General features: G+C 45.2%; 3 protein-coding genes across 3 annotated transcripts; 2 read left to right on the forward strand and 1 right to left on the reverse strand.

Annotated features, from left to right (window-relative positions):
• The first annotated feature begins 17783 nt into the window (after positions 1-17783).
• Positions 17784-18659, forward strand: LOC136644985 (gap junction alpha-3 protein-like). Its single transcript, XM_066621243.1, has one exon. The coding sequence runs from the start codon at positions 17784-17786 to the stop codon at positions 18657-18659; it is 876 nt and encodes a 291-aa protein (XP_066477340.1).
• Positions 18660-27940: 9281 nt separating this feature from the next.
• On the forward strand, positions 27941-28819 carry LOC136644986 (gap junction alpha-3 protein-like). The gene has a single exon (XM_066621244.1). It carries the CDS (start codon positions 27941-27943, stop codon positions 28817-28819), a length of 879 nt encoding a protein of 292 aa, XP_066477341.1.
• Positions 28820-45948: 17129 nt separating this feature from the next.
• On the reverse strand, positions 45949-46632 carry GJB2 (gap junction protein beta 2). The gene has a single exon (XM_066620802.1). It carries the CDS (start codon positions 46630-46632, stop codon positions 45949-45951), a length of 684 nt encoding a protein of 227 aa, XP_066476899.1.
• Between the last annotated feature and the right edge of the window lie 25457 nt (positions 46633-72089).

The raw sequence follows: 72089 nt of genomic DNA on the forward strand, positions 1-72089 counted from the left end.
CCAGCCTATGGAGGCTGGCAGGGGTTTTTGGTGAGTGCAGAACTGGGCCGTTTCAGGACAGGGGAGAGAGGGCCTGGCCAAGGAAGGGGATGGGACTGGCCTCCAGCACTTAGGCCAGATCCTAACTTCTCTCCCAAGCAGCCTGGCATTACACTGGACTGCTCAGATCTGTGCCAGCGATGGGCAGCCCAATCCTGAGCTGCCCAGGGCACGCAGGCTCGGCGGCACTGAGAACAGCTGCCACTGGATCCTGTGCGCCCTGGGCTACTGCAGGTGGCACCTTTCGTCCCCTTCTCCCGCGTAAGGTAAGCAGCCCCACAGTGGGGTTACTCATTCTACCATGAACGCCTTGGATCCAGTGGAAAGGAGCTCCACGGACCTGCCTCCCTCCCTCCCCCTGGCACGCCTCCCACCCGCCACCATCCCTGACCCCTGGCTCCCTGTCATGCCTCCCTCCCACCCTTTCCCCACCCCCCTGCTGGCCTCCTCCCTCCCTGGAACACCTCCTCCCCACCCCACTCCCCGCCCCGCTTACTGTGCCGTGGCTTGGCGGTCCCTGAGACCACCGAGCTGTGGAGGCTGGGCACTTGCCCCGCACTAACCTGGCACTAGCCCAGTGCTAGCCCAGCACTGGCCGGCACTGGGCTAGCATGGGTGGTAGCCTGGCGGTGAGGCTGGCAAATGGCATGTTTGCGACAGTGCGCGGCAGCATGAAGCCACGGCACTGAGCCCAGGATTGGGCTCTTGGTTGGGACAGATCTTAGCATCCCCACTGAGGTGGCTCAGGCATTATTCTGGGAAAGGGGCCATAAGCCCCCTTACTTTGAGTTGCGCCACAGCCACCTCCTAACTGGCACTGGATATGACACAGGCCAGTTGGCCTGCCAATGCCAGCACATGTTAGGACTGGGCTTCCTGTAACACAAAAATTGTTTATGTTGCATATTTAATGCTTCTTTTTAAAAATTTTTTATTAATTTTTTAATTAACACACACAGACATCACACAATACAAACAATACAAATAATACATATAATATACATTTAAAAATGCTGAATACCATATACCATTACTAGTTAATCAAACTATACCTCCTAATCTACTTACTTATCTACTTCTACCTTTTATTGATTTATCCATTTATTTATATCATGTACGATAAGTTCTTCGTACATCCCCAACAGCAAGCTGCCTATGATTGCCAGATGCAGGGGAGGGCACCAGGACGCAGGTTGTGTCTTTTGTCTTGTGTGCTCCCTGGGGCTTTTGGTGGGCCACAGTGAGATACAGGAAGCTGGATTAGATGGGCCTTTGGCCTGATCCAGCAGGGCTCTTCTTATGCTCTTATGATCTTATTTATCCCCTGGCGGCTGGGGATAAGAATAGGCCCTCAGTTTGGCTGTACTGCCAAGAGGCAACTAAACAGCCACCGGGTAGATGGGACTCGTTAGCCTGGGAAGAGAGAGAAGGAAAACTCTGATCCCAAACCTCCACTGCCTTGTGGCTACATCCAGTTATGGAAAAGGCTTCAGGAGTCAACCTCGAGGCAAAACCGGAGCCAGAGTCCCTGAGGCAGTTCATGGCTGAACACAGTCACATTCTGGCAACTCCTGCGATGCCACTGGAACCAACCATATTGGCCTCTGCCTTTCCATTGGACCATTTCAGCAACATGGGGAGGGGGGATTTGCTGCATGGAAAACAGTCTTTCCTCCATATCTACTTTACCCAGGCTTCGCGCACTAGAGAGGACACTCTGTTCCAGAACCACCATTCAGAGCGCGATACCATAGTCTTCCGAGACTGAAGGATGCCAACAATGATCTTATTTGATCTCTACCTTCCCCTGTATTAGAATCGTGGAAGATCTGGCGAGGAGGTAGGATGTGGTGTCAGCAGTGGCCCCTTTTATGGGTAAGTCCTGGGCATTCAGCAGAAAGTGTGCTGCACACCTGCAGCCACTTGAAGGCAAGAGGGTCCTCAGGCATAAAAGCATCTGATGAAGGGAGAGTTTGGTGTGGGTAGTAGAAGCAGAAAAGCAAGACTGGAGAGACTAATGGCCAATGGACTACTAGAACTGCTGATGGACTGATGTGTGAATGGACTTTGGAGGCTGCTGGAGCAGAAACTGCTGGAGACACTGAGATTGGTGTTTGGCTGCCATGCCCACACCCAAGACCTGCAGAGGACCAATGTGCTGCTGTGGTGGTGGAAGGAGTTGTTGGCAGGAGAAGAGAGGAAGGAGGACCTCTGCAGGTTGTACAGATGAGCTACTCTGGTGGTGGGGTCCAGCAGTACTGCAGGGCAGAACCAGGGTCATTTTTTGGGAAAGAAGGGGAGCTGATTAGCATAAAGTGGGCATAATTCTCTAGGCGGTGCTTGGTCTTGGAATCTGGCAAAACATCCCCTGCCTGGCAGGAACCTGAGCCAATCAACTGGCTCAGAAAGGAAAGAGTAAGAAAGCTCCCCTCTGACATCAGGTCTAATGGCACTTACACAACAAAGGCCTGTAATTCACATCCCAACCCTGAATGACACAGACTGGTGCTATTGCCTTTAAACCTGCTCCCAACATTGGCAAACAGACAAAAAAGATACAGAAACAGAAATGTATTGAAAGGAATAGAAACACACATACAATATACTGATTTTATGATAACAACACACATGTAACCTGAGGCAAAGCATTAAGTGGGCTGCTTTGACCACCCTTGACCAACTGGAACATGCACTTATTCCCACCTCCACTACAACACACAAAAAAGCAAGGACTGCAAGCATCAAAGTGTAGAATCTGGTGCTCCCCACCCCCCTGCCCTGTAGCCAAACCCCCACCTGCAGCAGCATAGTTTCTGTTGATTTGCTATTTGGTATCTTTATCAATGTACATCTCCCAGCACAAGTGATAACAAGAATTACTCCCCCCCCATCCCTCTGATATCCCTTGGTTCTGCAAGGCTGGCTGGGAAGGAAGTACTTCCCAGTCAGTGCAATGATGGTAGTGATGACGGGCACTTCATGGCTGTGTTTGTCAGTCACGCCCAGTTTGATCAACGCCCATCACCAGCTGCAAATCTTCTGTGACTCCTCCATCCTCTGTGAAAGCCTTTCTCCCCACCCCTGGAAATAATCGAGCTAATATGGGTGATTTTGGTCGCCATTTGGACATCTTCCATCCCAAGCTGCAAATCTCAAGCACGTTGAGCAGCAGAGAGACACAGGCTGTGGTCAGCATGAAGAGCATGAAGACCGTCTTCTCTTTGGAATGCAAAATAAAGCAATCTACATAATGTGGACATGGCATTTCTGGACACACATGCAATGGCAACAGCCGAAAACCATAAAGGTAGCACTGGCCCACAATGAAGGCTAGTTCAATGATAATTTTGAAAACAACGCTCCCCACATAGATTCTGAGCATGTGTCCTACCACACAAGTCTTGCCGTGTTCACTGAGGACTGATAATTTCTCATCTTTCTGTGCCAGTCGTGTTTTATCCCTGCTATCGCCATAAGAACATAAGAACATAAGAACAGCCCCACTGGATCAGGCCATAGGCCCATCTAGTCCAGCTTCCTGTATCTCACAGCGGCCCACCAAATGCCCCAGGGAGCACACCAGATAACAAGAGACCTCGTCCTGGTGCTCTCCCCTACATCTGGCATTCTGACTTAACCCATTCCTAAAATCAGGAGGTTGCGCATACACATCATGGCTTGTACCCCATAATGGATTTTTCCTCCAGAAACTCGTCCAATCCCCTTTTAAAGGCGTCTAGGCTAGACGCCAGCACCACATCCTGTGGCAAGGAGTTCCACAGGCTGACCACGCGCTGAGTAAAGAAATATTTTCTTTTGTCTGTCCTAACCCGCCCAACACTCAATTTTAGTGGATGTCCCCTGGTTCTGGTATTATGTGAGAGTGTAAAGAGCATCTCCCTATCCACTCTGTCCATCCCCTGCATAATTTTGTATGTCTCAATCATGTCCCCCCTCAAGCGTCTCTTTTCTAGGCTGAAGAGGCCCAAACGCCGTAGCCTTTCCTCATAAGGAAGGTGCCCCAGCCCCGTAATCAGCTTAGTCGCTCTCTTTTGCACCTTTTCCATTTCCACTATGTCTTTTTTGAGATGCGGCGACCAGAACTGGACACAATACTCCAGGTGTGGCCTTACCATCGATTTGTACAACGGCATTATAATATTAGCCGTTTTGTTCTCAATACCCTTCCTAATGATCCCAAGCATAGAATTGGCCTTCTTCACTGCCGCCGCACATTGGGTCGACACTTTCATCGACCTGTCCACCACCACCCCAAGATCTCTCTCCTGATCTGTCACAGACAGCTCAGAACCCATCAGCCTATATCTAAAGTTTTGATTTTTTGCCCCAATGTGCATGACTTTACACTTACTGACATTGAAGCGCATCTGCCATTTTGCTGCCCATTCTGCCAGTCTGGAGAGATCCTTCTGGAGCTCCTCACAATCACTTCTGGTCTTTACCACTCGGAAAAGTTTGGTGTCGTCTGCAAACTTAGCCACTTCACTGCTCAACCCTGCCTCCAGGTCATTTATGAAGAGGTTGAAAAGCACCGGTCCCAGGACAGATCCTTGGGGCACACCGCTTTTCACCTCTCTCCATTGTGAAAATTGCCCATTGACACCCACTCTCTGCTTCCTGGCCTCCAACCAGTTCTCAATCCACGAGAGGACCTGTCCTCTAATTCCCTGACTGTGGAGTTTTTTCAGTAGCCTTTGGTGAGGGACCGTGTCAAATGCCTTCTGAAAGTCCAGATATATAATGTCCACGGGTTCTCCCGCATCCACATGCCTGTTGACCTTTTCAAAGAATTCTATAAGGTTCGTGAGGCAAGACTTACCCTTACAGAAGCCATGCTGACTCTCCCTCAGCAAGGCCTGTTCATCTATGTGTTTTGAGATCCTATCTTTGATGAGGCATTCCACCATCTTACCCGGTATGGATGTTAGGCTGACCGGCCTATAGTTTCCCGGGTCCCCCCTCTTTCCCTTTTTAAAAATAGGCGTGACATTTGCTATCCTCCAATCTTCTGGTACTGTGGCTGTTTTGAGGGACAAGTTGCATACCTTAGTCAAGAGATCTGCAACTTCATTCTTCAATTCCTTAATAACCCTTGGGTGTATGCCATCAGGGCCCAGTGACTTATTGATCTTTAATTTATCAATGAGGTCTGAAACATCTTCTCTTTTAACCTCTATCTGACTTAACTCCTCGGTTAGGAGGGGCCATTCGGGCAGCGGTATCTGCCCGAGGTCTTCTGCCGTGAAGACAGATGCAAAGAACTCGTTTAATTTCTCTGCCATCTCTAAGTTTCCTTTTATCTCCCCTTTCCCTCCCTCACCATCCAGAGGGCCAACCGCTTCTCTGGCGGGTTTCCTGCTTCTAACATATTTGAAGAAGCTTTTATTATTCCCCTTAATGTTGCCATCATCAGCTTCTGATTCCATGTTGCCTTTGTTTCTTTTTCATTGTTCACCATCTGATCCTCCCTGAGTATAATGTGGAGCACATAAGCCAGATAGATGAAGGTTGGGGTGGAGACAGAGATGATCTGCAGCACCCAGAAGTGGATATGGGAGAGGGGGTAGGCCGCATCTTGGCAGGCAGCTTTACAGCCAGGTTGCTGAGTGTTGCATATGAATTCTGAATGCTCATCCTCCCAGACTGTTGGGGCAGCAGCTCCAAGCATCAAGATCCTGAAGATAAACAGGGCCATCATCCAAACATTGCCAATAACTGTGGGGTGCTTTTGTGTATTTTGCAACAGGCTTCTCAGAAAGCTCCTGTCCCCCATAGTTTCCAGTCTGTAACCTGCCATAAGGACATTGAAACAGCATTATTACTAAAAAGGAAGGTGATGTGTAATTTTCATCATAAAATAACATTGTAATCCATTATGTTTTTCTGGCTCTATTTTTCCTCATTATCTATATAACCTCATATTCAAATTAGGAACAGAGTGTGCATCTAATCCTGGATAGCACACCATTCAAACCAACCCTACCTGCCCATATCAGCTGATGCCTGCATAACATCATGGATTTAGGTGCTGTGAAACCATATATCTCAAATGGACAATATGAACTCAGGACTTCAGAAGAAGGTGTTTCATGAATCCTTTCCTTTCTATCCCAGTCCCTATGCTAAGATGGGGAAAGACTGGTTTACCCAGCATGTAATTAGTCTGTGGAACTCCTTGCCACAAGATGTGGATAGATTTCTGGAAGAAAACTCCATCATAGGTTACAAACCAGGATTGGTATGTACAGTCTGAGATTAACTGGTCGCTCATTTTGAGGGCTGGATAGGAATTTTTTTCTCTCATCCAAATGGGCCGTGGATGGCAGTTTTTTCACCTACCCCAGACTGGTGAGGGAGGGAAGGTATATTCAGTAGGTTTCATGCATTAAAAATTGGTCACTGTGTTTAATAAAGGAGCACAAGTTCAATCCAGTTGCAATCTGGCATCTTTGCTGGGGTGTGTGAGTGCAAATAGAATGCTAGATGCCGGGAGGTGTCAGCGAGATGCAAGTATCTTGTGGTCTTGTGTGTGCTCCCTGAGGCATCTGGTGGGCCGCTGTGAGATACAGGAAGCTGGACTAGATGGGCCTTGGACCTGATCCAGCAGTGCTCTTCTTATGTTCTTATGTAAACAACAACAACAGGTATTTATATACCGCCTTTCTTGGTCTTTATTCAAGACTTTATTCAAGGCGGTTTACATAGGCAGGCTTTATCTAAATCCCTATTTAAATAGGGATTTTTACAATTTCAAAGAAGGTTCTTTCTTTCAAGAACTACTACATTCAAGGTGTTTCATTCCAATCTGGCTTCACATTCTGGCCTCCATCCTCCCACGCTCAGAGCAGATGAAATTGCTCGGCTTCAGCTTGTCAGCTGCTCCAAGGTCGCATGGTGCCGGTGGCCTCGAACAGGCGACCTTGTGGATGTTATCTTCAGGCAGACGGAGGCTCTACCCTCTAGACCAGACCTCCTGCCCAATGTAAAGTTGGGGGAAAGATAGAGGGATGGCAGGCTGGAGAGAAGCTGAAAGGACAAGTATAGCTACCTGACTGCCCAATCCTAACTTGGGCTGGGCTGGCTTTAACTATAGCAGAACATGATTCTGTAGCTGTCAATTGGCTCCTGGAGGCACACTCAGTGCACTGCCAATGGCCATTTTAGAAGTGCCACCACAAATGGCAAGGCACTGGAGGCTCACCACTGGACCTAGGGAGTGCCATCAGCTACTCCCACCACTGATGGTAAACCAGCAGTGTGGGAGTAATGGAGCAGGGATCAGGGCCTTTGTGGAGTTCTGGTGCAATTTTTAAAGTATATTATTGTTTATTTTCTGGAAGTTTGCCATGGACCAGCAGCCAATGGTTGCTGGTCCTGGTCTGAGGACCACCACTGAGGGTTGCACTGCTCTAGGGGTTATACTGCTCTTGGGTTATATGAACCCAAGCCTATGCACATCTACTCAGAAGTAAGTTCCATTATAGTCAGTGGGGTTTATTTTTCAGATAAGCGCGGATAGGATTGCAGACCAAATCACCATTTTGTAATCTTGCATTATAGAGTTTATAGATTATAATCTATAGATTATAGAGTTGTGGACAATCTCTTGTACCAATAGGAGATGGTTTCATTTCTCCAGGTTAATACACCTAAAGGATTCTCCATTTTGGATTACTGTTATCAGGGAACATGTAGCTTCCAATTATTCAAGCTTTAATTCAAACAAATGAATAATAGCTGGTTATTTGTCATCCAAAGAACACTGATGACACAGACAAATGTAAGAGAAATGTTTTGCAAGAATTGAAAATGGTATTGCATCACAGGAAATAAACAAAGTCACAAAACTATGCAGTTCGACCGCCAGCAGTAGGGTAGGGCTATTGATTTATTTACTTGTAGTATTTATATCCCACCTTTCTATCCCAACAAAGGGCACTCAATGTGGCTCTGGAGGATAAGTCATGGGTGTGTCCTCGATGTAAGGAGCTCCAGGGTCTCAGGAAAAGGGTCTTCTCCCGTGAAGCTTTGGTTGTCAAGCTGGAGAGGCAGAGGCAGGCAGAGAGGGACCTGGGGAGACTTCTGGAGACATGCAGGCTTTGTCCCACCCTTAGGCAGGCAGCTCTCCAGCTGCCGGGGTAGGAAGTCTCAGAGCTGGAGGACATCATTCTGGAGAGGAGGGAAACAATCCCCTAGGGGGGGCCCTTTTTCAGGGGACGGTCCCATATCCAGTCACACTCCTTGGTGGGAGGGGGGTCAGGGGCTTCTTGTAGTGGGTGATTCAATTGTCAGGAACATGGGGGGGGGGGTCTGTGACAGATGTGAGGACTGCATGGTGACTTGCCTGCCTGGTGTGAAGGTTGCAGACATCACGTCTCATCTAGATAGGCTGGTAGAGAGTGCTGGGAAGGAGGTAGTAATTGTGGTGCATGTCGGCACCAACGATGTGAGGAAATGTAGCCGGGAGGTCCTGGAGGTCAAATTTAGGTTGCTAGGTAGGAAGCTTAAAGCCAGAACCCACAAGGTAGCATTCTCAGAAGTGCTGCCTGTTCTATATGCAGGACCAGCTAGGCAGGCTGAGATCAGGGGTCTCAATGCATGGATGGGATGATAGTGTCAGAAGGAGAGGTTTAGATTTGTTAGGGACTGGGAAATGTTTTGGGACAAGCAAGGCCTGTGCAAGAAGGACGGGCTTCACTTGAACCAAAATGGAACCAGACTCCTGGCGCATAATACAGGCATGCACTGTATAACGACTGACCACATATATGATGGTTGTCAAAGCACAACAGAGGTTCTTAATCGAGTCTCCCATAGCCTGCAGCAGAGTGTCTGTTTACACAACAGAGAGGCTCTTAGTGCAAAGGAGAGGCAGTCTATCAACAGTAGCCTGTGCAGCCAGGCTATGAGGTGGCTAAGTTTGCAGGCAACACCAAGCTTTTCCAAGTGGTGAAGACCAGAAGAGATTGTGAGGATCTCACTGGAGAAAGTAAGGTCTATGCAGGCTAGTAGATGGGTGGGGGGAGAGTGAAACAAGGGGAGGGAAGGGTGGGGTGGGGAGGGGATGGATCGGGGTTGGGAGCGGATGGTGTCAGTGGCTGCTGCTGTATCCTATCCCCCTTTCTGAAGCTGATTTCCTGACATGGGATCACTCAGACTTACACCAATGATTTTGCTGGCGCAAGACCAAGTAACCCCATAGCAGGTGCTGGGGCTTACCCCAGGGGAAAGGGAAGAATGTCCAGCTCTCTCTCAAGGAAACCTCCAGCAGCCTCTGCTCCCATGCTGGATGCATCAGAGACTGCACTGGTGCCACTACATTGCAGCATGGGACTTTCATTAGTATTGGGCTGTTGGAGAATTATAGTCACCCATAACGTGGGTAGTCTAATTTCACTCTCTCACTATGGTGCAGTCTTATCTGGAGAGGTTGGACTGAGTGGCAGTTACCCATGTTGTAGTTACCTCCAGGTTGAACTACTGCAATGTACTCTGCAGGCGGCTGCTCTTGAAAATAATTTGTAAACTTCATTTGGCACTAAATGCAGCAGCTAGATTTTAAACAGGGATTGCCTGTTGGAAACACTACACCCCATTGTGCCTTGATTGGCCTTGGTTACCAGTTTGATTCTTGGCTCAGTTCAAAGTGCTGGTATCAGTATCAGACCTAAAGAAGTGATGGCAGAATTTCCCAAACAATATTATTCTTGTTTCAACCCAGAATTCTGCTATTACTCTCACTTCAGATGAAGTAGAAGCTCAAGAGTGCCAGCAACACACATGCCACCTAAAACCTGGACATCTGCAAACATTATCACATGTCTACATAGAAAGCCTTTTCATAGAAGAGTTAGCATGTCGTCCCCATATGAGGATTCCATACACGTATCTTTTGTATGGCTAGAATGGACTTGGACTTGTGCTGAGGAGACCTGGATTCAAATCCTCACAATGTCTCAAAGCTAAATTGGTGGCCTTGGGCATGTTAACATTTCTCAGTAGAACTTACCTTACAAGGTAGTTGTAAAGATAAACTTTACAGGAGGCAGGAGCAAAGAAAGGCGGTATATAAATACCTGTATAAATAAATAAATAAATAAATAAATAAATATAAAACAGGACAACTCTGAGTTGGAGGAAAGATAGATGAAAATGTGACCACTTTTTAGTTTGATAATCTTGTCAGGACCCACCGGAAGTGATACTATTAACCTGGAAGTGATGTTGTGGCAAGTAGTGACATCATCAATTTGGACTTCAAACCTAAGCCGTGATCAGCCCAAGGTCCCATTACACAGCACACTTGTGCTGTTATTTTGCAAAGGCCAGAATTCAAGCATTCCATCTTGGAAGTCAAAGCAGAACACAGGATTGGATCATTCTGCAATCACACAGCCCTCCCCCCCCTTTCCAGTGCCCCATCTTCCCACCTGTTCAGGGCAAAGCACCCTTCCTCCCTCCCACCAGGAGCTCATCCTGCCCAGCAGCTCTGTACCCTGAATTTCCAACTCTGTATTTTCAAAGGCTGCTGAGCTAGGTGCTACGCAACCCACCTGAAATTGGCTCACAGCCCAACTAAAGGGTCCCAACTCACAGCATGAGCAATACTGTGATAGATAAAATAGTGTGCCAGGATGCTTGGAACAAAACAGAGATGACTAACAAAAAATGGAGATGAACTCCAAATGAAGCAGACAGAATAAGATTTATAAGGCATAAGACTGAGAAGTAGAATGTTTTAAAATGGTGTTATTTACTTTACCCAGAATTAAGCCCATTGTGTTTAGTAAGACTCAGGCCCAATCATATGCAGTGTGCACCAACTCACCGCTGACATGCACTTTCAGAAACATGCCATAAGGCACGTTTGCAGTCCTCAGTGACAGTGGAGCACCAGTGCTAGCCCAGCACTGGTTGGTGCTAGGCTAGTGCTGGTGGAGCACCAGAGCTCCACCGCTCGGCAGTTGCAAGGACCGCTGGGCAGCGAACAGGTAGGTGGTGGTGTGAGGGGAGGAGGGGTCGCCATAGTATCTAGTAGCCCCATTGAGGGGCTACTTGCCTTACCTGGGGGAAGGGGATGAAAGTCTCCTTATCCCGAGGAGGCAAAAGCGGCTGCCTGGGATGCGCAGGATGCAGCGGCAGCCATTTTCGGCGCTACTGCAGCCCCACACACCAGGCAGCTCAGGATTGGGCTGTTAGTCTGAAGTCTTACTTTACTTACTGGAAACAAACACCTCTACCAATAAGCCATCAGATTTGGTAAGGTCACCAAGCTTAGTGATCAGTTTAGTGACATTATCAAAAAAGTTGATACCTCTGATGCAAAGTAATTGGTACAGAAATGCATTGTGCTAAGACACAAGTTATTTTGCAATAAATCTTGTCCCCAGCCTTTGGAGTTTGGCTTTCTATTTTCCCATTTCCAATGAAAAAGTGAGTTGTAGTACAGTGCTAGAGCATATGCTTTCCATGCAGGGATCTCTGGTTCAACCTTTCACAGCTTAAATAGGGCTTGAAAAGGCCCTTGATGTTTGCCTATCAGTCAGTGCAGACTAGTAATTTCTAAACTGTGGGTCATTTTGGTTTCACCCCCTTCGATGGTGTCAGCTGGTACAGTCCGCACCACCATAATACACCACTGGGGTGATCAAATACACACATATTTATCCAGGATTACATGGGGCAGATCAAATGTCAGACAGTGAGCAGATGAACTGGAATAAAAACCGTTGAAAGTGGGAGGGGAAATGGGCAAAGAACACACACAAATATACACAGGCTTATACATAGTGTGGGGATGTAGTATGAATAACTATCCATGAGAAAGCTGGTGGAAGTTGGGAGTAAGTTTCCAAAGGTTTTAAACATTGACCTCCTCCCAGGCCTGCTGGGAAGTGTGGGTGTTTTTGTGTGGCAATAGACACCTGACTTCCAGGGTTCTCTTAACCTGAAGATAAGTGGGGAATTCACTTATGCCTACTCACCAATGGACTATGAAGTTGGCAGCAGTCCTCCCTGAGCTCCACAAAATCCAGCTGATTTTCCAGCACTCCTCCTAACTTGGGTGAGGAGCACAGAAAAGTCTCTTCTTGACAACCGACCCCAGAGTGGATTGCAGCTTCTTCCCTTGCCTTTCTTGAAGGAGGTTGCAGGATCTGGAAGACTGATCAGCAGGGCACTTGATCCTTCTTTCTGTTCCTCTTTTAGGCACCCCCTTCACTTGCTCAGAGAGGAAGTGTGAGTCTGTGACTGCTCTCTGAGATGCCTGCTCCACAGCTCACAAGTTAGTGCTTGTGCTTTCTCATCTGTGCCCTTTCTGCTGCCATTGTTTCAGTTGGGCTGGCCAGAAGGGATGAGTCTGTTGGCACTGGACGTGCAGGTTTACAGCAGGGCCAAGGCTCTAAGGAGCCAAGCACTGGATTCTCTGCTATGCATCCAAGTGGGGGAGTCTCAAATAGGTGGAGATTCATGAATGCCTACAGGACAATACTTCATTTCTTCTTCTACAAACACATGGCTCCTTTGAGAATCTGGAATTAGCAGATTCCTGTCTCAGTTTCTCCTTCTATGAGTATAGAATCCTATACATGAATATATGAAACTGAAGGCCCAATCATAACTAACTCCCCAAGATTTGCATCAACGGAAGTTTGGCCCATCAAAGACAATTGGCCTCTATGTTCTCCATGACTGGCGGTGTCAAGGTCTTCTCACACCATCCAGCAAGGTAGAGCCATGGCAGATTGATTAATGCTTCCCAGGTTTGCTCCCACATAGCTTCACATCTACAGAGTCCAAACATGTTATATCTAGTATCTTCAGGAAAAATCTTAGTCGTGTTCCCAGGCTTGGATCCCAGGGCTAGGAGTCAAGGGCCAAGAGCCCTTTGCTTTTGTCCTTCTGTTTGTGTCAGGAGCTTACATGTTATGGTTATCATAATTTCTCTGTTTCATGAATTTATCCCTTCCTATTGTCAATCCCTAATAAACCTTGTTTTAATTTCTCTGCACCTGAACATCTCCTCTGAACCTCTTTAAGTGTCAACTATGTAATGGGTGCATCACCGCCAGTGGTAAAAACAACCAAAACACATGTGTTTGGGTCCCTGTGTAACTGCAGTGCATATGTCCTAGAGCACATGTGGTAACAGAGAACTCCAAATGGCTCCTATATTTCATACTCCAAGTATTTCATACTCCAAGTATATTTGTACTCCAAGCTTTGCTTGTGTTTCCATTTTAGAATCCTTTTAGCCAGATGCAAAGGAGGGTACCAGGATGCCGGTCTGTTCTTGTCTTGTGTGCACCCTGAGGCATCTGGTAGGCCACTGTGAGATACAGGAAGTTAGACTAGATGGGTCTTTGGCCTGATCAAGCAGGGCTCTCCTTATGTTCTTATCCTCTGGTTATCAGTTACATCCTAGTAAATATTACAGTACTTTTTTGTTATTTCTGCCTCCTCCTTCATCTCTTAAACCACAATCTTCCTTTGGGGTGAACCACAAGTCAAAGGTCCCTAAAATATGCATATTCTGGTACACATGTGGGTGTACTTCCTCATCTCGCTGAGCAAGTGTGGTAACACACTGCAGATAAACACTGATCACTAGAAGTTCAGGGGACAGGGCAAGTAAGTGTGCCATCAGTAGAATTCTAGAAAGCCCTCACAGGTTCATCTCTGGAGGGAGATGAATGACTGAATAGGGCTAGAGCAGTGTTTCTCAACCAGTGCTATGGGTACCACCAGTGGTACTTGAGGTGGTGTGGTAGTACTCGCAGGACCCCTGGATACCTGCCACCCAGCAGCGAGACCAGGAATGTGACACAACAAACAGCACTCATAGGCGAGGCTTGGCAGGCAGCGCTCCAAAGCATGCTTTTCCACACTCAAAAAAGCTGTCCTTTCCATCCTGAGCCTCCTACTGATGTTTGTCATGTCACATCTGGACCCTTCAACCCAGAAGTAACTGGCAATGATGTCATCGCCAATTACTTCTGGTGGTACTTTGAATAGGTGAACCATGTGAAGTGGTACAGTGGAGGACAAACTTTGAAAAATACTGGGCTAGAGTGAACGCATTGTTCTAGATCTGCTGGAAGTCCGTTTTGTTTCAACAGTGTGCGCACACACATCTCTCACCTCAAACATACTTTAGAGCAGATACATGAAAAAATCCAAGACAATTATTTCCGGTGGTACTTCGAATAGGTGGAAACAACATAAGAAGATTAGGTTGGAAGGACGTGTAGGAAGTGGTAAGAGGGAGCAATCTTTCAGATGGAGAGCGTTTCTCTTTCCTTGAGACATTTCAAGAGGCATAAATCGAAGAGAAAGAAGTAAGGGAAAAAATGATTCCTTGGGAAAAATATTACGTAAATTTAAAAGTATACATTTGATAGATTAAGAAGTCAGTAACTAACACTGCTGATGAATCAATTCAACTTAATTTAATGAGGAATCAGCCGGACTAGTAAATTTACATAATGTCCTGCCACAATGAAAAGGGAACAGTGCGCACAGGCATAATTTCAAGTATTCTGCAATGTGGCATTTGCTTCCTGAGGGGAGTCAGCTTGAGAGTTAAAGAGAGGGAAACCAGATTCCTAGAGGGCTGTGTCCAAATATGGGAACACTCAAATCTTGCCAAGTGGACTTGGGTTTAAAATGTGAGTAGGGTTGCCAACTCTGACTGTTGGGGCTTCCGGACATTGTTTTTACAAAAGGATATAATACTGGGAATTTCTCACTGCGTGTTAATACCTCCAGATTTGCTTTCAGTGATCATCTGGAAATTGGTGCTGATTCCTGGAGGGATTAATAACCCTAAACGTGAGTACAAAACATGTTTGTGGTGCGGGAGAGAGAGAGAGAGAGAGAGAGAATAGGGTCCAGAATGGAGTGAGGAGGTAGGGATGAGAATGGAAAGAAAGAAACAAAATGAGCACCAGACTGGAAATTTGCCTCAGGTGTTTACAAGAACACCTTATAGGTCAAACCTGTGGTAAAAATATTTCTGGAATGTACAGCTGTGCATCGCTTAACAACCATTCACTTAACAACCAACTGCATTTATGAGGGTGGTGAAAGCACAATAAAAATGCTCTTAATGAGGCAATCACATCTCCCATAGCCTGCAGCAGAGTGTCGTTTACACACCAGAGAAGCTCTTAGTGCAAAGAAGAGGCAGTCTATCTCCAGTAGCCTATGCAGCCAGGGAGTGTCTGTTTACACAGCAAAGGCAATAGATTGAACTGAATGTTCACTTAATGACATAATCCCATAACAACAGTGATCGGAGAACATATCCCCTTCGTTAAGTGGCGCAAACCTGTATAACTGTAGATTACAGGTGAAGGAGTACACTCAAACTATAGCATTTGCCAGTGGAAATAATTCAGTTGTGATTGCATGTGTGTTGCAGGCTTGTATTTGGTGATGTGATGATACTTCCAGCAAGCACCTCGAACTGCCCTCTACCCCAGGTTGTTGTAAGCTGCCATATCTAGGTAGTTCACAGAACAGAGAACATGAAATGGAAAATGAATTATTTGGGCCAACATCAAAGTGTGCCTGAAGCAATGCATCTCCTTGCTCTCTGGTGAGGGTGCATGTGTACCAGTATGCACCCACTTCCTGCCAGGTGAAAAACAGATGCACCACCTCCTCCTGCAGAGTCCCTAGGCTCTGCTGGGGAAATAGGCAGGACAAGCACAGAACAAGAATTGTAGCCACCCTCAGCTTGGCCAGCTCTCTGCCAAGTTGAGTGACTGGTTGTACGCCTCCCCCCAGGCCACCACCCAAATCAGTTGCTTCATCCTCTTTGAAAGGCAGGTCAGGTCTGATGGAAAGCTATGAATTTGCTGTTTTTGATCCTGTCCCCAGCTTTTTTTCCATAGCCTTTTCCCCACTGCATTAGAAAAAATACACCCCTGTTTGAAAGTGAAAATTTATTAATGTAAAAAGGATGACATGTGCATAAATGCTTAGGTTGCTTTATAAGGAACCTGCATACCAGTGGCATATGAATGGGAGGGCCAGGGGACCTTGGGCCCTGGGTACCAAGCTGCAGAGGGATGACAAAGGCCGCCCTCTCCATATGGCGGTGACCAACCGACCAGCTGAGCTATTGGCTGATTGGAGGGGGGGGAGGGGGAAGCAGGGACTGGAGAGGGTGAAAGAGGCTGCCTCGCCCCTCTGCTGGGCTGCTAGTCATCCCAACACCTTTCTAGGCACATAACCTGGACAAGACCGGAAGGGATCTTGAGACTTTCTGCAGCTGCATGGCTTCCAAATCCTCCCCCGCCCCGTGGCCTGCAGTTGCACCCCCCGCCATTCCCAGTGTCCCTTGCCTGAGTCAGAGCCTGACTGGCACCACTCATATTCCTCCGCTTCTGGAGCAGCCACCATCAGAGTTCCTGCCCTTCCCCAAGATCAGCTAGGAAGACGAAAGGTTCTTGTCTTGCTCTAGCAAGCAGAGCCTCCCTCTCCCTTCCCTTGCATTTGTTTTCTAACCAGCTTGTTTTCCTCCCTCTGTTCCCTTCCTTCCTTCACTTGCTCCTCCTGCCAGAGACAGTCTTTTCCAAAAGTGCTTGGTTTGTTTTTGAGACCAGCATTCCTTCCATTGCATAACATGTTTCTTTCTTTTTTTCTTTTGTTTGTTTTCTGTATTCCCCTGTCTTTTTTTACGTGTTTGTAATTCTGAGCTGCCTTTTTCAAAAGAGTTGTCCAGGGTGGGCTTGACATTAACTCCTTCCTGTTTTCCGCATTGCTCAGTAGCTAGCACTTCTTCCAAAAAACAGAGAAAGAGAAAGCAAGAAAAAGGGGTGGGGTACCCAGGTAAGTTACTCAAGTTGCCTGTTAGAAGCAACTCACTGCAGACAATTGCACCCTTAAATTTTGTTTCCTTGTTTCTGTGCTGCTTTTGTACATCCACCTGTCTCTTAACGTAATTTAAACTTTCCCAATTTTTCACACCCCTTTTCACTCTCCAACATCCTATTTATCATCCCTCTTGCAACCCTGTTTTCTTGTTACAGTGCTGTAAGTTTCATTACATTCAGTAGCATTTACAGACAGTAAAAACAAAGTAAGATCTCTGGGAAGTAAGATCGCATCCTTAGCCACTGCCGCCTTGGTTCCCTTCTCATGACGCCTCCACCCATCTCCCCTTCCTTCTTAAACTTCTCTTAGGATTGTTGGATGGTTTTACAAGGTAACAGCAGCTCCTTGCCCAAAGGAGTTTGTAATTTTAAAATGAAGCATAGCAGGAAGAGGATGGGGCTACCCACTGTGCCAGAGAGCTGGTCCCAAATCTTCCCCAACTGTGGTTATTTGATGATTGGTAACAAAAGACACTCTGCACATGTTTCAGGTGTGCCTGTCTCGCTGGAGGTGGAGTCCTGAAATACTAAGAACAGTCCAAGCATGCATAGGCAGGAATAGTACCGTGTAAGTAAATTAGATGCATATTGTTTAGTAGGAGAAACCTAACACGAAATAAAAAACAACACAAATGTTAAACATCACTTCCGGCTTTGGCAGCCCAATGATGACTCTGCTTAAGATGTCACTTCCAGCCATGACATCACTTCCTTTGAAAATAATTTTTGTCTTGAGGGTTGCAAAAAATTTATGGGCCCTGGTACACCACTGCTGCATTCCAGGTTTTCTTTGCTTTTTGTAATGATGCTCCTTTAATTCTTGTAGGTCAGTGACTGGAAACCATGGGGGACAGGAGCTTTCTGAGAAGCCTGTTGCAGAATTCACAAAAGCACCCCACAGTTATTGGCAATGTTTGGATGATGGCCCTGTTTATCTTCAGGATCTTGGTGCTTGGAGCTGCTGCACCAGTGGTCTGGGCAGATGAGCAATCAGAATTCATATGCAACTCGGAGCAACCTGGATGTAAAACTGTCTGCTATGATGCAGCCTTTCCCCTCTCCCATATCCGCTTCTGGGTGCTGCAGATGATCTCTGTCTCCACCCCAACCTTCATCTATCTGGCTTACGTGCTCCACATTATACTCAGGGAGGATCAGAAGGTAAACAATGAAGAAGAAACGAAGGCAACATGGAATGGCAGGGATGTCGGTCTCCGTAGACGATCAGAAGCTGCTGGTGGTGATAGCAGGGATAAAACACGACTGGCACAGAAGGATGAGAAATTATCAGTCCTTAGTGAGCATGGCAAGACTTGTGTGGCAGGACACATGCTGAGAATCTATGTAGGGAGCGTTGTTTTCAAAATTTTGATTGAACTCGCCTTCATTGTGGGCCAGTGCTACCTTTATGGTTTTCAGCTGTTGCCACAATACATTTGTTTAGCAGTGCCATGTCCACATGGAGTAGATTGCATTATTTCACGTTCCAAAGAGAAGACGGTCTTCATGCTCTTCATGCTGACCACGGCCTGTGTCTCTCTGCTGCTCAACGTGCTTGAGATTTGCAGCTTGGGATGGAAGATGTGCAAACGGCAACCAAAATCACCAGCAGCTCGGTTATCTCCCAAGGTGGAGAGAAAGGCTTTCACAGAGGATGGAGGATTCAAAGGAGATTTGCAGCTGGAGATGGGTGTTGCTGAAACTGGACGTGACTGGTAAACGCAGCCATGAACTGCCCATCAAAACTACCATCATTGTACTGACTAGAAAGTACTTCCTTCCCATTCAGCCTTGCTGAACTGAGAGACATAAAGAGACAAGGTGGGGGAAGGCAATTCTTGTTATCACTTGTGCTGGGAGAAGTACATTGATGAGGATATCAAATAGCAAAGCTAACAAGATTCTACACTTTGTCACTTACTGGCCTTGCTGTTTGTGATGGTGGAGGTGGGTAGCTGTGGTGGCAATGATAAGTAAATGTCCTAGTTGGGGTGGTCAAAGCAACATGCTTGCCAGGGGATCAATATTAGCTTGATCCTTTGCAGGGGTTGGGGGAACAGCTTTTATAGGGGACAATTTGGACAGCCCTGGAGAACTTTGTAATTTCATTTGTTTACATAGGAATTAAAAATTGTATTATAGGAAAAACAGAGAGCCTCAGCGAAACATCAATTAAATTTGAACATCCATTTAAACATCAACTAAGGGCGCAATCCTACCCTGTGCTGGAACTGGAAAGCCAAGTGGCTTGCACTGTATGCATTGCAGGATAGGGGTCAGAATCAGCTCAGCCAGAGGCAAGGGGAAACTTTTCCCCTTACCCCTGGGTAAGGCGCACTGGCCCCTATTGGTCTCCTCTGACCCACACCACCTCCCAAGTCCAAGGAGAGCAGGGCATCTTGAAGCTGCTCCGAACTCTATGGGAACAGGTGTTGGGATCTGGCATAAATGCTGCATCCCAGCCCTGCCTTGCACTCCCCACCTGCCACCCCAGGGGCTGCCCACTGCCAGCCATCCCCCTGCCCCCTTACATTTTTTGCAATTACTGTATACCTAATTCTTCTGCCTATTGATGTGCTTCCATACCGCAGTTTGCAATGGCCTGTATTGGTTTTTCTGATAAGTGAACATCAGCTGGTCTTTGACTTGGCTCTTAATCCGGAGTAAATTATTGATCCTACCTTATTCATATTGGCAGGCCACAAAGCAAATTATGTGGCTCACATCAGGACGTGTAGTGAAGTAATGGTGGATCTGGGGAGCCCTTCACCCTGAGTCTGTGACTCCTGTCTCCATGTTTTCGATCATGAAAAGCAAGTGGAAAAAAGATCATCCACTTTCTTACCATGCTCCACTGCATCCTCAAACCAGATTGTGTGGGATGTCCAAATGAAGGAATTCTTTCATTTGCATGGTCCCTTTAAATAAAATCAGAAGTACAGTACTACCTGGTTTGGGAACTTGATTTAACACGGTAAGGGGCTCTCCCGCCCCCAAGTGCACCATTGCAAAAGTGGCAGCAGAGGACCTGAGGTGCAATAACATGAATCTTAGATTGTGATTTATAGCCCAATCCTATGCTGGCCCAAGCATGGAGCTGCCACGGTGCCGAAACTGGCTACCGTGCTATCTGGAGCACTAACCGGGCAGCGCTGGTGGCACCTTGGGAGAAGGGGACTGTCATAAGGCAAGCAGTCCCACAACGGGGCTTTTGGATTCTCTGGAAACCCTTGGGCTGCCATCGAATAAAGAGACTTCGTGGCGGGCCCATGGCCTGACACAGTGACTCTGGATGCAGTGGAGCTCAGCTCCGCCTGTCCCGCTTCTTTCCTGCCCTGCTCCCTCCACCGGCATGCCTCCTCCCCACCCTCTCCCTGCCCTCCCCCTCCTCCCCCACCCTGGAACACCTCCTCCCAGCCTCCCCCATGCCTCCACTCACCTCTCTGCCGCCCTGTGGTCCGCAAGACCACCAAGCAGTGGAGCACTGGCGCTGCACTGGCGCTGAGGGCTGTGAACGTGCTTTGCAGCACATTTGCAACACTCACCGCCCGCGGAGCACAGTGGTGCAAGCTCAAGACTGGGCTCATAGTCAACAAGAAATTGTTTTCAGGTTTTATTGGATACCACATCATCTTCATAGTAAAGGGCAAGATGCAAAGAAGCTAAATGCTGGCACTGTAGTGTGTCAGATGCAACACTTAAGCATATGATGTAGTCTTGCTTAGAAATATGATTTTTCTGGGAAGACGTTATGAACAGTATTAATTTTATATGAATGTTATATTGCAAAATCATTAACACTTGTGGATATACACAGTGGGCCCTCAGTATCAACTGGGATTCTGTTCCAGGACCCCCATGGATACCGATTTTTGTGGATAGTTAAATCTGCAGAAAGCCCCCAAAGGACCTCCTGAATGTGACTGGGAGCACCTTCCAGTTGTGACCAGGAGGCGTTCTGAGCCACAGGGAGGTTATGCATTCTGGGGTGAGTTTGGGCGAAGGGAGGAGCCTCTGTGCAACCTGCAAGTGGCTGCAGGGAGCCCTCAAAATGCAGCAGCTTTGCTGTGCAATTGCAGGGCAAACTATTTGGGGTTTTTTCTTTACTTTCCAGATGTTTTTAAAGTGAAACCCCCAGTTTCTGCAGATACCAGGGGTGAGGGGTCCTATAGATAGTGTATCTACTGTTTATGGGTTAACCTTCATAGTGTAGATTGCTACAAATGTTCTTTGTATTTTTTTTAAGTAGTATTAATGTTCTGTATATCTTTTTTTTCTTTCTTTTCTTTTTTCTACATTTTTCCTTTTCAGTGGACTGTATTATTTCTTTCACACTAATAAAGAATGAAAAATAAAATAAAAAAGAGTTGATATCTAAGTTCAAAAATTAATTATTTGAATGTCACCAAGCACAGCAGTTGAATAGTTTCCCAGAGGAATACTGGTCTAGATAGGCATGTTGTTGTTGGGATTTTCTTCGCTGTCCTGCTGAAGCAGGCCTTTGGAACTGCAACAGAAGGCATCTATCTCTGGGCCAGATCAGACGGAAAGCTCTTCAACCTCTCCAGACTGAGAGCAAAATCCAAAGTCCAGCTGAAATGTCTGCGTGACTTCCTCTTTGCCGATGATGCAGCTGTCACTACCCACTCTGCCAAAGATCTCCAGCAGCTCATGGATCATTTTAGCAAGGCCTGCCAAGATTTTGGACTGACAATCAGCCTGAAGAAAACACAGGTCATGGTTCAGGATGTGGACTCACCTCCCTGCATTACAATCTCTGAGCATGAACTGGAGGTTGTCCATGACTTTGTGTACCTTGGCTCAACGATCTCCGACACTCTTTCTCTCGATACTGAGCTAAACAAGCGCATCGGTAAAGCAGCTACCATGTTTTCCAGACTCACAAAGAGAGTCTGGTCCAACAAGAAGCTGACGGAACATACCAAGATCCAGGTCTACAGAGCTTGCATCCTGAGTACACCTCTGTACTGCAGCGAGTCATGGACTCTTCGCTCACAACAGGAGAGGAAACTGAGCGCTTTCCACATGCGCTGCCCCCGACGCATCCTCGGCATCACCTGGCAGGACAAAGTTCCAAACAACACAGTCCTGGAACGTGCTGGAATCCCTAGCATGTATTCACTGCTGAAACAGAGACGCCTGCGTTGGCTTGGTCATGTTGTGAGAATGGATGATGGGCGGATCCCAAAGGATCTCCTCTATGGAGAACTCGTGCAAGGAAAGCGCCCTACAGGTAGACCACAGCTGCGATACAAGGACATCTGCAAGAGGGATCTGAAGGCCTTAGGGATGGACCTCAACAAGTGGGAAAACCTGGCCTCTGAGCGGCCCGCTTGGAGGCAGGCTGTGCAGCATGGCCTTTCCCAGTTTGAAGAGACATTTTGCCAACAGTCTGAGGCTAAGAGGCAAAGAAGGAAGGCCCATAGCCAGGGAGACAGACCAGGGACAGACTGCACTTGCTCCCGGTGTGGAAGGGATTGTCACTCCCAGATTGGCCTTTTCAGCCACACTAGACGCTGTGCCAGAACCACCTTTCAGAGCGTGATACCATAGTCTTTCGAGACTGAAGGTTGCCAATACAATGTTGTTGTTTTTATTAACAATATTTATATGGTGCTTTTCAACAAGAATAGTTCACACAGTGGTTCACAATCATATCATCATCACCACCACCACCAACCCGGCTAGCTTTTAAAGTGGCATCCTCTTATATTTAGCAGAGGTTGAATAAATCTTCATTCTAGCATGGCATCTAGAGGCTGTTTTCTAGTGGCTCTTCTGCATTTTTTTTTTAAAGACTGTGAGCTCTCTGGGGACAGGAAACCATTTATTTTTTTTTTTAAAGTATATACACAAAACATCTACATCTTCAGCAACAGCTATTCCTCTGTTTTTGAAGTTTGAAGCTCTGTGCTGGTAGCTTTGTTGGCAAAATGGGGCCACCATCAAAGAAAAGGCATTGTCTGTGTGCTTAGGGAAAGTTCCTTGGTTTGCAGGGGAAAGGAACCACAAACCCAACTAAAGGAAGTAAAACTCCCCAGAACCAAGGAACAAATGGACTGAGCGAGTGTGGCTGGGGGTAAGAGAAAGTCTGTGTGCTGCCTAGGGAGGCAGCTGCTTCCTCCACAACAGCTATTAAAGGAGCCTTGCAAGGCAAAGGCTTTTACACCTCCCCCCCCAAGATAATGGCAGAGTGTGAGGAGAGGAGGGGGAAAGGAAAAAAGAAGCATGCCCATGGTGAACACTGTCAAGAAGGAGAAAAAGAACTATCTAACACCTCTTTTCAGTGTCTGTCTCCACCATTCCCTCTGGCTCATTGCCATCTGGGCAACGGGATTCCCCCCCCCCCCATCCAATCATTCTGTTGGTCATAGTGGAGCAAATGGTTTCCTGTTTTCTGCTGCAACCTCCACCACCTCCTGCTTTGCAGAGGTTCCCTTCTTTACACATTAAACATCTCCAAGGGAGGGGGACAAATTTCTCAAAAAATCAGTATGAGTCACTCTGTGCCCTAACTGGTTGCTTTCCATGAACTTCCTGGGGAAGATGAGCCTAAGAGAGGGAATCTGGATACCTAAAGAGGAGTGATATATGGCAAATTTTGAGGTGCAGGAGCTCTTCCTGATGCCCCCATAATGTTAAAAACAATTTAAAGAATTGATAGGATTAGGGGGTGCCTCCAAAGGAGCCTCAGCTGGGTTATTGCTTGACAAGCCTTTTCATTTTTATTTAAAAAATGAAACATTCCTTTAGGATACCAGAAAGCTGGCAGGTGGATCCATACTGTCTTCACCTGGTCATGAGCCATCCCATATTTGAGCTGTTGTGAATGAAGCTGTTGTTATATCAGGTGGCTAAAACACAGCCATGTAACTTTGGCCTACTTGCTTTGAAAAATTCCCCCACAAGCCTCTTAATGTGATGATGAAGAGGAGTCCTGGTGAGAAGTGTTGGTGAAAACACCTCTCTGGCTGTGTTGTTCCTTTGCAGGTTGAGTCTCAGCATCCAGTAGGGTTCCGTTCCCAGAACTTATGTGGATGGAAAAAACCGCGTTAAAGCAAATCCAGGGCTAGTAAATGTGTCATAAGCAGAATTCTCATGTGTTCATCTCTGGAAGGAGATGAATGGCTCAATAGGGCTAGAGCAGTGTTTCTCAAGGTTTGTCCTCTGCCATACCCACTTTGCATGGTCCACCTATTCGAAGTACCACTGGAAGTAACTGAAGATGATATAATCCCCAGTTACTCCTGGGTTGGGAGGCTAGATGCGACATAATAAACACCAGTAAGAAGCTCAGGATGGATAGAAGGGTTTTTTTGAGCTTGGAGAAGCATATTTTGGAGCTCTGCTCGCCAAGCTGAGCCTAGGCTTCTTCTGCTGTTTGATGCATTTTGTTCCTGGTCTTGCTGCCAGGCAGCAGGTGTCAAGGGGTCCTATGAGTACCACAAAACACCATCTCAAGTACCTGGTGGTACCTGTGCCACTGGTTGAGAGAAACACTGGGCTAGATTGAATCCATTACCCACACACCCCTCAAACATACTTTTGAGCAGATACATGAAAAAATTCCAGCCTGTCTTCAGGAAACAGCACATGAAAAGTAAGGTGGGGGGGGGGATGTGAAGGAAGTGGTGAGAGAGAGCAATCTTTCATATGAACAGGATTTCTCTTTCCCAGAGACATTCTAGGAGTCACAAATCAAAAAGAAAGCAGTTAGCAGAGAGGGACAGAGGGAGGTAGGGAAAATGTTATATAAATTAAAAAAATATACATTTGATAGATTACTAAGTCAGTAACTAACACTGCTGATTCATCATTTCATCAGGAATCAGCCTAACTGGCAAATTTACATAATGTCCTGCCACAATGAAAAGGGAACAGTGCACATGGACATAATTCCAAGTATTCTGCAATGTTCCATTTGCTTCCTGAGGGGAGTCAGCTTCAGAGTTAAAGAGAAGGAGACCAGATTCCTAGAGGGCTGTGTCCAAATATGGGAATGCTCAAATCCTGCCAAGTGGACTTGGGTTTAAAATGTGAGCAGGGTTGCCAAGGGGCTTCTGGACATTGTTTTTCCAACAGGATATAATACTGGGAATTTCTCACTGTGTGTTAATACCTCCAGGATTGCGCTCAGTGATCATCTGGAAATTGGTACTGATTCCTGGAGGGGTTAACCACCCTACATGTGAGTACAAAATATGTTCGGGGGAAGGAGAGAGAGAGAGAGAGAGAGAGAGAGAGAGAATAGGGACCAGAATGGTGTGAGGTGGTAGGGGTAATAATGGAGGGGGCATGAGGGGCTAATGCCCTGGGCACCACCCCTCTGGGGGTGCTGCCACCAGCTTCACCCCACCAGTTTGTCTTTTTTTTTTTTTTTTAAGCAAAGGAAGCTGTTCCACTGGCTTCTTTCACTTAAAAGAAAAAGAAAAGAAAAAACACACTCCTTCCAATGAAGGAGTGATTGGCTCAGAATCTCTACCAGGGAGGCTCAGTCATTTACTGCAACATCTTGTAGGTACAACTTATGTTAAAAATATTGCTGGAATGTACAACTGTAGGTGGAGGAGAGCACTCAAACTGTAGCATTTTGCCAGTGGTAATAGGTCTGTTGGGATTGCCCTGATTGCATGTGTGTTGCAAGCTCATATTTAGTGATGTGATGACACTTCCAACAAGCACCACAACCTGCCCTCTTGCTGTGAGTTATCATTTCTAGGTAGACCACAGAACCCCCTCCCTCCCAGGCGAAAAACAGATGTGCCACCTCCTCCTGCAGAGTCCCTAGGCTCTGCTGGGGAAATAGGACAAGCATAGAACAAGAACAGTAGCCTCAGCTTGACCAGCTCTCTGCCAAGTTGAGAGTGTCTGGTTGTGCGCCTCCCCCCCAAGCCACTACCCAAATCAGTTGCTACATCCTGTCGGAAGGACAGGTCAGTCAAGATGAAAAGCTATGAATTTGCTGTTATTGACCCTACCCCAAGCTTTTTTCCCCCACAGCCTTTTCCCCACTGCATTAGAAAATAAACTTGTAGTTTGATAGTGATAATTTATTACTGTAAAAAGGATGGAATGTGCATAAATGCTTAGGTTGCTTTAAGAGGAAACTACATACCAGTGGTGTACAAATAGGGGGCCAGGGGGCCCTGGGTTCTGGGTACCCAACTGCAGGGGGGGGTGACAAAGGCTGCCCTCCAAACATGGCGGCGGCAGGGGCGACCAACTGGCTAGTTGAGGTATCAGCTGATTGGGGGGAGCGGTGACTGCAGGAGGTGACAGAGGCCGCCTCAATATGGTGTCAGTGGCGGTGACCCTGGCTGGCTGCAGCTGCAGTTTTCCACCAACCGCCAGCAACATTCTGGGCCAATCAGTATTGCCTGATTGGGGAAGGGGGTAAGCCATGAGAGCTTATGGTAGCACAGCCTCTCACGGCTTCCCCGTCACTCCTTTGGTGGTCTACTAGTCAACCCAGCCCCCTTCTAGGAACATAACCCAGACAAGACCAGAAGGGGTCTCTGAAACTTTCTGCAGCTGCATGTCTTCTTTGTATCGACTTCCAAATCCTCCCCCACCCAGTGGCCTGCGGTTGCACACCCCACCCTTCCCAGTGTCCCTTGCCTAGGTCAGAGCCTGACTGGCACCTCTCATATTCCTCTGGATCAGCCACCATCAGAGTTCCTGCCCTTCCCCGAGATCAGCTAGGAAGACGAAAGGTTCTTGTCTTGCTATAGAAAGCAGAGCCTCCCTCTCCCTTCCCTTGCATTTGTTTTCTAACCAGCTTGTTTTCCTCCCTCTGTTCCCTTCCTTCCTTCACTTGCTCCTCCTGCCAGAGACAGTCTTTTCCAAAAGTGCTTGATTTGATTTTGAGACCTTCCATTGCCTAACATGTTTCTTTCTTTTTTGTTTTTGTTTGCTCTTTTTTTATATTCCCCCCATCTTATTTTTGCATGTTTCTCATTCTGAGCTGCCTTTTTCAAAAGAGTTGTCCAGAGGTGGACTTGACATTAATCCCTTCCTGTCTTCCGCGTTGCTCAGTAGCTAGCACTTCTTCCAGAAAACAGAGAAAGAGAAAGTAAGAAAAAGGGGGGGGGGTACCCAGATAAATTATTCATGTTGCCTGTTAGAAGCAACCCACTGCAGACAATTGCACCCTTAAATTTTGTTTCCTTGTTTCTGTGCTGCTTTTGTTTATCCATCTGTCACTTAATGTAATTGAATCTTTCCCAATCTTTCACACCCTTTTCACTCTCTAACATCCTGTTTCTCATGCCTCTCGCGATCCTGTTTTCTTGTTACAGTGCTACAAGTTTCATTAAATTCAGTAGCATTTACTCTCTAGTAGGTAAGATCACAGCCTTAGACACTGCCACACAGGCTCCCTTCTCATGACGCCTCCACCCATCTCCCCTTCCTTCTTAAACTTCTGTTAAGATTGTTGGACTGTTTTACAGGGTAACAGCAGCTCCTTGCCCAAAAGGAGCTTGTAATTTTAAAAGGAAGCATAGAGGGAAGAGGATGGGGCTACGCACTGTGCCACAGAGCTGATCCCAAATCCTCCCTGTGGTTACTTGATGATTGGTAAGAAAAGGCACTCTGCACATGTTTCAGGTGTGCATGTCTAGCTGGAGACTGAGCCCTGAAATACATGCAGGAATAGTAGCATGGAATTAAATTAGATGCATATTGTTTAGTATGAGAAACACAAACCGAAATAAAAAACAAGATACAATGTTGAACATCACTTCTGGCTCTGGTAGCACAATGATGGCACTTCCTGCTTGATGATGTCACTTCCAGCCATGACATCACTTCCAGGTTAATGACATCACTTATGATGAAAATAATTTGTCATGAAGGTTGCCAAAAATTTTATGGCCCTGGGTGCCAAATGACCTTCATACACCACTGCTGCATACCAGGTTTTCTTTGTTTTTTGTAATGATGCTCCTTTAATTCTTGTAGGTCAGTGACTGGAAACCATGGGGGACAGGAGCTTTCTGAGAAGCCTGTTGCAGAATTCACAAAAGCACCCCACAGTTATTGGCAATGTTTGGCTGATGGCCCTGTTTGTCTTCAGGATCTTGGTGCTTGGAGCTGCTGCACAGGTGGTCTGGGCAGATGAGCAATCAGAATTCATATGCAACACTAAGGTACCTGGCTGTAAAACCGCCTGCTATGATGCGGCCTTCCCCCTCTCCCATATCCGCTTCTGGGTGCTGCAGATTATTTCTGTCTCCACCCCAACCTTCATCTATCTGGCTTACGTGCTCCACATTATACTCAGGGAGGATCAGAAGGTAAACAATGAAGAAGAAACGAAGGCAACATGGAATGGCAGGGATGTCGGTCTCCGTAGACGATCAGAAGCTGCTGGTGGTGATAGCAGGGATAAAACACGACTGGCACAGAAAGATGAGAAATTATCAGTCCTTAGTGAACACGGCAAGACTTGTGTGGCAGGACACATGCTGAGAATCTATGTGGGGAGCGTTGTTTTCAAAATTATGATTGAACTCGCCTTCATTGTGGGCCAGTGCTACCTTTATGGTTTTCAGCTGTTGCCTTTGCATGTGTGTTCAAAAATACCATGTCCACATTATGCAGATTGCTTTATTTCGCGTTCCAAAGAGAAGACGGTCTTCATGCTCTTCATGCTGACCACGGCCTGTGTCTCTCTGCTGCTCAACGTGCTTGAGATTTGCAGCTTGGAATGGAAGATGTGCAAACGGCAACCAAAGTCACCAACATCAGCTCAATTGTTTCCAGAGGTGGAGAGAAAGGCTTTCACAGAGGACGAAGGAGTCAAAAGAGATTTGCAGCTAGAGATGGGTACTGCTGAAACTGGGTGTGACTGGTAAACAGCCCATAGTCACTACCATCATTGCACTGACTGGGAAGTACTTCCTTCCCAGCCAGTATTGCAGAACCAAAGGATATGGGGGGGAGTAATTCTTGTTGTCACTTGCTCCGGGAGATGTACATTGATAAAGATATCAAATAGTAAACCTTAACAGAAACTATCCTGGTGGGGGAGTTGGGGGGCCAGATTTCAACTAAGCTCAGGCACAGGGAAGGGTAGTTGGATTCTACACTTTACTGCTTACAGGACTTGCTCTTTGTGGTGGTGGGTGGTTGAGGTGGTGATGATAAATAAATGTTCTAGTTGGGGGTGATCAAAGCGTCACGCTTGCCAAGGGATCAATATTAGCTTGAACATTTGCAGGGGCTGGGGGAACAGCTTTTATAGGGGACAATTTGGGCAGCCATGGAGAACATATAGTAATTACATTTGCTTATGTAGGAATTAAAAATTGTATTGTAGGAATAATAGAGAGTACACAATTGACGTTTCCCCTTAGCAAAACATCAACTCAATTTAAACATCAATTTAAACATCATCTAAACTGATGTTTATTCAATCACCAAATAAACCACATAACTACACTGGCAGGAGAGATCTAAAAGCCACAGAATTAAAAGCATATGTTGCCAGGCAGACTGGGGGGATGATGACAATCAAGAAAGAGGGCATATCTTTGAACATTACCCATGCTTAGGAAATGCTGGATAAACCAAAGGAAAAACAATCAAGACCATGTGGGAACTATAGTGTGGAATAAGAGGCTGAGACATGACAGATCAGGGTCCTCTCCCTTGAGTGTCAGCAGTCCACAGTCCAAGATCAAGTAACCAGGTTGGCCACCTGGGAGTTTGCAGGGTTTGTTAAAGTTGAGAAGCTACTGAGAATGTCCTTAGATTGCTAAATTGTACCATTCTGGTTAACTGTTGTCATGGTAAGCTAATTTGCAATAAAGCTTTAACATTTTGTATGACTTAACATATAGTCCCATACATCAGAACATACAGAGTAAGAAGGGAAAGAGGGTTATGGCTCTTTTTGAAGTCAACAAAATTTATTTTTTCCTTTCCTTCATTCCAGAATTATATCTGTTACATTTTTTGCAATTACTGTATACCTAATTCGTCTGCCTTTTGATGTGCTCTCCATGCTGCAGTTTGCAATGACCTATGTTGGTTTTTCTGATAAGTGAACTCTGGCCAGTCTTGCCTTTGGCCCTTATTCTGCCTTATTCATCCTACCTTATCCTACTTTATTCATGTTGGCAAGCCTCAAAGCAAATTATATGGCTTACATCAGGATGCGTGGTGGAGGAATGATGGATTTGGGCAGCCCTTCACCCTGTGGCTCCTATCTCCATGCTTCTTGATCATTGAAAGCAAGTGGACAGCAGATCATCCGCTTTCTTACCATAATCCATTGTTTTCAGTGCATCTCCCAGCATGCCTGGGGGGGGGGAAGGGAGCCTTTTACTATGCTCTATCACATCCTCAAACCAGATTGTGTGGAATTTCCAGTTTTATTTAAAGGGACTGTCCAAATGAAGGAGCTCTTTCATTTGTGTGGTCCCTTGAAATAAAATCAGAAGTACGTAGTGCACTACCTGGTTTGGGAACTTGATAGAACAAGGTAAGGGGCTCCCCTTCCCCTGGGTGCACCATAGCAAAAGTGGCAGCAGAGGACCTGGGGTGGAATAATATGGATCTTAGATTGTGATTTATTCAACAAAAAATTGTTTTCAATGTTTATTGGATACCACAATATCTTCATTGTAAAGGGCTAAATGCAAAGAATCTAAATGCTGGCATTGTAACGTGTCAAATGCAACACTTACTCATATGATATAGTCTTGTTTAGAAATATGATTTTTCTGGAAAGAAGTTTTGAACAATATTAATGTTATATTGCAACAATCATTAACATTTGTGGATATACATGGTGGGTCCTCAGTATCTGCTTGGATTCTGTTCTAGGAAAGCCCTCAAAGGACCTACTGGACACGACCAGGAGCACCTTCCAGTCATGTCTGGAAGGTGATCTGAGGCCTCAGGAGGCTATGCATTCTGGGGCAACTTTGGGCAATGGGAGGAATCTCTGCGACCTGGAAGTGGCTGCAGGGAGCTTTCAAAACGCAGCAGTTTCACTGCATAATGGTAGGGCAAGCTATTTGGGGCTTTTTCTTTACTTTCCAGATTGGCAGAAATTGACCCCCAATATCTGAGGATCTCGGGGGCGGGATGTATATATTGTATTTACTGTTTATAGCAGCCATTTTCAACCACTGTGCCATGGCACATTGGTGTACCACAAATGGTACCCAGGTGTGCTGTGGGAATTTGGGAGAGAGACATTTATTAGTAGGGCCATTGGGGATGTGAGTCTCCTATTGGCAGCATGGCGTGCCTTGTCATTTGCCAAAAAATTGATGGTGTGCCTTGACCATTTTAGTGCTTTGCCAGTGTGCCATGAGATGAAAAAGCTTGAAAAATCACTGGTTTATAGGTTAATCTTTATAGCATAAATTGCTACAACTATTCTTTGCATTTTTTGTAAGTAGTATTAATATTCTGTATATCATTTTACTACATTTTTCCTTTTCTGTTGACTGTATTTTGTCTTTCACACTAATAAAGAGTGAAGAATAAAAGAGAAAACGCGTTGATACGTAAGTTCCAAAATGAATTATGTGAAGGTCACCAAGCAGCAACTGTGTAGTTCCCCAGAAGACACCTGGCCTAGATAAACACGTATAATGTATTAATATAACAATATTTCTGTACTGCTTTTCAATAGGAATAGTTCACACAATGGTTCACAATCATACACCACCACCACTACCACCAAACGAGCTAGCTTTCAAAGTGGTGTTCTCTTCTATTTAGCAGGGGGTTAGCAACTCTTAATCCTAGCAAGGCATCTTTTCTAGTGGCTCTTGTTGCTGTACAGGAAACCATTTATTTAGTAATGGTTTAGTGTAAACAGTTTAGTGAATGACTTTTTGTTTAAAAAAAAGTAAGTATATACATTGTACATCTTCAACAGCAGCAGCTATCCCTCTGTTTTTGAAGTTTGAAGCTCTGTGCTGTTAGCTTTGTTGGTAAAATAGGGCCACCATCAAAGAAAAGGAATTGTCTGAGTACTTAGGTATGGCCCTTGGTTTGCAGGAGTAAAAATCCAGAACCATAAACCCAAACAAAGGTAAGTAAATGAAAACCAAAGGTAAGGAAGTAAAAAACCCAAGAACCAAGGAACAAGTGGACTGAGTGAGTGTGGCTGGGGGTAAGTGACTGTGTGTAGCCTAGCAAGGCTACACAACACCTATTAAAGGAGCCTTGCAAGGCAAAGGTTTTTACCCCCACCCTCCCACGCCCGATAATGTCAGAATGTGAGGAGAAGAGGGTGAAAGGAAAAAAAAAGAAAAGAACTATGACCATGGTGAACACGGTCAAGGAGAAAAAGAATAATCTAACATCTCTTTTCAGTCTCTCTCTCCACCATTCCCTCTGGTTCATTGCCATCTGGCCAACGGGACTCCCTCCCCACCCCCAGATCCAACATTCAGTTGGTTATAGTGGGGCAAATGGTTTCAAGTTCTGTTTTCTACTGCGACCTCCACCACTTCCTGCTTTGCAGAGGTTCCGTTCTTAACACATTAAATTTCTCCAAAGAGGGGAGCAAATTTCTCAAGAAATCAGTACACATGAGTCACTCTGTTCCTTAACTGGTTGCTTTCCATGAGCTTCCTGGGGAAGATGAGCCTAAGGGTTAAGAGAAGGAATCTGGATTCCTAAAGAGGAGTAGTGTATGGCAAATTTTGAGGTGCAGGAGCTCTTCCTAATGTCCCCATAATGCCAAAAATAATTTTAAAAATTGATACTATTAGGGTGTGCCTCAAATGGAGCCTCAGCTGGGTTATTGCTTGACAAGCCTTTTTATTTTTATTTAAAAAATAAAACATTCTTTTAGTTGTATACCAGCAAGTTGGCCGGTGGATCCATACTGTCTTCACCTGATCATGAGCCATCCCACATTTGAGCTGTTGTGAATGAAGCTGTTGTTATATCAGGTGGCTGAAACACAGTCATGCAGCTTTGGCCCACTCGCCTTTAAGAATTCCTCCACAGCCCCTTCATGTGATGATAAAGAGTAGTCATGGTGAAACTTGTTGGTGAAAACATGTCTGGCTGCTGTGGCTTTTGGTGTGTTGTTCCTTTATATGTTATGTTTTAGAACTTTCAATGCCATTTTTTCTGTGATACTTTTAAGCATAAGGCCCTAACTACATGTTACCGGCAGTGCAAGTAACCTGGGCTGGCCCAAGACCTCCTGCCACCTGAAATGGTGTGCCAAATACTGCCCTCCCCTTCCCTAGTGATGTGCCAACCTCTGCTACTCCCACTCCTTGGCCTGAGGAAGGAAGAGGGGGACAAAGTGAAAGAATCGAAGGAAGAAGACTAGTGGGCATACAGCATCTTCTTCCAATGGAGAAGGGGCAAGAGCAGGTAGAGCAGGTGAGCAGGTAGATGAGAGTGGATGCCCCAACCAGTCTGCTGCCTGCCTCAGTCAGCCGCATGGATAGGTAACTGTATGGGAAGGAACTGGAGAGCCTGGTGGTTTCCCTGCATGTAACCCAAGCTGACTGAGAAGAGAAGCTCACGAACCCTTTCCTGCTTTCTGTTTTCCCTTTAGCAATTGAATGGGGGCAAACTGGTAGTTAAGTCTCTTGTCAGCATCCCAAACTAAGGAGACCAGGCAGAGATAGGCTGCTAGGAAAAACCACCCCTCCCAGAAATACACAGAACCCCATGATTCTTGTTTAAAATCAAACCGCAGTAGTGCCATGAGCGATCAAATGTGATAACCCACTGATTTTCCCATGAATATCAACTAGGCAGGCAAAGGATCAAAACATAACCAGTTTATTCAAAACCCAAAAGTAAAAGGTGTTTAAAAAAATGGGGAAAGGTCAGTAAAGAAAAATGCAACAAGCAGGCTGATAGCAAATGCCTGAACTCAGCTGGAATATCTCCTCACCACTCACCTCTCTTCCAGTTCCTCTTCCACTCCCTTCCTCACAAATCCAGTATGGAAAGCGAAAGATGGAAGGAGAAGGGTGGCATAAAGGAAATGCGGCTCTTTGCTGAACACATCACTGGGTACTCTTCACCCTACCTAATAAGGAGGCTGTGCTGGTGCCAGGGGCAGCACAGGACATCCTGGAATGGGGGGGGCAGGGGTTGTTTATACTTTTGTATTTTATGGCATTACAATATTTTAATTTTTCATTTCAGGCCTTGTAAGTTGCCCTTGTACCTTTTCTAAAATGGAAAGGCAGGATAAAAATCAACAAAGCTTCTGCCACCGTAAAGCTGTTCATCTTTGTAGTGCCACAAGATGGCATCGTTTTCCTGCTACAGACTGACACAGCTCTGGAGCCTGATTGATGCTAATGCTGCCCTCCTTGTGCAGAAAGCAAGCAAACAAACATGTCTGAAGTGGCCCTGTGTTTGCAGTGTAAACAACATTTTCCTGGATATCTCAAGCATATATTTAAATATGCATCCTACAGTTTTTTTATATACTCTGACTGTAAAGCTGATAAACAGCAGGTGGCAGCAAGAAGATTTGATCCACTGATCAAGAACTGTGTTAAGCAAGACTTGCAAATTCCTGTCAAAATAAGAAGCCAATAAAAGTTAAAGAAATGTGTTGCAAAATGTTTCCTCTCCTGCTGACCCTGTTAATTAAGGAGGGTGGCATTACCATTTCGCAATAAGAAAAGAGTTCTGAAACTGCATGTGGCCATCTGTGGCAAAATTTTAATTTACAGTAAATGATGGCCATTGCTGTTTATATTCTACATCGCAAAATCTCCGCAGGCACCCACCCATAAGTCAACCCCACAGATAAGTTGAGGGCAGGTTTTAAGCCAACAATCATGGAATTTTCTATGACCCTTGGATAAGTTGGGGGTTAAACTTAGGGGGGTGTCTGACTATAGTTTTGTCTGATTTTACTTGAGGCCAGATCCTGAAAAATAACCCACCACTAATTGTTACCTAAGAATTGTAGTCTCTAATTTATTAAAAACATAGTAAAAGATCATAAGATACATTTTTATTCTTTTTAAATTCTGGTCTTCATCACCTTTTTGTAAGCACAATCAGAGTAAGTGCCCTATAAACAACATACCAGTAAAACAGTGGTTCCCAACCTGGTATTCATGTACTCCCAGGGACACTCAACAAGACCTTTAGGGGTACTTGAAAAAGAATGGAATAATGGTAGAAAAAGGCAGGTAATGCTCCAGAATGCTTTGCAAGACAGGAATGCCTTGCAAGGACCAGCAAGGCAGGAAGGGAGGTAGGTAGGTGGCTGTGAAAGCCCCACCAATAGCTAGTTTTTGGTCATCAATTCATCTATGAACCAGTGATTGAAAACCAGCACAGTAAAAAAGCTGAAACATAATATGGAAAGTGATCAAACACCCAGAATTTCTCAGGACACTTCTGGTGCAAAACAGTGCAAAGGCAGAGTCTTCTATTCTTCAAACAGATAAAAAGAGAAAACACTGTGATAAATACATGAAGTCTGGGCTTTCATATAGAAGAGATGAGGGCTTGTATTATTAATTACAAACATTTTGCTAATATGAAAGGTACAATTTATGGAAATGGGCTGCCAAGGGATATGCAAGTGAAAAAGGTTGGGAACCACTGTAGGAGAACCATGAATCAAATCCACCTTTAAGGTGTCTGGTGTGTTAAGCCGGAAGCTCTACGTACAACATACAAGCCATAACACATAACTGGGAGTGTGCCATTCAATTCACAGCAGAGAGATGCAGCTGCATATATTTGCAACCCTTTTTACTAAGAAGTAGACCCTCTGCTTTCCATGGGTGTTATTCTTAAGTAAGGGTGCATTGAATTGTAACCTGCTTCAAATGGAAAGGAAGATTCCCATCCTGGTGTTTCAAAAAACAGACCTGCTTTGCAAGCATTTGCAAAGCAGAACCAGACTGCAGCAGAAGGAAGGAGAATAAAAGGTTAACAAATTGCTTCTAAGGAGCTGTGCCTGCCTGCTGCTTGAGAAACTTGGCACCTGTCTGCCACTTGAGAAAGGAAACTTTTCAGAGTTGAAAGGCTTTGCCCTCTGATTGACCTTATCTGAGATAAGGCGAAGTGATAATTTGAACTTAATTAGTTGGCAAAAATTTCACTACCTATGGTACTCTAGAGTTTTGTACTCTGTTAAACTATATGCTTGGTAAACAAATTGAGGTAGATTCTTTTTTCTTTCCCTTTAGTGATTAAGGGCACAATCCTAACAAACTTTCCAACATTGACCCAGCTGCAATGCAGCCCCAAAGTAAGGTAAGAAACATGCCCTTATCTTGAAGAGGCCTCCTTGACAGCTTCCCCACTGCAGGATGCAGTGCAAGCCACATTGGCACAGCTATGTCAGGATTGTGCCCTAAGGCTCAAATCCTAACCAACTTTCCCACACTGACACATGCCAGTGGGGCATGTGCTGCATCCTGCAGTTGGTTGTTATGTGGTCTCTCTCTCTGGCTGCCCTTCCAAGGCAGAGGTCCTCCTCCCAGGACTCACTCCCCCCCCCATCCATCTGCTCTCCAGGACAGGTAACTATCTGGCGACTGAAACTCTTTCCCATCTATTTCTCCCCTTCTCTCCCCATCTTTAGTTAGCAACTGGGTTTGGCAGACCAGGGACCCCTAAAATCCTTCGCTATAAACTTCCCTTTTTCTAATTTCCTCGGATGCACCAAATACTTTTCACATGCAACCACCATAAAGCCAGGTATACTAGATGCAAGTACTAGGACCAAGACTCATCATTTTTCCACATGCATTATGTTTACCTGTGTGCTTCTGTAATAAAAATCTAATCTTGTATTAAAAGTTATCTTTCTCTCAGTCTCCTCCTTAAGCTAAAAAGGAATTTCTCTGCATAACGCCGTCTTGTAATCTAGCCTGTGATCCTGAGGTTCCAAAAAGGGTAGTGTACTAATTCCCCTAAACCAAAACAGCCCCTTTTGGTTACAGGTTGGCAGACGTAAAAGCCTCCTCAAGGTAAAGGAATGTTTATTCCCTTACCTTGGAGCTGCATTATCTGGAAATTTGGTTAGGATTGTGCCCCCAAAAGGCAAAGAGGGAAGGAATAATAAAAGCTTTTCCAACCTCCTTTTTTAAATACAATAACCGTGCAGTGTTTTCTCAGCTGCTGTGTGCAAACTCTGTCATCAAGGTAGCACTTTGAATTACTAAGAGAATATCACATCACTTCAGCTGAGCTGACTATTTTGTTATCGGGGAAATGCAATGCTTCCCTTTCCAAAGCAGCCATTCCAATTGTGAATGCTATGTGGATTGTGGCTGTTTGGAAAAGGCACCTATTGGCTAATGCTTATACCAGTGTTTCTCAAACTGTGAGTTGGGACCCACCAGGTGGGTCGCAAGCCAATTTCAGGTGGTTCCCCATTCATTTCAATATTTTATCTTTAATATATTAGACTTGATGCTACCATGGTATGTGACTGCATTTGGAGAATTGTTACAAACCTGTACTTTGAACAAGCTACTATGTATATTCTTTTAACAATGATAGTCAATGGGACTTACTCCTGGGTAAGTGTGGGTAGGATTGCAGCCTAGGATTGTTCAAAATTTTCCTGCTTGATGGTGGGTCCTGACAGATTCTCATTCTGAAAAGTGCTAAATGTATGAGAACCACTGGCTTATGCTATCCCTGGTGATGAACACAACTATGGGTACGCCCTCCTTGCCCACCCTATTTTGTGGTTTTAAAATTATATCGTTTTTCAAATTTTATGAACAGAGGTGTTCTTAAACATTTTTATTTTTTTGCAGATTTCATTTTTTTCCCCCAAGGAGGAAAAGTGCAGAATGTGGTGTTTCGTGTTTTTATTTTAAGGGTTCATATTTAGAAATTATAATTGCTTTAAAAGTGTACTAGGTTGGTGATATAGGTGGCACTGTGTCAACAGATGCACACTCATTACCCATGCAACACCCCCTCCAGTTCAGCCTACCCAGCCTACAGTGATCAATACGTAGAGGTGTTTTCTTGTTTTTTGTTTGTTTTTTATTGTTGCAGATTTTGGTTTTGTTTGTTTTTTACAAAAAGGAGAAGTGCAGAAAACAGTGTTATGTGTTTTTATTTCACCATCACAAAAAAAATCCCACCCCTACTTATGAAGTCAAGTCTTCCCTCTAGTAAGTCATTAGAGTGGGAGAATAGCTATCTTCAGTTAAAGGATGCAACCATCAGCAACCATCTTTCCCTGAAAAAGGCGTCTATCATTCAGGAATTTTTTTCTGTTCTTTTACAATGTAGATATTTGATGGACTGCATTTAGGTTCCTCTGGTGCACCCTTATGGCCCCTCCAGCTCACTCCACTGAGCAGTGCAGCAGCGACCAGTTCCTCTGCTTCTTCCTCTCCCACTAGCAAGTAATTTTCTCTCTAAGGCCCCTGCACCATTGCAGGGGGCTGTGAGATAGCCTGTTGGTTGGCAGGGAGGACAAGATAAGGAAACGTACCTCTTAACGAGTTGCAAAAGACAGTAAGAAGAGCCCTGCTGGATCAGGCCATAGGATCATCTAGTCCAGCTTCCTGTATCTCAAAGTGGCCCTACAAATGCTTCAGGGAGCACACAAGACAGCACAATACAACCAGTGTTCTGGTGCCTTCCCCTGCATCTGGCATTCTGAGGTAGTCCACCTCTAAAATCAGGAGGCTGCACATATCCATTGTGGCTTATAACCCATGAAGAACTTTTCCTCCAGAAATTTGCCTAGTCCCCTCTTAAAGGCATATAGGCACAATGCCATCACCACAACCTGTGGCAAGGAGTTCCACAGACTAACTTCACACTGAGTAAAGAAATATTTTCTTGCATCTGTCCTAACTCTCCCAACACTCAGTTTTAGTGGATGTCCCCTTGTTCTGGTGTTGTGTGAGAGGGAAAAGAGCATCTCTCTATACATCCCCTGCATAATTTTGTATGTCTCAATCATGTTCCCCCTCAGGCGCCTCTTTCCTAGACTGAAGGGTTAAAAGTAAAAGGTTTGTTAAAAATTAAATTAAAAAAGGATTAACCAAATGTGCAAAAGATGTATGTGTACCCCCAGGGGTACTTGTGAGGAACTTTAGGATACTTGAAAAAGAATTGAATACTGGCAGAAAAAGGCGGTCTGTATTAAAATGCTTTGTGGGGCTGGCAAAACAGGTAGGAAGGCAGCTAGCTGGCTGCAAAAGCCCCACCAGCTGCTAGTTTTTGGTGTATTATCAGATATGGATCAGTAGTTGAAAACATATAAATTTGAAATAACATCTATTAATTGCAAACATTTTGCTAATATGAGGAGTACAATTTATGGAAATGGGCTGCCAAGGGGTATGCAAGTTTTAAAAAGTTGGGAACCACTGGTTAAAAAAAACTCACAAGGATGCAATAGTTTCTGTTGGCAGTGGATGGCGCTGCGGTGCTGCTGAATCTCATGCATGCTCTTTACTTAGAGCAGCTACCATCAATGTTGAATAAGCCTTATAAGCAACTGGCACCACCAAGGGCCAAAAGTAAAACAGATTCTGATGGTTTTTTTGACTACATTTCCTCTTGCTTTTTGCTGTCTCCAGCAAGGTCTCTCTCAGGAGTTCTTGGCCACTGGATGAGTTCTTGGCCACTGGAATAACTAAATGAGTTCTTGGCCACTGGAATAACTAAATATGAATAAGTGCTTTTCATAAATGACCCGGAGACAGGGCTGAGCAGTGAGGTGGCCAAGTTTGCAGACGACACCAAACTTTTCCGAGCAGTGAAGACCAGAAGAGATTGTAAGGAGCTCCAGAAGGATCTCTCCAAACTGGCAGAATGGGCAGCAAAATGGCAGATGCGTTTCAATATAACTAAGTGTAAAGTCATGCACATTGGGGCAAAAAATCAAAACTTTAGATATAGGCTGATGGGTTCTGAGCTGTCTGTGACAGATCAGGAGAGAGATCTTGGGATGCAGGTGGTCAGCTGGATAAAAGTGTTGACCCAATGTGCAGCAGCAGTGAAGAGAGTTAATTCCATGCTTGGGATAATTAGGAATGGCATTGAGAATAAGACAGTTAATATTGTAATGCTGTTGTACAAATCAATGGTAAGGCCACACCTGGGGTATTGTGTCCAGTTCTGGTCGCCACATCTCAAAAAGAATATAGTAGAGATGGAAAAGGTGCAAAAGAGAGCAACCAAAATGATTACTGGGCTGGGGCACCTTCCCTATGAGCCATAAGGGTACAATCCTAACCCCTTATGTCAGTGCTTTCAAGCCCAGTAATCATCTTAGGGTGCAATCCTAAACCCTTATGTCAGTGCTTTCCAGCACTGACATAAGGGCAATGCAGCTCTGAGGTAAGGGAACAAGCATTCCCTTACTTTGAGGAGGCCTCCATGAGTGACACCCAACTGCAGGATGCAGCACATGTCCCATTGGCACCCCTATGGCAGTGCTGGAAAGCACTGGCATAAGGGTTTAGGATTGCACCCTAAGATGATTACTGGGCTGGGGCACCTTCCTTATGAGGAAAGGCTACAGCGTTTGGGCCTCCTCAGCCTAGAAAAGAGGTACCTGAGGGGGGACACGATTGAGACATACAAAATTATGCACGGGAAGGATAGAGTGGATAGAGAGATGCTCTTTACATTCTCGCATACCAGAACCAGGGGACATCCACTAAAATTGGGAGAGTTAGAACAGACAAAAGAAAGTATTTCTTTACTCAGCCTGTGGTTGGTCTGTGAAACTCCTTGCCACAGGATGCGGTGATGGCATCTTGCCTAGATGCCTTTAAAAGAGGATTGGACAAATTTCTGGAGGAAAAATCCATTACAGGTTACGAGCCATGATGTGTATGTGCAACCTCCTGATTTTAGAAATGGGCTATGTCAGAATGCCAGATGCAAGGGAGGGCACCAGGATGCAGGTCTCTTGTTATCTGGTGTGCTCCCTGGGGCATTTGGTGGGCTGCTGTGAGATACAGGAAGCTGGACTAGATGGGCCTATGGCCTGATCCAGCAGGCTGTTCCTTATGTGATGTAAAATAATAACAAAAGAGCTTGGAAGTGTTATAATTCAGCTGTAATGACTTCATCCTGTTATTTTAACTCTGCCATTTCCTTACCTGGAAGGCAGCTGGCAGGACCCTGAGCCAGTTAGCTGGCTCATTCCTAACTCAACATTCCTGAATTCCAGTGGAAGAGACATGCAAATGAAGGCCTTCGAATTACTTTTTAACAGAGTAGCTGGGGGCGGAAAGGGGGCTATAATGACTACACAAATGCACTTCAACCTTTTTCATGCCATGTGTCCTGTCCCCGAAATAAAGTATGAGACTGGGGACCCACCGTCAATCTTGCCCCCCTCCTGGGATCTGATCTGTCTACCTCCGCCCCCACCGGCCCCATTTCCCCTGGCTCTTGGGACATCACGACAACCCTGTGAAGTAGCAGCCAGAACAGGGCTAGTCTTAGGAACTGTAGGGCAAGCAGTGAGAAGAGGCTAGGCAGGATTACTGCATGTCAAGAACTCAGTTTTGATAAGGCAGCAGTTAGCCTTGTGTAGGGTCCAAAACAGCCTAACACCAGCCCTGCTAGGCACTACTGTCTGTTCATAAAAATGACGTTTAAGCAAGTAAAAAACTATTAACTAAACCAGTGACCTATCAATACGTTTCATCTATACAGAGATTTTCAATATTAAAGTGGCAATAGGTTTCCCATTCGCTTTGGGTGTAAGCATAGTATTATGGTCTACATTTGTCATCCCCCCCCTTTCATGTAACAAAACTGCAGGCATGGCATATGTGATTGACTAAAGAGGAAATATAAAGGAAAAAAGTTTCACTGATACAGTATTTTGTAATGCTTGAGTTTTAGTCATTGCCAAGAGTGTTCTCTTGGCAGTCCCAACACACAATTACTCAGGCAACAAGCAGAAGCATGAAATACACTGAAGTTCCTGTTTGTCATACCTGGATTAAGAGTGTTCTCACAGAGGCAGAATTACTTATATCAGATAATCCTTATTTACACTTTAGTGTTTTCCTCAAATGGTTCATAAGAGCTTACTATTATTTATTCCCATACAGTGTCCAGTTTCTAACACAGATCTATAGGGCTACTCCAGTGTAGAGAGAGGGACCGGTTTTAAAGAGAGAGGCCAACATGCTTGCCCTTCTCCAAATCAAATGCAACAGCTCTTTTTTTAGAGCAGCAAGTAGCATCAAATCCCAGCTCCACACAGCTTCCTTTTTATTCACTTAGGTAAGTTTTGACAATGTGCTCAGTTGTATTGCCAAGTGCAATATACAGTAATCTTGAAATTATTGATCCCAGGGATAGCCAGGATGGTGCACAATCCTAATCAGGTCTACTCAGAAGTAAGTCCTATTTTGTTCAGTGGGGCTTACTCTCAGTGTGAGCTTACCTAAGTGTGGTTAGGATTGCAGCCTTAATGCTATATTTCCCTCCCAGGGTTTCGTATGCCCTGGTCCCAGCAATGCCTGAGCACATAGTCTATAATGCCCTTCTTGATGCCTTCATTTTTATAGTGGAGTTTGACCATTTGTCAGGATGGCCACCAGAAAGCACTAATTGTCCACCCTTTGTTTAGGCCCGTGATTTTCAACCTTTTTCATTCCATGTCTTACTGAGTGTATTGGAATCTCGGTAGATCTGGCAAGAAGGTAGGGTGTGGTGTCCGCAGTGGCCCCTTTAAGGGTAAGGCCTGGGCTTCCAGGGAGTGTGCTGCACAGCTGCAGCCACTTGAAGGCCCTCAGGCATAAAGGCACCTGATGAAGGGTTTGGTGTGGGTAGCAGAAGGAGGAAAGCTTGAGCAAGGACAAGTGGACTGAGGAATTGATGGCTAATGGACTGCTAGATCTGCTGATGTGTGAATGGACTTTGGAAGCTGCTGGAGCAGAAACTACTGGAGACACTAAGGCTGGTGTTTGGCTGCTGTGCCCAAGACCTGCTGAGGACCAAGGGGCTGCTGTAGTGGTGGGAGGCTGCTGGCAGGAAGGAGGACCTCTGTAGGTTAGCTACCCTGGTGGTGGGGTCCAGCAGTACTGCAGGGCAGAACCGGGGTCATTTTTGAGGAAAGAAAGGGAGCTAATTAGCTAAAAGTGGGCATAATTCTCCTGGTGGAGCTTGGACTGGGAATCTGGCAGAACACTGAGAAGGCACTAAAATTGTCAAGGCACACCATCAGTTTTTTGACAATTGACAAGGCACGTGGCACTGCTGGCCAGTTACTCATATCCCCCAATGGCTGTATTAATATATGAGCCTCCCCCAGTTGCAGACCTACCATAAGGTCCGATGGGGCAAAAGCCCCAGGCACAAGGTACCAGGACCCTGTGGAAGACTCTCTGAAGCTCCTGACGGGGTGGAAACTGTGCTTCCAGTTTATAGCATTGGGGAATCTCACAGAGGGTTTCTGCAGAGGGGGGGGCAGCGATTGCCCATGGGGGGTGCCATTGCAGACCTTTGCCCAGGGTGTGGGGCTGGGGAGGTCCACTGCTGCCCTCCCCCAAACTCCCATGGCACACCTGCAGACCATTCAGAGCACACTAATGTGCCATAGCACAATGGTTGAAAATCACTGGTCTAGGCGCTATGAAGTTATACGGAATGAGATGGAAAGAACATGAAATGATTAGTTTAACTCAAAATATTAAAAACCAATACCAATGTTTAAAGGGTTTTAAAAACTTTATTTTACAAATGGTGGTTATTTTGCAACTGGTTGGGCCTCTCATTTGGCGAACAAAAAGTACACCAGTGCCATTTGGTTGCCATTTACCTCTTAACAATGGGTAATAAATAGGAAAGACAGTTTTTATTGCATTTAGTCCCAGAAAATTCACTTGGACCACGGCAAATATTTTGAAAGCTAACCAAGATTTGTTCAAAGGTTGTAGAGAGATTGTGGATTGACTCATATTCTTATTGGGAGTGCTGAAGAACTGTGGTTTTATACACCCTTCTGCAACAGGGTGGGAACCTGGAATGGAGACTATTAGGAAAGTGTAGAAAGAAGAGAAGTATTTCAAAACTGTGACTTTAAACATAGATTGTGTGTTACATATGGTTGAAAAAATCTGCAGAGTAGATAAAACAATGTGCTGAGACTAAGCTACTTATTTTGCAATTGAACAGCAATTGTCAGAATAAATAATAGACAAAAGCACAGCCAAACCAAGTCTTTATGATATCCAGAACCTTTTTGACAAAATGAATCTTGTAAAATGCCATGTGCATATCATACATGTGCTTGAGGATCACAGGTCTGTTCTGAGTGTAGCATTTCTGTCCCAGGCATTCAGTAAGAAGAGAGACCAAACAAAAGGTAGTATTCTAACTGTACCAGCCTATGCATGTCTTCTCAAGAATAAGCTCCAATGGGACTTACTCCAAGGAAAGTGTGCATAGGAATGCAGTCTCAGTTTAGTTAGGAAATCAGTCATGAGGAACAGCCCATTCCAATGTAACTACTGCCACCAACACAGCTGCACCAACAGGGTATGCACTGGATCCTGAGGGGGCGAAGTTTCAGAGACCTCCTCAAGGTAAAGGAACATTTGTTCCCTCACCTCAGGGGAAGCCTCTACTGCTCCAATGGTTCTACTGGGAACTGTGCCAGCTATTATGCTAGCACAAGTCTAAGTGGACCCAGGTAGGTAGATATAGACTGGGAAGGGTATAGAATACTGGCAGAGCTGTTGTCATCAACAGCTACCCCCTTCCCACCCTTGACACATGCCGTTCTCCATCCCAGTCCCTGACTCCTTCCTCCCCCTCTCCACCCTCTTCCACCTGCCCTCGCCCACCACTTGTCCCCACACCAACTTACTAACCCTGGGGCTCCTTCATCAGCCAATGTTGCACAGCCACTGTGGTTCACTGTTCGCAGTGGTCGCCAGGCTACACTCTATGGCACGTCAGGTTTTGCAGTGGCTGTATAGTGCACTGCATCGCTGGAACACAGGCTCTTGTGACGAGCAGCTCAATAGGATTGGGCTGCAAGGCCCTAATCCTATTAGGCCCTTGCACTGCTGGAACTAACATTCCAGCAGCATAAGGTCCCTTACGGCAGTGTGAAAGCCAAGCTGCTGTTGTGTGCTGCTGGGCAGTTGCTGAAAATGGCAAGAGGTGCAGCATGTGGCATCAGCCCCAGAAGGCTCTGCAGGCACCAGTAAGTCAGCAGCGGGGGAAGAAATGGTGTGTGATGGGGGAAGCACAGGCAGCATTTCAGGGGTGGGAGGGGGTGGTGTATGGCTGGTATACATCTAAGGAGATTCACAGGCAATCAGAAAGCCTACTGGAAACTAAGTAAAAAATGTTTAATATTAAAAAAATATTTTTTACTTATCTCCTGCAGGCTGTCCAGTCATACCCCCACAGTATGCAGTGCAACTTCCATTGGTGTGGCTGTATGCTGCAGGCAATAGCATAACTAGAGGGGGGGCAAAACAGTAAGCACTGTGGGCACCGCAATGTGCGGTGTAAGCAGCCCCTCCCACTTGTTGATGGTGCAATTCCAGGCAAGGACGGCAACACACAGGTGCTTGCCAAACCAAACAGCATCTCCTGTGAATTGCCATAGCTGCCCAAAATGGCCCCGAAAGAGAATAGAAGAGGCTGCTTACACAGCAGATTGGAGTGAGTGCTTGCAGTACTGACCATTTTGCTCCCCCTCTAGCTATGCAGGGGACAGAATTGGGCAGTCGTCTGATAGATTTTAATGGTACAAGCCATGAGTTTGTTCTTTAATCATTATTAACTAAACGTGAGACAGACTCAAATAATTCTTTTTAAGACAAGTAGTTTTTCTCTTTCCATTAAAAACACATGAGCAGTAGAAACAACTTGGACTATTTTTGAAAAGTAAGATCAATCCCTGCCTTATTGCTAACGCTAAGAAAGTGTTGATCAGAACACAAAGGTCATTGTGAAGTGCACCATATCGTTTTCACAAAGCCTGGAAATACTGTTACCATTTTCTGAAACTGGTGCAGACCTAGGTGCCTATCTAATGAGAGGACACTGAATTTATGGGCTCAGACTTTTTCATACACAACTTTAGCACTAAATAAGACAACTCAACCACATTTAAGAGTATGCAGATGCCTGACACAGCCAGCATGAAGATAGTAAACATTGTTTTCTCAGTGGGTCGAGAAACGAAACAGTCTACAGTGTTTGGGCAAGGCCAAGCTGAACACTGCACAAGGCGAGGCATTTTATATCCTCTGTACAGGAAATAAAACGTGTACATGAAGACAGCCTCAAAGATAATTCGGAAGAAGAGACTGCTGGTGTATGTCCACCACAGAGCGCCCCGAATATGAAACTTGCGCCTTTTCAGCTCTTCAATGTCAATTTTATCTCCTCTTCTGAACTTTCGCTTCTTTTCATTCTTTGTGTAAGCAACATGCATTGCCACCAAAAGTGCAGGAGTAGAGACAAAGATGAGCTGGAGGGCCCAGACACGAATGTGAGAAATGGGGAAAAATTCATCATAGCAGACATTTTTGCATCCAGGCTGCAGAGTGTTACAAGTAAAATCTGACTGTTCATCTCCCCAGACCTTTTCAGCAGCAACCACAAGAATCATGATACGAAAAATGAAGAGGACGGTGAGCCAGATCTTTCCAATGCTGGTAGAGTGTCTGTTGACACCTCCTAAGATGGTGTGGAGTCCGCCCCAGTCCATGGTTGCGTGTCTGTCCTTTGGCCTATTAAGGCAAAATGAACATGCCAAATGATCAATTATTCCATTCCACAATAAATATTCCATGCATGAATTGAAAGGTTCTCTGACCTTACTACCGAGACATGTGTAGGCAGACTTACAGGAAATTATGACCATTTCCCTTCTTCTTCATCCCTTTTGGAAATTTTTTTCCCTTACCCAAATGTTCCCCTACCCCAAGGAGACCTCCTGCCTGCACAAATCCAGTGCTGGAAACAGTGTGGGTCTGGCGGCCCCGCATTGGATAGGATTGAGCCATAAAACGTTAGTATTTGTGGACCATCAGAGGCATGAAAAGAGAGAATTCTATCCATGCATGGTTCCATTGACATAGGACTGTGTGAAAGGCTACAACTAGAAATTATGGAAGAAGTCCTTATATTAGCTCCAATATATTCTGGTTCTACAGAAATGATCCTTTAAGAAGGCATATTGTTACAGTACTGTGATTAGAGTAAGGTTATTAAGGTTGGTTAGATTATTATCAAATTGGAAAAATTTGCAATTTCCACTTCATTTCTGCTCCATGCCTTTTTCTATATGCAAATCCGAGGTAACATCTAGCATACTTCTGAGGTAAATACTTATGGTATTACTGCAGAACTAGTTATTTTGATATCTCTTGCAGCTTTTCCTGCTTGAGTGATTGTCTTGATAAAAAAAGATACCCAGTGCCAATCTGAAGCTTTTCACATGGACTCCTTCATGTAGTCAGTTTACATACAGTACAGTACTGGAGTTAACTAAACACTGCCTCTCTCGCAATGTTCAGTAGATTTTCTCTCCACTCTGTAAACTGGAAAAGGGCTGAGAGAGGGAAGGAAGAATGACAGCACAAAAAGACTGCCACTTAACATTGAAAGACATGGAGCAAAATAGTGATGGAGAATTGGGAATAAACTATACATTCCTTTTCCAAACTTGGAGCTTTCCACCCAATTTCCCCAAAAGGTTCCACCTATTTATCAATGAAGATAATATTTATGAATATAAGTTTTCTTATAAAAAAATTAAAAAGATCAAATCCTGTTGACCATCCATCTCTGCTTTGGCTGTTTTGTGGAAGTGAGCAGTCTTAATACTGTGGTTGGATGAAGCTACTGAGAGATGCCCTGAAAAAATAATAAAGGCTCTCATTAGTTGGTTTGATATCATTTATGAAAATGCTCCACTGTGGGAGACACCCATGGAGATGAAGAAGAAAAACCTGTTCAAAGATGCTCCATTCCAGTTGAAACATAATAGCATTTTACTGTGAATGTAGCATGGCCGCAGAGTATCTGTTAGAGCATGTCTACACCAGAGACATAAACTGATTTAACAATCATTCTTTAGCCTGCAGGAACCAGAATTCTGCAAAAGGTGGGGGTTAGAGATCTCTAACAACACCCTCATGAAACTACCATTCCCAAGATTCTTGGAAGGAAGCTGTGATAGTTCAAATTTGCATAAATATTATATAAATTTGTAATATAGACATGTATTCTACTTTGTATTGAATGGCCACTTCTAGGCTTGCTTCTGGTGACTCTGTATACTTGAAATATATATTCTCTTATATACACTCATCTCACTTTGTAGTTATGGTCAAACTGCACAGTCAGATTTTTAACATTTTTCCCCCCACACATATATAAAAATCATCATGCACACACAGAGTGCAAAATGACTTTTAAGTAAGAACAGTCAAATCCACAAAAAAGGAAGCAACAAGCCAGATCCAACAGTGGTCTGAGCCAACAAAACAAGTTTTTTTTTTTCCAAAATGAGTAATGTTGCGTTGTGGGTAATGGAATAACAGATTTATTATTAAAATAAGTAATAAAAGGGTATTATGTTTCATCAAAGGAGGTTGGTTTGCTTTGGGCAAATGTACCACTCTCCCTCACACCACTGAGCTTTTAATTTCCATCAGAGTTCCAACTGAGGGCTATCAACATCCCTAATCTGTGGCCAGTGGAAACGCAATCAAATCCTTATGCAAGAATGAATAAGCAAAAAACAATAGTAGAGAGTCTTTGAAATCTGGCTGTGCCACGCATCCTATTATATTGGATATTTCACCATCAATTTCACACCAGAAACCAATCACCCAAAGATGAGTCTTTATCTTCCTGTGATCAGTCTGCCTTGCTAGAACTAGCATTCCGGTGGCAGCAGCCCAAACTATGGCATTGCAAAACATGATGCCACAGAGCATGCAACTGGGCTGCTGCCAGAATTGGCAAGCGTGACTACAGCCTGCCTGGAGTCCCCAGTGCTGGTAAGTCAGTGGTGGGGGCAGGCTATGAGTGGGGAGGGGGAGGCAGTAGGAGGACTGGGGGCATAACTGGGAAGGGAGGGGGGGACCTGGGCCAGGGATGAGGCAGGATAGGGTGGATCTGGCAGCACTGACACATACTGAATCTTATCTCCTGCATTTTAAAACTAAACATTCCTTTTCTCTCCTCAGACATATGCCACCAAAGTAAGAGGTGTATGTCCAAGGAGACCCCCAGGCGGCCCTAAACCAATGTGCCTGATGTCTTCAACTTGGGCCCCACACTTTGCAGGGCCCCATGGTGGCGCAGCAGGTGGAATGCCGGCTGTCACAGTTGTGATTGTCACATGTTTGAAGGTTGGTGGGCAAGTGCAGTTTGCACATGAGTTGGGCCTGCCTGCCCCTGCTTTTGAATGGCCCAAAATGGGCCTCCTAGAGGCAGATAGTGATGATGTAATCCTGTCACTGCCAACTATTTCCAGGTGGTGTGCTTTGCACCTTGAGCATTTTCGCGGCAGTTCATGTCTGGTGAGTGGTAGCTAGGGGTGGGTGGGGGGCTGTGGGAATGCCCCACATTAGGCCCTTGCCACTCCTAGGAGATTACTTACACTGAGATAAGTAAAGATTTTGACTTACTTCCCATATGCCCTTGAATCATCCCAGCACTACCACCATCAATTTCACACAGTGCATGTTTTTTTTTTTTAGTGCAGCTGCATCAGCGCTGGTGGTGGGGGATAGGATTGGGGCATCTCTCTCATTGCTAATGTTTGAATGCTTCTGTAAAAAGTAATAGCAAACCAATAGGAATGAATCCAGTTGAACATCTCCCATAATCTACTTTGCCATTCCTTAAGAGTTTGGCTTCTCATGTAGGCATGCCATTTCTATAAAACACACTAACAAAATAATGTGGTTTTAGTGTAGCCCACACAGGCAAGACCAAGCTGGCTTGCATCATGTACAAGCTACCAGCATGTTATAACATGAGCCTTTGACATGGTGGCTTTGATTACATGGGCTAGTCCTCAGGGTGATCATGTTACAGGTTTATATTAAGTTGATGAGGTAAAAGCGTGAGGATCAAGATGAACGTTTCTCTTGAAAATACAAAAAGTTATTTTATTTTCTAAAAGGTTTGTTTTGGAAGTTGTACAGATTTATGAGCACAAATTAAATACAGTTCTGCTAACCACTTACCCATTGTGTAAGCTCAACACTTTCAAAATGTAATTTCAAAGCACTCAATCATCAGGAAAAAGGAGTTTTGCACCACCACAGAATTCAGCTAATTTTTGCCATTATTTGTTGGATTTTACAGATGGATATCTCTGTCAGGAAATCATGTGTTTCACAGAAATCTGAGCACCAATTGCTGTCTTCACTCAGAACAAAGTTACCCGTGAAAATGTGGTTAAAGCTCTTTCATTCCCTGGAAGATTTGTTTTAGAAGCCATGCAGATTTAGGAGCACAAATCAAACACCATTCTACTATCTAGCATTTAAGGGTGCATGCAGACCTCCACAGCTGGAGGCAGAACAAATCTGCTCATTCAGCAGCCTGTTGCACCCCTGCTACAGTAGATGCGCATGCATGTCTTGTTTCCACGCAAATTACTGCTGGTGAATGAGGACAAGTGGCTTGTGCACATCAGATCCAGTGCTCCATTCACTCTATGGTGAATGCTGAAGGCAGGGTGCTATCACTGTACCTGCACAAACTGTAATAGACTTATTTTTTAAGTGATCCCCTTTATGGAAAAAGTATCATGGCTAACACACAGAAATCATTTCTTCCTTTGCACCTCATCCTGTATCTACTTTACTTCAGTCACACTGTTTCCTTTGTGATAACACAGAGCCAGTAGCATAGCTAGAGGAGGTGCAAAGCACTAAGTTTTGCAGGGAGCCTCACTGAGGCATGCAAGCAGCTCCCACCTCTTGGAATGGCTCTGAAGAGGAGGAGGGGCCGGTTGCACACCAAGGTGAGGCTCCCTGCAAAACCTAGTGCTTTGCACCCCCCTCTAGCTACACCACTGCACAGAACGAAACAAAAATGGGAAGACATGCAAACACAGAACCAGAATGGCATGTGAAATAATGCTTTGAATGTAATTATTTTAAACTTTTAATAATACTAACTACAAATAATTAAAACTGTGGCCACAACTGCAGAAAGCCAGAGAGTGTGGTTTGCTGGTATTCATTCTGAAGACTGTCTTCCTGCCCTGGAGGGGAGAGTGGGTGTTTCTTGGGAATATTGCAGGCAGATCTTTTACTATTAGGGGAGTTGTTGAAGCATGTTAACACTTTAGTCACCAAAAGAACATGTTAATCCTTGACTCATTCATTGTCCTGAATTCAAGAAATGAAAAGAGGACGTGGGAAAGGAATATATCCTTCACACACCCAGGATCATGAAGACATAAGAACATAAGAACAGCCCCACTGGATCAGGCCATAGGCCCATCTAGTCCAGCTTCCTGTATCTCACAGCCACCCACCAAATGCCCCAGGGAGCACACCAGATAACAAGAGACCTCATCCTGGTGCCCTCCCTTGCATCTGGCATTCTGACATAACCCATTTCTAAAATCAGGAGGTTGCGCATACACATCATGGCTTGTAACCCGTAATGGATTTTTCCTCCAGAAACTTGTCCAATCCCCTTTTAAAGGCGTCTAGGCTAGACGCCAGCACCACATCCTGTGGCAAGGAGTTCCACAGACCGACCACACGCTGAGTAAAGAAATATTTTCTTTTGTCTGTCCTAACCCGCCCAACACTCAATTTTAGTGGATGTCCCCTGGTTCTGGTATTATGTGAGAGTGTAAAGAGCATCTCCCTATCCACTCTGTCCATCCCCTGCATAATTTTGTATGTCTCAATCATGTCCCCCCTCAGGCGTCTCTTTTCTAGGCTGAAGAGGCCCAAACGCCGTAAGACGTTGAAAACAGACGTTGAAAACAGGCTTAGAAAATAGCAGGCCTGAGGAGGGGGGTCAGGGGGCAAAATCCCCAGGGGCTGGGATGTGACAAAACAAACCTTTATGTTAAGGAAGGGATAGAATCCAGCAAAGTAGAGATTGAAGGTGGGTCCGACTCCACCGTAGAATCTCTGTGGGTTAAATTACCAGGCTTGTGCAGCGATGTAATACTGGGGGCGTGCTATCGTCCTCCAGACCAGAAATCGGATGGGGACCTTGAAATGAGGAAACAGATCAGGGAGGTGACAAGGAGGGACAGGGTTGTAATCATGGGGGACTTCAATTATCCTCATATTGACTGGGTCAATTTGTATTCTGGTCACAATAAGGAAACCGGATTTCTTGACGTGCTAAATGACTGTGGCTTAGAGCAGCTAGTCACGGAGCCCACCAGAGGACAGGTGACTCTGGATTTAATATTGTGCGGTATGCAGGACCTGGTTAGAGATGTAAACGTTACTGAGCCATTGGGGAACAGTGATCATGCTGCGATCCGTTTTGACGTGCACGTTGGGGGAAGAATACCAGGCAAATCTCTAACAAAAACCCTTGACTTCCGACGGGCGGACTTCCCTCAAATGAGGAGGCTGGTTAGAAGGAGGTTGAAAGGGAGGGTAAAAAGAGTCCAATCTCTCCAGAGTGCATGGAGGCTGCTTAAAGCAACAGTAATAGAGGCCCAGCAGAGGTGTATACCGCAAAGAAAGAAGGGTTCCACTAAATCCAGGAGGGTGCCCGCATGGCTAACCAGCCAAGTTAGAGAGGCTGTGAAGGGCAAGGAAGCTTCCTTCCGTAAATGGAAGTCTTGCCCTAATGAGGAGAATAAAAAGGAACATAAACTGTGGCAAAAGAAATGTAAGAAGGTGATATGGGAGGCCAAGCGAGACTATGAGGAACGCATGGCCAGCAACATTAAGGGGAATAATAAAAGCTTCTTCAAATACGTTAGAAGCAGGAAACCCGCCAGAGAAGCGGTTGGCCCTCTGGATGGTGAGGGAGGGAAAGGGGAGATAAAAGGAGACTTAGAGATGGCAGAGAAATTAAATGAGTTCTTTGCATCTGTCTTCACGGCAGAAGACCTCGGGCAGATACCGCTGCCCGAACGGCCCCTCCTAACCGAGGAGTTAAGTCAGATAGAGGTTAAAAGAGAAGATGTTTCAGACCTCATTGATAAATTAAAGATCAATAAGTCACTGGGCCCTGATGGCATCCACCCAAGGGTTATTAAGGAATTGAAGAATGAAGTTGCAGATCTCTTGACTAAGGTATGCAACTTGTCCCTCAAAACTGCCACGGTGCCAGAAGATTGGAGGATAGCAAATGTCACGCCTATTTTTAAAAAGGGAAAGAGGGGGGACCCGGGAAACTATAGGCCGGTCAGCCTAACATCCATACCGGGTAAGATGGTGGAATGCCTCATCAAAGATAGGATCTCAAAACACATAGACGAACAGGCCTTGCTGAGGGAGAGTCAGCATGGCTTCTGTAAGGGTAAGTCTTGCCTCACAAACCTTATAGAATTCTTTGAAAAGGTCAACAGGCATGTGGATGCGGGAGAACCCGTGGACATTATATATCTGGACTTTCAGAAGGCGTTTGACACGGTCCCTCACCAAAGGCTACTGAAAAAACTCCACAGTCAGGGAATTAGAGGACAGGTCCTCTCCTGGATTGAGAACTGGTTGGAGGCCAGGAAGCAGAGAGTGGGTGTCAATGGGCAATTTTCACAATGGAGAGAGGTGAAAAGCGGTGTGCCCCAAGGATCTGTCCTGGGACCGGTGCTTTTCAACCTCTTCATAAATGACCTGGAGACAGGGTTGAGCAGTGAATTGGCTAAGTTTGCAGACGACACCAAACTTTTCCGAGTGGTAAAGACCAGAAGTGATTGTGAGGAGCTCCAGAAGGATCTCTCCAGACTGGCAGAATGGGCAGCAAAATGGCAGATGCGCTTCAATGTCAGTAAGTGTAAAGTCATGCACATTGGGGCAAAAAATCAAAACTTTAGATATAGGCTGATGGGTTCTGAGCTGTCTGTGACAGATCAGGAGAGAGATCTTGGGGTGGTGGTGGACAGGTCGATGAAAGTGTCGACCCAATGTGCGGCGGCAGTGAAGAAGGCCAATTCTATGCTTGGGATCATTAGGAAGGGTATTGAGAACAAAACGGCTAGTATTATAATGCCGTTGTACAAATCGATGGTAAGGCCACACCTGGAGTATTGTGTCCAGTTCTGGTCGCCGCATCTCAAAAAAGACATAGTGGAAATGGAAAAGGTGCAAAAGAGAGCGACTAAGATGATTACGGGGCTGGGGCACCTTCCTTATGAGGAAAGGCTACGGCGTTTGGGCCTCTTCAGCCTAGAAAAGAGACGCTTGAGGGGGGACATGATTGAGACATACAAAATTATGCAGGGGATGGACAGAGTGGATAGGGAGATGCTCTTTACACTCTCACATAATACCAAAACCAGGGGACATCCACTAAAATTGAGTGTTGGGAGAGTTAGGACAGACAAAAGAAAATATTTCTTTACTCAGCGCGTGGTCAGTCTGTGGAACTCCTTGCCACAGGATGTGGTGCTGGCATCTAGCCTAGACGCCTTTAAAAGGGGATTGGACGAGTTTCTGGAGGAAAAATCCATTATGGGGTACAAGCCATGATGTGTATGCGCAACCTCCTGATTTTAGGAATGGGTTAAGTCAGAATGCCAGATGTAGGGGAGGGCACCAGGATGAGGTCTCTTATTATCTGGTGTGCTCCCTGGGGCATTTGGAGGGCCGCTGTGAGATACAGGAAGCTGGACTAGATGGGCCTATGGCCTGATCCAGTGGGGTTGTTCTTATGTTCTTAACTATACAATACAAAACAAATTTATTACAAAATAAATGTGGGCGCCTCAATCTCAACCTATCCAGGACTGTGTTTCCACTACAGCTTTAATCCACTTTCAATGCATTCAAATTTAGGAATGGGGGGAGTCAGGCATCTTGCCCAGGGCCATTCTTCCTTGCTGAAAGGATTGGGGGGGGCCTTGCTGAAAGGATTGGGAGGCAAAGGACTGGGGCACAGGTTAGTAGGCAAGGGATCCCACCTGTACTAAGTGTGCTGATCCCCCATGTGCTGACAACATGTCAACACTTTTTTGGGAGGGGGAGAGGGGACAGGTAGGTGCCACTTGAGGTGTCCACACCCCTCAGCCATCTCCTCCCAGCCAGGCTCCTTGCTACTCCACATTTGCTGTCCCACAACTACCTGCAGGAATTTCCACTTAAAAATATAAGAGGAGCCCTGCTGGATCAAGCCAAAGGCCCATCTAGTCCAGCTTCCTGTATCTCACAGTGGCCCACCAGGTGCCTCAGGGAGCACACAAGACAACAGGAGACCTGCATCCTGATGCCCTCCCTTGCATCTGGCATTCTGAGATAGCCTACTTCTAAAATCAGGAAGTTGCACATACCCATCACAGCCTGTAACCCGGGATGAACTTTTCCTCCTTTTAAAGGCACCCAGGACTTTAATGCAATCCCCTTTTAAAGGCACCCAGGCCAGATGCCATCACCACATCCTGTGGCAAGGAGTTCCACAGCCTAATTACACACTGGGTAAAGAACTATTTCCTTTTGTCTGTCCTAACTCTCCCAACACTCAATTTCCTGAAGGGACCTCATCACTGGAGTCGCCCTTCACTGGATTGGGGCCAGCATGATGGCAAGAAGGGAACTGCGAGACCCAAGATCCACATCCCTACCCCAAGTCCCACTGAAAAGGGGACGTGCCCAAAAAGAAAGGGGGGATGTGTGTGTCCCCTCAATGCTGTCGAGGCATCCCTGCCCAGGCACACACCTGCCTGCCCCAGCAGCACCCACTGAGCGCAGCTGCTCCTTTCGGCTGAAGTCCGCTCAGAAACTCGGATCCCCTCCGGAGCCTGCCTTCCAGGGGCAGAGTCGCCCTTCCTCGATGGGGTTTGCTCTGTAAGGCGGTATATACAGTGACTACAAAAGCTAATGTAGTCTCACCGCGACGGAGACCTGCGCTCCAAATTCGCCCAGCGCGCCCCCACCTCTGGCTGCGCCCCTGTCTTTGCGCACGATCTGCCCCCAGCCCGCCCCTGGAGCTCCCCCAACGCCCTCCCTGCAGGGCCCCCGCCTCTGTTCCCCGAGGGCGCCCTGCAGCTGCCCAGCATCATCACCTCGCTCAGCTCCCTGACCAGCCGGCGTCTCAGGCGCGCTCCTCCCGCGGGCTCAGTCTCGCTCGCCTCCTGCCCGCTCCGCGCCGCGCTGCAACTCCCAGCCGGGCGGGCTCCTGCGCTGCTTTGGCGGTTTGGAGGGAGGCTCCTCCCCGCTCCCCTGCGGGGGCTTTGCTCCGCCCCTCCAGGCGCTCCAGGATGGAGAAGGTGACACTCTGCCTCTCCCCTCACGGGCAAGCTGAGACGCGCCAGCAGCCACACCACCCATGCGTGGGGGCCTTCCCACTCTGGCCACGCCCCATACGCCTCTTCCACCCACTCAGCAGGGGGACTCCCCTTTGGCTTCCTGGCTGGGCTCTCTGCGTTTGAGCAGGGTTTCTCAACCAGTGGTGTGATGGGTACCACCAGTGGTACTTCAGGTGGCACCCGTGGTGGTATTCCTGGACACCTGTGAGCAGCGAGACCAGGAACGTGACACAACGAACAGTGGTGGAGGCTGGGCTCAGTGGGCAGAGCTCCAAAGCAAGTTTTTCTACACTTCAAAAAGTTCTTCCATCCACCCTGAGCCTCTTACTGGTGGCATCTGGCCTCCTAACCCAGAAGTAATTGGTGATGCTGTCATTGCCAGTTACTTCCAGTAGTACTTTGAATGGGTGGACCATGTGAAGTGGTACAGAAGACTCTTCTGAGAAGAGGACAAACCTTGAGAAACACTGTGTTAGAGCGGTCTTTAAATGGTGCCTGCCATCTTGATCCTACATTCCCTCCAAGGAATGTGTGAGTCCACTCACCTCCCTTATCCACACAACCACCTTGAGAGGCAGGATAGGCTGCAAGATGGTGACCCAAGGTGACCCAAGGTTACCCAGCATACTTTGTGACTTAGTGGAATTTTGAAGCCAAGTCTCACTTGTCCAACAGTCTCGCTGGTTCAAGTCCTATACCTCCAATGTGGGTATAGTGATGGGAGAAAGCTTCTGATGGGGAGTGTGTATGTGTGAATTTCTGTTGCCTGCCATGCAGCCCTTACTGGCACAGCAACCTTGCAGTTCAGAAACTGGCAGACCCAGAGCGACAGCCTCTGGGGAGGGGAGGTGGGCGACTGACCATCTATTTCAGGAAAGTGCCTCCTCTGGAGTGTTTAGAACAGTGGTTTTTAAACTTTTTAGCACCAGGATTCACTTTTTAGAATGACAGTCTGTGGAATGACAGAACTGATGTCATGGCCAGAAGTGACATCATCAAGCTGGAAGTGCAGTCATAGTGATGCAAGAGTCAGCTGCTTTCCTGAGAATGCAGCAATAAGTAGGATTATTTCTTAGCCATTTTCCAATAAAGTGAATCAGAAAGAAAGAAAAGCCTATCTACAACCTGGACACAAGCAAATTAACCACACAATCCTCCCCCTTTCCATCATCTCATCTTCCCATATTTTCAATGGTGGCTGTGCTAGGTGTTATGCAACCTACCTAGTGGGTACCAACCTACAGTTTGAGAAACACGGGTTTAGAAGACACTGCACCAAATGGTCCCTCAAATGCTACCATTTTTTGGTTTGAAAGCACTGTTGCACCAAGAAAGCTGCTTCAGGGTGGCTCTTGGCCTTCTACCTTGATGTGAGCAAGCACACAAAGGGCAGATAAGAAGATACCATGTTCTGAAGAAGTTTGGGGGTTATCACCTCAAAAAAAATATTTGATTTACTACCAGCTCTTCACTTGCCTCCAGATATATCTGGCTGATTCCCCCCAACTCCTGGTTTAGATAGCTGAAGACACCAATATCTGTGTGTCCCTTGTTGTGATAAGTTTTTTTTTTTTTTTTAAACCCAGGGTGCACTAAAGAGATGGGGGTGGCATTAACTTGTTTATTTTCCTGTCACAATCCAGATAAGTCTTTTGGAGGAATTTAAACAAGGGTAGGGTGGTGGCCGAGGAGTCAAGATGGATGCAGACCACTATGCAGATAGGGAAATGATAGCACTGGAAAGACTGGAATAGGTAACCAAAAAGAGACCAAACATGTTCTTACAGATAAGCTTGGCTTAAATTGGTCTTTTATTGCATACACTGGTACAACATACATCTGCTGTAATGCGCGTGTAATTTCTTGGTCCTGCATTGAACATTCTCAAATGGTACAAATATTGTGAATTTGGCCAATGCACTTACTTAGGAGACAGAGAGCCAGTGGAGAAGTACTCTGTGGGGGACAGCTGCTGCTCCTCTTATTGCTAGCTTGCTCAACCGCTTTTGGACCAGAAAGAGAAGGCAGGTGAGCATCAGTAGCAGGGCCAAGCCATGAGGCCTTTCACAGTCCTCATATTCCTCAGGAAATAAGTGAACAAAAAAAATCCTAGCTAAATCACAGAAACAAACAATGCTCATTTGTGTCCCTCCTGTTGCAGCCTCTACCCAAAGCCACAAGGATGTTCTGCAATCATAAAGAGCCTCACCAGAACTTTTGCCTGAAGTGAGACCTTCAGCCTTCTATCTGGATGGAGTGATATTCCTGCCATGCCCTGTGGAGAAAGGTCCAACTTTCCTACTTCTTGCTATGGATGTTCATTTTATTATTCACTTGGAGGCACCCTTGCCAGAATAAAGGAATAATGCCACTACCACCACCACAGCTCCATTGGGGTGCAATCCAATAATTGTTCTCAAACTACTTCAATGCAGAAACCACACAGCTTTATAAGATTCCATACTACCTCCTCCCCCCACTTTTATAGCAAAGACACAAAAAACACATTTCAAAGAAAAACCAAAATGCTCTTCAGTAACCTGCAACTGCAGAGAGATAAGAGAAAATCAGAGTTTCTTTACTTGATAATTGAAAAAGGTTCAGAGAGTCTTTAAAGGAGTCACTCTTCCATATTTTTGGAGTGTTTCTGACTCTAATTCTGATTCACAATAGATTAAAACATGTTGGAACTCCTGTTGTCTGAATCAATTCCATTTTGCAGCTATTGATCTATAATGTTTGTCTCGTTACCAGCCTCCTGCTGTGCTATATTCTCAGAATAAGCATGCATGTCAAAACAAGCAAACAAACAAATGAAGGAAAGTGTTAATGCTAATGAGATCAACACAATACGTGACTGTTATGCCTTTTACCTTTAGAACTGGTGCACCCTTACGGCTGTTGCACATGTTTCCAAATCCCTAAGTGGAAATCACTTTCATGTAAGGAGCAGTAAACTTCCTCCTCTGTATATATTGCAACATCAGATGATCTTATAGTTGTATACTTTTGGAGATGTTGGGTGCCATAGGGGTCAATCTTGTCCCCCATGTTACTTAATATCTACATGAAACCACTGGGAGAGGTCTAGGGTTTTGGAGTGGGGTGGCATCAGTCCACTTATGACACTCAGTTCTATCTCCTTTCCACTGGATATTGGGATAGCTGACAAGGTCCAGGAGTGTTGCCTGGAGGTGACTGGGATCTGAATGAGGGCTAGCAAACTGAAATTAAATCTGGACAAGACAGAGGTCCTCCTGGTTTGGTAATGCATGATGAGCATATTGGACCACTGCCCTTCTCTGAATGGGGTTACTCTCCCTGAAAGAGCAGGTCTGAAGCTTGGGGGTCTCTGAAATTCAGAGTTGCTCCTGGATGTCCAGGTATCAGCTGTGGCCAGGGGTTCCTTTGTCCAGCATGGATGCACTCCCCCCATCTAGTCTTCGGTGTAGGTCATCCATCAAGGCAACCATGACTGTCTCCATCCCGAAGTTCAATCTGAAGCCTGATTGTAAGGGAGTCAGATAATCTGCTTCATTAAGGATCCTCTGAAGCTGACATTATGACCTACAGATGGGGATTGTGCAATTTATGGTACATTCTGTGTACAATATGGTAATGAATAAAGCAAGGCTTAGCAAAGGCCTCGTGAACTGAGCCAAGATAATGCCTTTTGTTGGAAAAACTCTTTTGCCAAGGAGAGTTGATGCTGCTGTGTCTCTTAAAGCCTACCACAGTATTGTGAGACTTGAAATATCGCAGTCTCTTTTGCTTTAATCTGGGGATTGGAAGTAATCTTGCAGGAGACACCAATAGGAAGAGATGGCAGAGATGCCATGCCAGCACTCGGAGTTCAAACAAATATGGACAATATTTGTAGTCCCATAACTAAATTACTCCATCAATTTGTTTATCATATTTGCCTGGCTGTATCTTGCATGCACGTGTGAGTGATGGTGCTTTGCTAATCGATGGAGAGACAGGGAAACAAAAGCAGAATGTTCTTTTTGTAATCAATTTTGCGATTCAGCAAGACATACGTGACGACCCTTAAACAACAACTGGGCAAAAATATTTCCAGTTTTGATTCAACAGATTTATGCCTTATGCTTGGGAAATTGTATTCCCAACGCATCGGGTATTTCAGCGGCAGAGCTGTCACTGGAAGCAGCGGTGCATGGGATAGTAAAGCATAATGCTGTGATGCCACTTCCATGTACAACTTCTGAGGAGGAGGTGCTGGCGGTGGTGGTGACGGCCCTGTGATCTGGCTCTCCCCCCCCCCCCAGTTCCTTCTCCTTTGGAGGCTCAACAAAAGCCTCCAAAGGAGAAGGAACAGGGGTGGAGGCTAGACCTTGGGGCCACTGAAACACAAAGAGAAGGAGGCTGCGCTGCAATCTGGCCAGTTCCATTCCTTGTAGCTCCTTCAGTGGTGCCCCTTTCAAGTGGAACCCAGGGCATGTGCCCTACTTACACATGCCTGGATATGCCTCTGTTCAGTGGTGTACTTTAGTTTCCAAATCATTATTCTTCCTTGTACCTGATGACATACATTCTTGTTTTGCATAATCCTAGTACAATTATACATGCCTTATATGGAACTGTGGTTCTGATTCATCAAGGTCCTTAAGTACATGTGGCTACATACTGCACTGTGCATTCTCCCCCAAAATAATGCATGTGCTTAAGTAATTTGTTGAAGGACGTTTGTGACTCAGAGTCTCTGATTTAACACATGTACATTGCTATATTATGTACAGTCCAACCTCAGCATCTGCGGTGGTTCCATTCCTGGAATCCCCGCGGATGCTGACAATAGCAGGTAATGAAATCCGCCATTGGAAGCTGGCATCCACTCCCAGGCGGTCTGAAGCATCAATAAGCCGTGCCTAAGAAGGCTTTTGAAGGCCCTCAGAAGACTTTAGAAGCGCACTTCCAGTATTTTTGAAAACCAGATGTGCATGTCTAAGGCCTTCAGAAGCCTTCTTAGGCTTGGGGGCAGCCTCAGATCACCTCTCAGACAACCTGGAAGACTCTTTAGGTCACATCTGGGAGTATAGATCAACCTCCTTCTCAGGACCTGTGGTAGGTCAAATCTGCAGGTTCTCAATCAACGGACAAGGAGACACAACCTGTAAATGTAACGTTTAATAATTCTAGGAAAGGAAGAAAAGTTTTCCTGGTTCATAATATCCACAGCAGCCATGTGGACCAGGAAAAATTGGGTTGTGACCCCCACTTTGAGAACCTCTGCATTAGGGTATCTGTAGTGACAAATCTTAACGCTTATCCGGTCAGTGGTAAAATAGAGGGAAGACTCAGGGCAAAAGCCCATGAGCCAACATCCCTTCCCAGTGAAGAGGTGACTACGTGAGATACAGGTGCAAATCTTTTGTGCATGTTTCATCATTGCTTCACATTAATATGAATGCTTGTTAGTGGTTGATCTGGAAAGCTGGTACAGGTGAGTCACGGTAAGGACAGATTTTCTTTGAGTTTCTTTCTCTTCCTTGACTTGCATCATCTCTGGGATTATTCAGTGGTGACAACTGAATATTCCAGATTAACTAGATAGATATTTTCACTTACTTCCATCAGTGGACTGTTTAATTCAAACTCCCAATTGTTTAATAATAACAACAGTAAAAAAGTTGTTTTCTCTCTCATCTAAATTTGGTTACTAAAATGAAGGGGGGGGGGAATCAGGAATGAACTTTTGTGTGAAATGACTGTGAGCCAGTTGTGTTAGTGAGAACCAATTCTTTGGCTCACTATGTGCTTAGCGACACTATGTTCTTTAAACCTAGATGTACGGTTCCTACCCCTCTGACTCCAATTGGTGGTCTGTGGGGTCATAGTAAAAAACAAATTAGGTCCCAGAAATCTGAATTCTGTTCATCCTTAATTTAAACAACAGCCATAGATCTATGAGGTGATATAATATAAAGCAAAACAAAAACAAACAAAACTATTTGCAAAGTCTACACATTTCAGAAAGGACACTGGCTTATCAGCCACTTGAAAAGTGGACATACCCAACCAACAATCTCTTTCTCCATTGTGTTGGTGAAAAAAAATCTAAGAATCAAAATAAAAGGATGCATTTGATGGTGCTTTTAACTGTTCATAAATGCAATTCATTTTCTAGCATTTCATTTTGCAATGTCCTGCAGCAAGTCAGTAAGGGTGAGGGACGCTACATAAATACATACTGCATTTTTGTTTTTTTTTGTAAGAGTCTGTGGCAGATCAAAATTGCTGACAGGCGAATTAGAGATGGTGAGTCACAGGTGAAGTGGATAACAAAGCTGGTCCAGCCCATGGAATCTTGGCCCAGAGCCCAGAGTTGTGCCATCCTTGGTCTAAATTTGATGGCAATATTTGATGTTTAAATTTGTGTTGGCATCCTTCAGTCTTGGAAGACTATGGTATTGTGCTCTGAATGGTGGTTCTGGAACAGTGTCCTCTCCAGTGCGCAATGCCTGGGTAAAGTAGATATGGAGGAGAGACTGTTACCCATGCAGCAAATCCCCCCTCTTCACATCGCTGAAATGGTCCAGTGGAAAGGCAGAAGCCAATACGGTTGGTTCCAGCGGCGTCGCAGGAGTTGCCAGAATGTGACTGTGTTCAGCCATGAACTGCCTCAGGGACTCCGGCTCCGGATTTGGCCTCGAGGTAGACTCCTGAAGCCTTTTCCATAACTGGATGTAGCCACAAGGCAGTGGAGGTTTGGGATCAGAGTTTTCCTTCTCTCAGATGAGCTGCCTTCCCAGGCTGACGAGTCCCATCTACCCGGTGGCTGTTTAGTCGCCTCTTATGACAAGTACAGCCAAACTGAGGGCCTATTCTTATCCCCCAGCCCCCAGGGGAAATGCTTAAATACAATCTCTAAATAAACAGAACTTTTTCACTAGCCATCATTTTCTAATCTCTAGTTTATCTGTTTGAAATATCAAGGCTTAGGTCAAATATGGGTTAAATTTTTTGTTGCAATATTTTTTTGTTGCAGTATTTATTTCATTTATAGCCTACTGTTTGTTCAAGGAACTCAGGGTAGTATTAAGCATTAACTAGATGTGCAACATGTAAGTTAGAAATGGCAAGGCACATTTACTGTGTGACTCTTCACACTTTCATGCACTCTTCCATTGAATACTATAGGTAAGAATATAAAAAAGATATAAGGAATCTTACCAGTTGCCTATTTGAATTACCTCCAAATCTAAACAACCCAGCATGTTTAAGAGAAAATGCAGGTGGAAAATGGCAATTTCATTGAGCATCTCCTGTTTGTTTGTTTTTTTGTTCCTAATTTCCACTAGTTGGAAACATACAGATATCTTGTGAATGTGTCGGTGGCATGGCTGTTATGTGTCTTGATGACATGTAGATGAACAATGAACACAATTTTTTGTTGCAGTATTTATTTCATGTATAGCCTACTGTTTGTACAAGGAACTCAGGGCAGTGTACAAGATTCCTCTCACCTTTGTCATTTTATCTTCACAACAAAGCTGGGAGGTAATTTTGGCTGAGACAGAGAGAGTAACCAGTCCAGTAAATCACCCAGAGGTTTTCATGGCTGAATGGAATTGAACCTGAGCCTGCATGGCCCTGATCTGATGCTGTAAGCACTATAACACATTGCCTTTTAAGCCTCTTCTTCTTCTTCTTCTTCTTGCCTGTCACCTGATTAAATAAATCCTAGTTGATTAATCATGTAAGATTTATTTGATCAATCAGTAAATTAATTGATTAAGGCCCAAATCCTACCAACTTTTCAGCACTGGCATAACTGTGGGGCATGTGTAGCATACTACAGTTGGGTGGCAGTCATGAAGACCTCCTCAAGGTAAGGATATTTCTTCCCTTACCTAGGGGCCACATTGCCCTTACCTTGGTGCTGGAAAGTTGGTTAGGACTGCACCCTAAATGTACATAAATTGTATATAGGGGAAATCCAACCTGTGCTAACAGTGTGCTGTGCTGGAACAGACAGGCCAAGTGCACAGACCATATCCAGTGCAGGTTAGGAGATGGCTTGAGTGCAACTTGGAGCAAGAAGATATTTATACCCTTACCCATGTTGCATGCCAGCCACCCATATGGGGCTACTCGGATCTGGGCCAGCAAAGATGCTGGTGCACATTCAAGCAGCCCAATGTAAGGCTGGGATGGCTGGGAGGTGGGTTAGGATCCAGCCGATGTTGCTGAGGCCAGTCCCACCTCCCTTCCAAGCCTTTTCATGTCTTTTCATGTCTTAAAATGTGATGTTGAGTACATGGCTCAGCATACACAGGTGGACTTTTGTGCAGTGAGAACCAGCCCAAGACCTCCTGTTGTCTGATGTTGTCTGTTGCCCCTCTCTTTACCTGATGATGTGCCAGGCTCTGCTCCAGCCCCTCTCCACTGTCATCGCTCCGTAGTCTCCTCCCTTCTACAGTACCATAATGTCCAGGGGGTGGAAGGAGAAGGAACAGCAGCGGAGGCAAGAAGGTGGACAGACAGAAGAGCGCCCCTCCACTATTCTGCTGGCTGATGTGCCAGCTTCAATTGGCCTCATTAATGGGCTAGCCCTGTGAATAGTGGCTAATTCTCAAAATAAGAATCCTCCAGTTGCCAATAAATGTTGAAAAGTATAGAAAAGAGCTGATATGACAAAGCTGTCTTAGAATCATCATCAGAGAAGGATGACAACAGACTGGAAGAGAATTATATTTAATTTGTTCACTATTGTTCAAATTGTATTTTTATTCATTTTGTTTTATTTGTATTTTATTCACTGGAATGAGAAACAGAATGCTAGTGTCCAATGATGTCCATTATTCACTTTTTTATAAACCACTTTCTTTGAACTATTGCGAATATCCAGTGCTTTCAAAATGTTTCTAGAAATACCATGTCTCCTGCTTTTTGGTGGGGGGTCTACACACCCCAGGAGAAAAAGCTTGGGTTCTGTGCAAGGGGAAAGAAGTGCTTGGGGTTTGGAGTGAACTCTGGAGCACCACCAGTTATTGTTCCTTGCATCTGAACCTGTTCCCTGGAAGAGGAATGGAAAACACCTCCAGGCAGCAGAAAGCCACCTCCCATTAATTTGATGCAAATGATTAAATGTGTATTTGATGTAAAAAGTTCCTCAAATTTTGCAGCACACCTTCCTGACATGGAGCGTAAAATCCTATTGATTGCTTTTTGCTGGCAACGCACAAACCCTGGTTTACATAACTGCTGCTGATGCAGAACCCTGTTCCTGGAGACGGGAAAAGGTCTTTTCTGACTGCACCTGATTTACCATAAAACTCATGACTCATTACTCGAAAGGTCTGCAGCCTCTATGGGCCACGGTACCCCTTTGTACCACTAGTACAGCACTACAAGGCATAACTCAGCTCTGATATGCAGTGTCTGAAAGAGAAGAAAAGCCAAAGAGGCTACATGTCTCAAGACACCTAGAGTGTACCTACCAATAGCACATTTCAAGACCTGCCTATAATTTTCTTCAATACAGCAGAAACATTAGGATGCAGCCATTGACTCACACCCTGCTTCATTAGCATCCCTAAAATACTTTTGCCTCTACCCTCTGCTTGGATTGTTTGCAATATCTGACAGGTCCTGAACAGATACTTTCTGAAAACCTCTTACAAGGTAAAAAGAAAAAGTAGATGGGGCATAAAAAGACAGATAATGAACTAAGGGCCAAACTAGATATTTGGCAGCAAGCACTGATTTGGGAACCTGGGCCATTGCCCCACTGACACATGAAAGAAGCAGTGGGGTATGCTCTCCTGTGCACTTTTTTTCCCCTTGCATGGAAAAACTTTGAGTCACTTGAGTCCTCACCTCAATCCAAAGCCCTCAATATTTTAATTTTTAACTTAAAAAGAATTGGAGGGACTCTTAAATTGGATTGTGGCAGAAATTGTGAAGTAGGGGGAGTTTAACCCTTCCCCTCTGCCCACCATTTTTCTGATCTGAATTGCCTCCCAGCAGCTACTCACTGCTCAGTAGAAAATGTCAAGGAACCTGTATGTTTTTCACAGTAATAGCTATTTTTTGGAACAATTTAGATCAGGGAAATAGCGTGGAAAAGCATGGGTATTTTTTAATCAGCCTTAAATTAATCAGGGGCAGTTATGGAGAATGCAAAGGGTAACTTCAGAGGATATACTTGGACTGGATGTTTGAGAGTCTAACAATGTATTACATGTAAAATTGTGTCAGACACATCCCTGGCAGCCACTTCAGTTAGAACAAATTTTGAACAGGGGTAAATTGGAATGAAAGAGCTGCAGAAATATATTACTAGATTACTAGATATATTACTAGAAATATATTACTAAATATGAACAAGATTTGCACATTTTTTCTTCTGTTATTTGTAGCTAATGTGTTTCTATGTGAGAACAAAGTGCTTATTTCTTATTAGCCTCCTTGAAGGCCCTTAAGTAGGATGGAAAGGCGGGTGTAAATCTCTTAAATAAATAAAAATTTCTGGTCATCACCTCCTTAATGATGTCACTTTCTGCTTAATGATATCATTTCCAGCCCTCAGCTGACACCATGAATGCTAACATCAGCCCAATCTGTGAAATAAGTTTGACATCCCTGCTTTAAACATTAAACTTCGCATGACAAAGGACAGCTTCTCTATCCTCTCACCTCACTCCTTCCTTGCATGGTCCCTTTTAATAACCAGGAAGTCTCCCACTTCCTTTTTTTTTTTTTTTGGAACAGGACCACATGTGGAAGGAATGAGGTGAGAAGATAAAGGGCTTTTCTTTTTTGAAGGTGGTGCACAAATATACTTGTGCGCGCGCACACCATAGAGGAGGTGGCAGGGGTGGTGTTGGGTGGAGGACCCAGTTGGGCCATCTCTTCCTGACAGTCATCTTAAACTCAGTGCCATGCACAGATTGAACAGTTCTGGACATCCCCTTGATGGAGGCAATTCTGTGTTAAGGATTGTTTGTGCGTCTGTGAAAAGTGACAAAGCTAATGATGAGGCAACAAGCCACCATCCTATTCCCTAGTCCGGACTTGAAATCAGGAATGTGATTCATGTCAGCTTTCTGTCTGCCTAATGGCAGACTTTGCATAATTCAGATGAATTGCCAGAGCACTTTTAAATCTTGCCTTCTCTTTTCTATTTCGCTTGCCACAGATTTGTCAATTTGATTGTACAATGTCTAATAAACTTCCAGACTTGCATAGAAATAAATGAATAATAGGGCTGCTGACCAATTAAAATCCTCTTATGCTTACCTGGGAGTAAATTTCATTAAGCTCTGTGGGGCTTACTTTTGAGAGAAGGGCATAAGATTGCACTGTTAGCCATATAAATGTTAATTGATGAATCAGTTAATTAAATCTTCATATTATAAAAAAGTAATATATCTTTATGCTGCACCCCTCCCTTATTTGTTTCCATAAGTTTTCCATAGGAAGAAATTTAGGAAGAGAAAGGAGAGGAGGAGTCAGAGAGGGAGACAAGAGGGGTGCAACAACATTGGATGTTTAAATCTTGTTTTCTGGGTCTTAGAGATCAGTTAACAAAAAAAGCAGACAATTAAAAAAAATCTTTGTTTTAATCCCAATAACAAGCCACTAGTCCCTTAGAAGACAAGAGTAACACTTAGCAGACATTCTGCCATGAAACTTTTAAGCAAAGGATCCAAAGAATGCCTCCTTTGATCTGTCATTTCCCACTTTCCAGTACTGCATAATGACAATTATGAAGAGGCACTACCTTAGAAGAGGCATTCCGGTCTCTGTGAGAGAGAAGACCAAGAGCCTCTTCTAAGGTGACACCTTTTTCTTGCAGGTCTGTGAGTAGTTGTGTTTTATATAATATTTGATTGTTTTTAAAAACCACCCACTGTCCTGAACTTGTAAATCAGTCAAAAGAATTTTGCTTATAAACTAAAAATGTTTCAGTCCATTGTTCAGCCTTAAAACATGATGACATCATACAGCATCCTTAGGTCTGGGATCAGGGCCAGGGCGTAAAGAGGGTAATTTGTACCCGGAACACAGGTCAAAAAGGGGGCCCAGAAGCCAAATGAGAGGACCCAGAAATTTTCTGGGATCTTACATTTTCCTATCTACTCAGACTTGTTGCCTGCACAGGATGCTGGGGACACTACTATAAGGGTGCGGCTGCAGCTACTGGCAAGCCATATATGCTGGGCCAAGAAATGCATACATGACATTCCTTTACACAGTGGGAGGAAACTGGCCTGCTACAGTAGCTCCTTGGCTTGTGGATCTTCTTACCATGTAGAAGTGTACAGGAGCTCAGGGACCCAGCTGTGGGGCTACAGCTACTGCAGAAGCGAGTTTTGGTACGCACAAGACACTTTCCATTCTAATGTTAATCTAAATACGATGATGCTAATTTTCTGCATGATTCTCTATATTTAAAATATTTTAGAGAGACTTATGAGTGTCTTTGGTTTTCCATATTACTGTATCTAGCTGCCGATGCCACACGGATGGGTAGACGAAGGCTCCAAAGACCTTTCCAGCTGTACCCCCTTTTCCAAAGAACTTTCTGTATCCACCCTCCCTCCAACCCTGTTTCTCCCCTCCCTGCCCCTATTCTGCTTTCTCATCACCACCCTCCCCCGGTTCACCCCTCCTCCTTTGCAAAGAACCCTCCCAAAACTTTGTACCCCTTGATATAATTCCTCTCAGATGCCCTGACTAGGGTTCTTTAGCTTTTGTTGGAAGTCACGCTGTTCTACTAGGTGTTGGGCTTTACTGAGTTGCAGCTGTTTGGCTAGTCATGGCTGACCTGTGGCCTCCAGGTGCCTGAAATCACCACCCCCACCTCCTCCTTTAATCTCTAGGATCTCATGTTGGACCTTTTCTTGATTAGCTGAATGGTTAGATCCTCCAAACTTCTCTCTGTTGTTACTGAGCAATACAAGCTGAAGGGCCCAGAGGCGGACTGGAAAGCAAAAATGTTTTGTGTTGGTTGCCCTGTCAAAACTTGCCAAGTGGTAAGTACTTTCAGCCTTATTTCCACAAACCACAACCTTGAGCAACCTAAGTAAACACTTCTTGTAAATACATGTAATAAAACCTAAATGGATACTTCTGTTATACACACTGTGTTTTTTTTTTCTGTAGAGTCTATGGCAGATCTAAATGGCTGACAAGTGACATAGCGATGCTGAGTCACAGGTGAAGTGGATAATACTGCAATATCATCCCTGAATGAGGTGAAAGATTGGGTAGCATTGTCATCAAAAGGAAAGGCAAAAAACAAGTTAAGCACACCCACCACTGCTTCAGGACTTAAGAATGTGCCCATGTACAATGCGGTACAGTATGTATTTCTATAACCAAAGTGGTCAGTGGAGTTTTGTCAGATGTGTTTACATGTAATGTTTAGCTTAGCCCTTAAGAAAGTGTCCGTTGAAAGAAAGGCAAAGTGCTAAAGGTAAAGGATACCATAAACAGCTACTGAGGCCATAAAGAAATAAGTTTTCTACATGGCAAAAAAAAAAAAAAAGCGACTGCCCAGTGCTGTTTTATGATGTTACAATCTTCTTGCAGAAATTGGGGCAGAACTACTGGTACTTACAACAATAACAGACATCTGTCTCCACCCAGAAAAGCTGCCCAGTAATTTCACCCAGTAATTTCAAACAGAAAAAGGGATGGGTGAGACAAGATGCTGAACTCTTTCTTTGTCTAAGTCACCCCTCTGTGAAACTTCTTTCTGCTGGAAGAGGTTTTCCCCCAGACAGGCTCTGGACATCCATCTGGCCTACAGAAAAATCAGCTGGAGTAGTGGTTACAGAAGGGAATACAGTGAGTGGCAAAAGGATGCAGCACTCTCTTCCCACCCACCACGTTCCCACTTCAAATTGTCCTGCCTTCCTGCCATTTGGCAGTGTCCTGTATATGAAGAGGTGCACCTTTATGAGGCGCAGTGGCTGAGTGTTTAAAGACCCTGGACTGTTGGCTGGAAGGTAGGCAGCCCAGGAGTTCGAGACCCTGGTGCTGTGGAACAGGGTGAATTCCTGTTACTTCCCTCAGCTCCTGCCAACCTAGCAATTTGAAAGCATGTAAATACAAGTAAATAAATAGGTACCACTTCGGTGCTGCATCACTTGCCTTGTAGTTCCACATCATAGCAGTAGATGGCAGCAGAGACGACCTCTTTTGGATTTAGGTACTAACTCTAGGGGCAGCTGGGCAGGAACTGCTGACAACCCTGATTGCAGCATTCCTGTGATATAAAGGGAGTCTACTTGCATGACAACATGATTTGGAAATAGCTATTAATAGGATGAGACTAGTGAAGCAACATAGGGCAGTCCTTCATTCACAGTGAGTGGAGGTTCTGATAAAAACAATGTATGGTGCTTGACTCTAGCAAAGAAAGCCTATTTATGTAGTTAGATTTGTAAAGACACACAAAGCCTCAGAATGAATAACGAGAATAAAGGGCCATATTTCAGTGACAGAGTACATGCTTTGCCTACAAAAGGACCCAGAGTCAATTTCCAGGTAAGGGTGGGAAAGACCTAGCAGTCAATGTACTGGTAGGTACAGTACAAACCTAAATGGTCTGCTTCAGTATAAGCAGCTATACATATGTAAGAATGTCAGTGTAACTAGACTATCAACCGCCCCAGATCAAGTGCACACAGGGGTGCAGACTAACAGCCCAATCTGAGCCACACTTTCCTGGGAGTAAGCCCCATTGTCTCTACTGGGGCTTACTTCTGGGTAGACGTGCATAGGATTGGGCTCTCTGCCTCTTAAATCAGAACTCTTATGTCACAAGATGACTCAGCATAATGGATCCTGATGCAAAACGTATGCTGACTCAGTGATGATCTTATTAATCATGCCTGTCTGCATTGCATAGGACACAAAGGTTATCTGGATTGCACATATGATGCAAAAACAACTTTTAGACCCTAAGTCAGTCTAAGCTCTTTGCAAGACTGGAGCCCTCAGGTCAGGTTTTTTTTAAGTAATATTGAAATGATTATGAATGTTCTGCTTGTACAGGTGCAACCTATTTATCTGCAGATTTGTCTCCACAATCTGGTGAGGGGAATTCAAATTCAAAGGGGAATTCACACACCTTTGCCTTCTTTGTCCTTCCTTCTCCTTTCAAGGCAGCCCAAAACACTGCAGAAAGGAAATAGCCCTGGAGCCATGGAAGAGGTTCCCCTTGTGAAGGAACAGTAAGACTCCTGGAGCCCCTGAGCCAGCAAAAAGGCTGAAGAGGGGAAGGGGGGATGGAAAATTTCTGTAGCCAGGAGAGGAGCAGCAAGGTGGATCGCACATGCTCTCTCACACACACAGGGGAGGTGCAGTAGCAACAAAGGGGATTGCTTTAAAAAACCAAGGGAGGGTTTGCTGAATCCCCCCCCCTTCAGACTGAGATGGTGCAGGCTCTCCCTGCTCCAGCCTATGGAAACAAAACAGCCCAGCAAGCAAGTCTTCCAGCAAGCCAAAGCATGAGATTTAGGCTACAACCCTATCCACACTTTCCTGGGAGTAAATCCCATTGACTAGAATGGGGCTTACTTCTGAGTAGGCAGGCATAGGACTGGGCTCTCAGGCTACAATCCAATCCACACTTTCCTGGGAGTAAGCCCTATTGACTAGAATGGGACTTCCTTCTGAGTAGAAATGCATAGGACTGAACTCTTAAAGCTCAGCATCCCACCTGTGAAAGAAGCAGGACAGCTGGCAAGGGGGGAGGGCTGAGT

This window comes from Tiliqua scincoides, chromosome 3, assembly GCF_035046505.1.
Source record: "Tiliqua scincoides isolate rTilSci1 chromosome 3, rTilSci1.hap2, whole genome shotgun sequence".
Taxonomy (NCBI): domain Eukaryota; kingdom Metazoa; phylum Chordata; class Lepidosauria; order Squamata; family Scincidae; genus Tiliqua; species Tiliqua scincoides.

What these genes read in the sequence shown, in the direction of transcription:
- GJB2 (XM_066620802.1), bottom strand. Translation starts at nt 46,632, where the DNA reads ATGGACTGGGGCGGACTCCACACCATCTTAGGAGGTGTCAACAGACAC.
- LOC136644985 (XM_066621243.1), top strand. Translation starts at nt 17,784, where the DNA reads ATGGGGGACAGGAGCTTTCTGAGAAGCCTGTTGCAGAATTCACAAAAG.
- LOC136644986 (XM_066621244.1), top strand. Translation starts at nt 27,941, where the DNA reads ATGGGGGACAGGAGCTTTCTGAGAAGCCTGTTGCAGAATTCACAAAAG.